Source organism: Henckelia pumila, chromosome 2 (assembly GCF_033568475.1).
Source record: "Henckelia pumila isolate YLH828 chromosome 2, ASM3356847v2, whole genome shotgun sequence".
NCBI classification, from domain to species: Eukaryota; Viridiplantae; Streptophyta; class Magnoliopsida; order Lamiales; family Gesneriaceae; genus Henckelia; species Henckelia pumila.
The window spans coordinates 194,228,674-194,300,762 of NC_133121.1; the positions used below are offsets into that span (position 1 = coordinate 194,228,674).

Consider the following 72,089-nt stretch of genomic DNA (forward strand, 5'->3'; position numbering starts at 1 on the left):
TAGCCTCCATAACCTCTTTGATTTACGTACTGCACTTGTTCAGGATGGTGAGACTCTTCCATAGCACCTGGTACACCTGCTAGTTCTGCAACACTCACTTTATTCAATGCGGCCACTTGTGTCGTCAGTGCAGATAACTGTGCAGTTATTGAAGTGAGAGTATCCACTGCATATACTCCAACTGGCTTCTTGACTCTCATACGCTCAGATGGCCATTGAAAACTATTGATCGTCATCTGTTCCAGCATATCGTTGGCCAGAGCGGGATCCTTTGCGAAAATGGTACCTCCAGAAGCAGAGTCCACAGATAGCCTTGTAGGCGCATTCAGTCCATTATAGAACAACTCTATTTGCTCCCAATCTGCAAAATTGTGGTTAGGACAAAATCTAAGTAAATATTTGTACCTTTTCCACGCCTCGTAAAGTTGTTCAGAATCCATCTGCCTAAACGTGCTGATTTCTATCTTCAATTGGGTGGATTTGGCAGGTGGAAAATATTTTGCAAGAAACTTGACCGCCATTTCCTTCCATGTAGTAATGCTTCCTAGCGGCAACGACTGCAACCAACTCCCATCTTGGTCCCTGAGAGAAAAAGGAAACAAGCGTAAACGTATAATATCTTCAGGAACACCATTCATCTTTATCGTATCAGTGATTTCTAAGAAAGTCCGTAGGTGTAGATGAGGATCAGCAGTTTCACTCCCATTGAATTGGTTCTGTTGAACTATGTTGATCAAAGCCGACTTTAGTTCAAAATTGTTAGCATTAATGGTCACTCGAGCGATTCCGAAATAGTGATCCTGGATCGTCGGCCGGAAGTGATCTCTAATTGGCACCAAGGGAGCTTGATTAATGTTCTCTTCAGCCATGTTCAGTTCTTCTTCTCTCCTTGCTCTTCTCAAAGCACGTGCAGTTCGCTGGATCTCCGAATTGAAAAGTAAAGAATTCGCACTTCGAGATCTTTGCATGAACTGCAATAACAAACAAAAAGAGATCAATTAGTAACTTAAATTAAAATAAAGAAAAACTCTAAATTAAAATCTAGACTAATTGGTAACAAGACTAAACAAAATCAAAATTAACTCCCCGACAGCGGCGCCAAAACCTTGTTGCGATATTTTGTGCCCGCAAGTGCACCGTGTCAAGTTTTAATATAATAATAAATAAAGTATCGTACCCACGAGAATAAAATGAAAATATTTAGTACTTGTAATTAAATAAGTCCTAAATTTATTTTGAAAATTAATAATTGAAAGATTTGTTGAAAAATAAAATAACCAAAGGATTTTAATAGCACGCACACAATTTTCAGAGATTAACAATCAGAGGAAAAATGGTCTATAGGTTTAGATTTCACCTGGTTTCAACAACAATCACTCCTAATTAATTTATTTTCATGAATTCCTGTCAATTAATAGCCAAGAACACTTAATTGTATTATTTCCCTCTCCCGAGAAACAAATAATAATTATCAACTACGGTTGAATTCCAATATCCCTATTAAGAATATACTTGTAGTGATCTATGCAAAACAATGTTTTTTTAAAGATTTGTTAAAATTATATACTCTCCCGAGCTATATAAATAATTAACAATGTAATTTCTATTAGTCTTATTCAAAATCTCCTCTCCCAAGTGCCAGATTTCAAATAAATATTACAATCCAATTATTGATCATGTAATTGGAAAGACATTCAAATCTAGTAAAATAATTAATCTAGAAGAATTCAATTCAATAAAATAAAAAATTCATGAAATTGTCTACAACAGGTTCCATCCGACCTCTAGACTCTAAAAATTTAGTTCATAATAAAATTTGAATAAAACCACATCATGTTCAGAAAATTAAACATATTCAGAATTTAATAAATAAAAGATAGAAAACAAATCCGTCGTCGGTCTTTTGTGTTCAGTCGATCGATCTCCGTATTTTTTCTCAACGATAAAGCACAGATTTTCTCTCCAAAATCACGATCAATTCTCCAAAATATTTCTCTGATATGCGGCGGCTCTTTTTTAAATACTGAATCTATATTTCTTTTTTATACGTCACAAAAAAGCCCATAAAAAAGCCCATTAAAAATATAAATGTTTCCTTTCCCAATAAAACTCTAAATTCAGAAATCTCGTCGGGGTGGGCGCTCAAAATTCAGAAATCTCGTCGGGGTGGGCGCGCACATGGTTCGAATTTTAATCTTCAATCTCACATATTATAGCGCGATTACTCTTGGATAAGCGCTAAACTTTTCCCTCAATAGCGCTCCAACTCGGCGCTCAATAGACTTTAGCGCTTTCTTCACTTCACGTACAATGCTTCTTTCCCTTCTTTCTTCTTCTTTTTCCTTTTCCTTTTATTTATTTAACGCTTTCTTTAATTCTTTCTTTTATAGCTTCTTTTTATTCTCTTTTATTCCTCTTATTTTTCTTTCTTTTCCACAAAAAATCAATAATTCCCTACAACAACACAAACAACAAAACTAGGCATAAATCTGCTCGAAACAAATAATTAACAATTAAAATCATAATTAATTTAAGTTTATAAAATACAATTATCATCGGAGGTGCGTAATTATATCTCAAGAGAGTTGTGTTTTGTTTAAGGATTATTGGGAGGAAGGGGCTCTTGATGGTGATACTTACACTGATGTGTCATAGGTCGATGAACAGTCTTAAAACTATGTCTTTTGAAGGTGCATGTAGCTGGAATAACATGACACACACGCACGCTCACACTTGAATGGAGGTGTATTGTGGGAAATCAAGATTATTCGTAAGCTTGTTTTTGTATGTTGAAACTTCTCTGAGGCTATGTTGTTCATGATTCGTCCTTGCTTATGTTTTGTTATGTTGCATATTATTTTTGCATGACTTTCTCGAAGGCGAGCAAGGTTTAAGCATGGGTGAATTTGATAGTTGTGTTTTTTGTTGCATATCTTAATGTCATTTTACTGTTTTTTTACATGCATTCATCTGTTTTAATTAAGTATTTTGTTCATATTTCTTGCATCCTGCCTACATAACATGCTCTCGGGTTCTTTGTGTAGGAAATGACATTTTGTGGAAAAAATTTGCTCAAAACCATTCTCGCTCGATCTGCTGTTTTGTACCAATCGAGCGAGAGAGGAAGTGAATGCGAGGCAAGGATGTTTCCGCTTGAGCTGTGGGTTTCAACCGATCGAGCGGGAGAAGAGAAGGAAAAAATGATGAGGATCAGAGAAAGTCTCGCTCGATATGCAGCTTTTTACCGATCGAGCGAGAATGGAAATTAGGGAAATTATATTTTAATTAGAAAACTTTCTTGGAAAGAACTCTATACTTTAAATATCATCTAGAACCCAAATTTAATCATTTTTGGATGGCTGAACACAAAAGAATACTCTTGGCGGCTAGGTTTTCATCTTTTCTCCTTAGAATTTATTTCTTTCTTCAATTTATCTTGGGATTTCATGAATTTTAGTAGCTAAGTTTTAATTCTTGGTTGAGGAAGACAAACTCTTGAAGTTTTATTTATCTTGTGAGATTTGATTTTCATCGTTTAATTTTTATTTGAGTATCAAGAGTTGTTTGGAATTGATTGATATGCTTGTGTGTTTAATTATTGGCTTGATCACCCTGTGATTTTATCATACAATTTACAACTAAATTAGATATCAAATCCGTAATTGTTTGATCCCTCTTTTGTGAACCAATAATTTTTTAATATTTTCTGCTTATGAATTTGTTAATTCGTACGAACAACAATTGACTAGATTAAATATAACTGCATGTGTTTGAGTTGTCTAGATTCATTAATTTCACTAGTTTGAATGCTACCTAAGATTTAAATCTTGATTGATTTATTGGTAAGGGTTAATTTAGAATGCTTGTGTCTAATTAACTAAAATTAGGGTGAGATAGTAATTGAATTTCCAATGATGAATATTCAAATGTTAATTAATTATTTTTAGAGAATCGATGATCGAGTGAATAACTTTCAAGGGCGTAGTCGACCGATACCAAAGCTTGTTTTAATTGAATTATTTGTTATAATTTTAATCTGCATGATAGTTAATAAAATTTATTTTAAATTGATTTTAATTAGTAGTAGTTAAATTCAAACCCAAAACCCCTTTTATTTATTTTCAGTATTTTTAAGAACATGATAAATTTTGTTTTCCTCATGGGAATGATCCCTACTCTCACTACTACAGATTTATTTGTTTGATTTGAGTTGTGTTAATTTGGGCGTGATACGGCTAAGCGCTACCAATTATGCTAAGTACTCATTGTAAACCTTTGTATTTATTCATTCAATCGAGGATTGTACTTGTAACTAGTTGAGACAAGGAGTTTCAGTTGAGGCAGTGTAGTGACCCGTATCCAGAATTAATGATTAATGAGTAATTAATCATATGATTATGTTAAAATTAAGTAAAACATGATTAAGAAGATTCCAAATGGATTAACGGAGTCCGAAAATAGATCAAGGACACTCGAAAATGGTGGGTTAGGTTCGGAAGGTTCGGACGCTCCGAACAGAGTTCGGAGGATCCGAACGTGACTGGAGCCAAGGATCGGAGGCCCGAGGAGTTCGGAGGGTCCGAAGTCAGTTCGGACGGCCCGAACAGTAGTCAGCCAGCTATCCTGAGATATTACATCATTTATGACGTCACTGATGTGACTTTGGAGGGTCCGAAGTTAGGATCGGACGATCCGATCGTGTTCGGAGGCTCCGAACAGGGTTCGGACAGCCCGAACTTCGCCTATAAATATGAGGGCCGAGACTTCATTTGAGGTGCACCAATTCCTTTCTTCTCTCTCTATTCCTGGGCCTTCTAACTCAGATCTAGGGAGATCTAGGCGTCCTATCGGTATTCCAAAAGTGGCACAACGATCTAGACGTCGTAGCGGAGCTGTGGCATAGCTTTGAGGCTATCGACAGCAAAGGGATAACGACGGATGCAGGTATAGTTTTGGCTTCCTAAAAAGATTTAGGAGTATGCAATAGCTTAGTTAAGGCTTTTAGAGCTTAATTATTGATGCATGGGTAATTGCATTGTAGTAGCAGTAGACTGAACTAGTAGGCTTGGAGTCTAGACCAGCGGAGCTAGGTTTTGACCAGCAGTGTTAGAGGTACGTAAGTACTGACCGAGATAGCCGGCATGATATATTTTCATGTATGTTGCATGAGTATGTGCTATATGTCTTATCACGTTTTAGCATGTTTTACCGCCTTAGCACATGCACGATTTACGTATGACTGCATCCCGAGAGATGTGAGTCATTGACAGTCTCCATAGGGAACAATGATCTCATTTTGGGAGTCAGGTATGACAGTTTCCATATGAGACTTGTATCCTGTTTTGGATTCGGGTCTGGATGGGATTGGCTCAGCCCTGATATCGAATATGCGAGTACCCCGCGGAGTCCCTCTCTAGCCGGTACTTTATATTCCTGGCGCCATGAGCAATTGTTTTACCTGGGATTTTAAATCATCTGTGTGCGCATATTTGTACAATATATCATTTCTTGTGTATTGAGCGCTGTCGCTCACGCACCTGTGTTTGGGTATTGTGGCGTACCTTGTGGCAGGGCAGGTTTGAGGCTGGACAGTCCAGGCGGCTTTCAGCAGGATTGAGGATCCGAGAGTGTGAGGTTTTATAGGGTAGGGATTTGTTAATCCTGAACCTTCGATTTGGTTGTATAATGGTATTTATACACTTGTGTTATCGTCGGTTGTATTCTGTCGATTGGATTTGTTGTATATTAATTATCCGCTCCTTACGCTTTAAGTATTATTGCATGCGCTTTATTATAACTCTGATTAGATAGTGGATCCGATTTGGATCACTACAGGCAGTGTTGTAGTGACCTGAATCCCATTTACGAGCTTCAATGATTAACCATGATTAAGGGATTTTAATACGATTAATCGGTCCAAGAAATCGACTCTAGGATGTCTAAAAATGGTCCAAGAGTCAAAGTTGACTCGAGTAGCTTGGAAGGTCCGAACATGGGCTGGTGTGAGTTCGGAAGGTCCTAATAATTCGGACCAAGCAATGCAGCTCGGAAGCTATGGGTGATATCGGAACAACCAAAAAAGAGATCGGAACTTCTGAAGAGTTAGGCCATGCGCACTAGTGACATTTAGCTTGTGTTTTGACACGCAATTGCATGCATGAGATCGAAACGTCCGAAGGGTAGGATTGGAGCTTCCGAACAGAGTAGTTTGGCACGTGGCACACATGCGAGTTCGAAGCTTAAGAACCCTTGCCTATAAATAGGCGATGAGATTCTCACATATGGTGTGTGTTTGAGGTGTTTGAGTGTGTATCAGTATATATTATTAGGCTTTTAGCCTTACACTCGACCCGGATCACCTACTAACAAGAGCCTTTAAGCATGCAATAATAATAATTAGAAAACTTCATCAGAGTTACTATGAAAATTAACAAATTAATGGAAAACAACCAGAATAAAAGTAAATAACAAATAAAATCTTAATCTAAAAAACTTCCGGCGACCCCTGATGAAACTTAAAATTCGTAATTATTTATATGTTAAAAGTTTTGTTTTAAAATTAAAGTTTCATTAAAATTATGAAGTTGTATTATTTGTGTTATGTGTTTATATTTAAATATTTTATTAAAAATGTTGTATTCTATGGTTTGCGCAGGTTTGGTAAAAATAAAATTACTCAAGATACAGAGGTCATATTGGAGTAATTTTAAATCCTGTAGAATCACTAAAAAGGAATCTTCAACTTTGTAGAAGACAAGAAATTCCAAAAACCTCATTAAGATGATCAAAATGATCAAAAATACAAAAGGAGACATATTTACTTTTACTATGACCAACTTGTAGTAAAAATATCATAACTATTTTATCGTTTGCCCAAAAGAGGTGAATTATATGTCCAAGCACATCTACACAAAATTCCCTACGTGTTTTAATTTGAGTGATAGGTCTGAATCGGAGGTTTAAGGCATCAAACACACCAATTAATGTTGGGTCAAGGTATTGACATTCAAGGAGACAAACACCCACCAACTTTACTATTCCACATTTAATGAGTCTTGGACTCTTGCTCTCATTTGACCTATAAATAGATGTGTTGTATAAGCTTTGAAGTGTTCAAAAGTGTTTTCTCGCTTGTAAAATCAATATTGTGTGTGTAAGAATAAAAGTTTGAGTGTGAATATTTCTCCAAGTTTAAGTATGATATTTCTTTTATTCTTACTCTTGAGTCTTATGTTCATGGCAAGCTTAATCCTTTTATGTCAAGCTGAAAAGGTTTCATTGTTGGTCAAGTAAGATTGTTTATATTTTGTATATTTTTCCCTTTTCTATTTTTATTTTGTTTTACTAATTCATATTTATTTGTAGGTATAATTTGGATGATTTATTGTTATCTATTTACATCAAATACTTGGTACCTTAAATGTGGTTACCTTGATTTGTTGTCTAATATGATACAATAAATACTATAATAATTATATACTATAAATATATGTATAATAAAGTCATATATATTATTTAGACAATAGCGTGGCTCTGCCGATTGTTCTGAATATTATATTGTGATTTGAACTAACATTTACTTTTCCGCAACTAACATTTACTTTCTCGCATCTAACATTTAGTTTTCCGTAACTAACATTTATTTTCTCGCATCTAACATTTACTTTCTCGTATCTAACAAAAAAAAAGTTATATATTTTATTTAGACAATAGCGTGGCTCTGCAGGTTGTTCTAAATGAAATATGGTGATTTGATCTAACATTTACTTTTAAGTCAATTTATATTTATGCATTTATATATATATATATTATGGGTACCATGTATTAAATATCGGTTAATTTGATATTAATATAGTGAGAACTATATTATATGATATATTTGTTTAAATATTTCATTGTTCTTTTATATTTATTCTTATATTAGTTTCTTTTATTTATTTTTGTTAAGCAATCTTAAATAAACCAACAATGAACCTTTGAAGCCTTGAAAATTTTATAATTTGTGTATTTGAAGTCTTATAATAATATTTCCATTTATAATATTTCATTGCTAAAATTAAACTTACAGCATCCTCTCCGTGGATCGATCTCGTACTCACGAGTATATTTCTTGCAGACAAACTATACTTGAGTGAATTACAATTTAAGTTGTATGTTGTGAAAAATACTCGCAAGCGTACGAGTGTCAAGTTTTAGTATAGTGATAAAGAGAGTGTCGATCCCACAGAGAGTAAATTGAAAATATTCAATACTTGTAATTAAAATAGTTTAATTTTATCTAGAAAATTAAACTTTAGAGATTTACTGACAAATTAAATAAATAATGAAGTTTTCAAAACACGCACACACACACACAATCCTTAAGAGATTATCAATCAAAGAGAAATAGTCTAGAAGTTTTGATTTCACCTGGTCTCGATAATATTCATTCCTAATTAATCTATTTTCATGAGTTCATTTTAATTAATAACCAAGAACACATAGATTATACTATTTCCCTCTCCCGAGTGCCAAATAGAATGTATCAACCACAGATCAATTTTAATATCCCTATTGAGAATCTAATTGTAGTGATATGTGTAAAACAATGTTCTTTCTAGGCTCTATTAGAGTTATAAGCTCTCCCGAGTCATATAAACAATTAATAGTGTGAATTCTATTGATCCTATTCTAAAACCCCTCTCCCGAGTGCCAGATTCTGAATAAATATGACAAAGCAATTTATGTTCAGTAAATTGAAAAAACATTCAAAACTAGAATCACAATTAATTTATAAGAACTCAAATCATTAAAATCAATAATTCATAAACATGTCTTGACCAGGCTACATCAACCTCTAGACATAAAAAGTTTAGTTCATACTCAAATTCATAGTAACCCAAATCATCTTTAATAATTCAAACATAATTCAACAATGAAAAGAAATAAACAAAGAAGGAATAACAAAGCCGTAGTCTTTCTTCATTGTCCGGTTGAAAAGTCTTCGTCATCGTTCCAAGCAAGCTTCAAATTTCGATCCAAACTCTCACTAATTTTCTCTCAAGATTATTCTGTGTATTGGCGGCTAGATAGATCTTCATTAGGTCTGAAAACTCCCTTAAATACTCCCCTAAAAATCGTATAAACTAATACCAAAGATATCCCAAAGTTTCCAAAATTACAAAAACAACTCGTCAAACATTCAGCGACGCGCGGGCGCGCATGGAGTTCTGTCCCATCTTCATCTTTTCTTCACAATCTTGAACCATATTTTCTCGCTTTGCCCTTTTGTTGACTCCTTTGATTCCATTCATCATAAGTTCAACATTTCCTGTATTTCCTGACATCTAACATAAACAACAACAATTTCCACGTAATTCCGCTCGAAACCAAACAATTATCCAATAATATCAATACAAATTAAGTGCACAAAATGCACTTATCAAATTCCCCCAAATTTAAATGTTTGCTAGTCCCGAGAAAAAACAATCAAAACTCAAAGTCAAAGCACAAAATACTTACTCAACCAAATCAAGACCAACCAAGAAATATTATGAATCAATGGCCTTAGCAAAATATTCAGAAAAACATTTTTTTTTATTCAATCATATCGAACTATCAATTTTTTTATTTTCAACAAACACATGCTAGTGAAACTCCAAAACTTACAAATCCCGCAACTCACGTTCAAAATACTCTTATCCAAATCAATTCACACATCCATAGATCATGAGGACTTTATAAGGCAAATGGATCAAACAACGGGATAAAATACATTTGAAAACACACAAAAATCAGGTTATTTCACAAAAGAACAGTGTGTGCGTGTTTCGACCAAAAATTCATATTCATTTAAAGTGTCAATCAATTATCCATAAGCTAGATTCTGGCAACCCTTCTCCACTAGTATATTGGGCAACTGTGACTCGGTCAGAAGGACTTAATTGGCTTGTAATGTAAGGCCTGACTCATTATTACAATAGAAGGATTAAGAATTCAAAAATAAGGAGTAATTTATGCTCAACTCTAATTCCGACTCCTTTTTATTAACAATTTCACACTTCTATTTTTCAACTTCATTGAATTTTTTTCATCTTTTTTTTTCACAACTTCTTTCGCAACTCTTTTCTTTCTTTCACAATTTTTCCACCTCTTTCTTCTACCAATTTTTTTTTGTTTCTTTTCACAACTACCTTTTTCATTTCAATTCATCCACCACACCAATTCATTTTCACAAATAAAACTAGGAGCATATAACATTTTAGCATTCAAATTACTCCCTTAAAGGTAGGAAATATTGTTTAGGCTATTCAGGTAGTCAATGTAGGATCTTGAACAATGACAAATGGGGTTTATCACACGTTTAAACGCATGCTATTCGATTTTCAATAAGGCTCAAACAAGGTACTAGGGATAACATAAATAATTAGGTAGCCTGAAAGGCTCAACCGAATTTAGAAAAATTTCCTAAATCATTCCTAATCACAGTTATGCCTGTATTGCGCCTCAAAGGGTGTCCGAACTAGTTCTAGACAATCTCAATTCACAAGTAAATCATATGAATTTCAACCAGTGCAGAAAGAAGTAATCATCAGCAGTAAACGATGATTTGCAACAAAATTCAAAACATGTTCCAAAATTACTCATGTATATCTCGTGAAGGCTCAAGGGGCAACTAAGGATACAATAATTTCAATGAAAATCAAGCCCAAGGATCCCAAAAATATGCCTCATTCATTTCTATGTTTGTATGTTTTAACTCAGACTTAAGCACAATCCCAAAATATGTAGGGAATCATTCATCTCATTAGTTCACCAACAAAAATTCTTTTAAGTACGATCATGGAGTTAAGACAAAAAAAATTGCATCATTTGCCAATGTCTTTCATTTTCTTTCATGGTTTCTTGAATTTAACTCTCATCCACACAACAATTCTCCCATTACCAACCTCACACACTATTCTCATTACAAAATCCATCCCACCACCAACACAGCACACAAAACTAAACAAAATAAAAACAAAAAAAAAAACAAAAATAAAACGCATAAAAATAAAAGAAAATAAAATATAACTCAGCAACAAATTCAGCAATTTTGAAGCAAATTTCCCCCCAAAATAGGTACAATCAGTGTCCTCAATGATTTAAGCAATAAAGAAAAAGGACATGTACCTCAAACGACGACCGTCAGTGGTCGTCGCTTTCCTCAATCTCATCATCACTATCAGCAATAGGTGTCGGGTCTGAAGCACCAAAATTAGGTGGCCACTGGGGATAAGGAGGAAAAGGATGAGCCGAGCTCGCAGCATAAGGAAATTGGTGGCTCAATGCACCAGTGAATCCCATCATATAATCCATGAAAACTCCATTCCTCTGCTGAAATTGATGGAACTCCTGACGATGCTGGCGCAGATCCTCCTCAATTGATGTAACTCGGGCTTCCAAAGAAAGAGGCGTCTTAGTCTGTGGTGCTGGAACTTGTCGGGCCTCTGCTTGCGCATTCTAAGCTCGTCGGGCTGCACGTTCTCGCAGTTCACTATCAGATGGATGGCGAGTAGAAGAACCACCACCGGGTATAAGGGTCGTGGGCTTCAGCAACTCTTCAGTAGGGCTCCAATCAACACCCACTGCTTCACATAAATCAGTAATAATCGATGGCAAAGCGAGCCCCTCCCCCCCCCCCCCCCCCTCCTCGAACGACCAGTAAAAAAATGCTGAAAAGTTTCTTGAAAAATACGTCCTAAATCCATAGTCATTCCTTCAACGATGAAATACACAAGAATCGCCCTCTCCCTTGTGACCTCATGATCATGGTCAGTGGGCTTAAGTCTAGCGCAAACCAAAGTGTACCACCTCTTGGCATCACTCGTCAAATCTACCTTCCTCAGCTTGGACGGTTTAAGATCACTTCCTAAGCCTCCAGACGGCTCCCGCGACACAGATGGATTGAATAATGGCATCATAATCAATCTCCCTAGACTTATATGGTCTACTGGCGGGATATGAAATAAAGTATTAATCGCAACCAAGTCAAAAGGCACCATCTTGCCTCGCACCAACACCTTGAAGTCAACGTGCTTAACCTTCAGATTTGCATAAAATTCCCTAACCAATGAAATTACTGCTTCTTGGGGCTGCTTAACAAATTAAAGCCACTGCCGCGTGAGTACTTCATTCCCTAATAATCCCATTCGGATCAAATCCAATGGTAGTATCAAACCCCCTCTCAGGCAAAATATTCTTAGATAACAACGCATGAAAATTCTCTTCGGCCTGCTTATCCCAAAAACGATGAGCATCGAAAGTAGGGGCCGAAGACGAAGAAGCTCTAAACTTAGTTTTTTTCTTAGAAGCCATCTGTCAAACACGTAGCAGGCAAAGTACAATGCAAATTTCAAGAACATCAATCAAGAGACGTGACTCCCCCAAACTAACAACTCACGCCAAAACACACTTATCTCTTCAACGGTGACACGATCACCCACAATAAAATGCAAGAAATCCCTCAATTTGGATACAAGTCCGCGCCGCAACCTCCACTATCTCAACAACCATATAAACGAAAAAGTTGCACACCTGTGAGCAGAGGAACTTACCACTTTCTCAAGATTAATTGCAGCACGATCCGGATTTATATCTTGTTTCGACCGAGCCCAACGTCTCTTCCGTGGATTAGAGAAAAAAAATTAAATAAGAAGAATAATTAAGAACGCACAGAGGAAGAATTTAAAGAAGAGAACAAGAGTAGAGAAAAGAAAAAAAAATAGAGGAAAGAATCGAGAGTGTAATCGGCACTTTGGAGAGGAAAGAATAGAAAAGATAAGGAAATATAGGGTAAAATCAGAAGAGAGAATGAGAAAAAGAAGGAAAGAAATCGGGGTTTAAATTCAGACGGGGCGGGCACGCATAGAATTCTGCCCATGAAACTTTTTTGCGCAAAAGGACGCGCGGGCACGCCATAGAGACAGGCGCCCGTGCATAAGACTCTTTGTGCACCTATTCTGCAGAATTTTCCACGCGCGGGCGCGCCAGAAAGACAGGCGGGTGCGCATAATGCTCTGGACCATTCTTTAATTTTTGATTTTTTTTCGTGCATAATGCTCTGGAAGTTCGTTCCTGAAAAAAAAATTAAGGAAGAAGAATCAAAACGCAAAAATAACAAAACTAAACGCAAAATGAAATAAAATTAAAAACAAACAAAAAGAAAATATGGGTTGCCTCCCAATTAGCACTTGGTTTATAGTCCTCAGCCGGACTTTCACCAGATTAAGGCCGCGTCTATGAGCAAAGTACTCTCAGTACTTCGTACTTCGGTACCAAAATAGTGTTTAACCCTTTGCCCGTTCACCTTGAATACCCTTCCATCTGTACATCGAAGCTCAATCGCATCGTGCGGATGTACCTTCTCCACCGTAAATGGTCCAGACCATCTTGACTTCAATTTTCCTGGGAACAATTTCAGACGGGAGTTAAACAACAATACTTTATGACCTGGTTCGAATTCTCGAGGTACAATGTTTTTGTCATGCCACTTTTTTGCTTGCTCCTTGTAGATCTTGGCATTCTCATATGATTCACTTTGAAACTCATCCAATTCATTCAACTGTAATTTACGCAACTCACCAAAGGCTTCGATATCCATATTCAGCTTCTTGACAGCCCAAAACACTTTATGCTCTAACTCCAAAGGCAAATGACATGCCTTACCGAACACCAACCTATAGGGCGACATCCCAATAGGTGTTTTAAATGCAGTGCGGTAGGCCCATAACGCGTCATCCAGCTTGGTTGCCCAATCTTTTCTATTTGTCTTCACCGTCTTCTCCAATATTTTCTTGATTTCTCGGTTAGAAATCTCCGCTTGACCATTGGTTTGAGGATGATATGCACACTCCACCTTATGCCTGACACCATACTTAGTGAGCAAGGTATTAAAAATCTTATTGCAAAAATGCATACCTTCATCACTGATTATCACTCGTGGTGTTCCAAACCTTGTAAAAATGTTCTTCTGCAAAAACTTTACTACAACACGAGCATCGTTAGTAGAGGTGGCAATTGCTTCCACCCATTTCGACACATAATCGACTGCCAATAAGATATAAGTGTACCAAAAAGAAGGGGGAAAGGGACCCATAAAATCAATACCCCACACATCAAACAATTCGACTTCTAAAATACTTGTGAGGGATAATTCATGCCTTCTCGATATATTCCCTGTTCTTTGACACTTATCGCACGATTTGACTAAGGTATAACTATCTCTAAACAATGTAGGCCAATAAAAACCAGATTTTAGTACCTTAGCGGCAGTCCGTGTTGCTCCAAAATGTCCTCCATAGGGTGAGGAATGATATTGTTCCAAAATTTCATTTGCATCTTGCCCCGCCACACATCTCCGAATTACTTGATCAGCACAACGTTTGAAAATGTAGGAATCATCGCATAGGTAGAACTTAACGTCATGGAAAAACTTCTTTTTTCTGATGTCGGTTCAACTCTGGAGGCATAGCACCACAAGACAAAAAATTAGCGAAATCAGCAAACCAAGGAATGGAGGAAATCAGCATCCATGGTGCGACTGGCGTAATATATGGCTTGAAACATCTTATCTCTCCTCTGGCCTAACACACCACCCACTGCATATTTACTAGCATCGCACATCAGCTCAAAGGGCTCCTTCCAATCCGGCACAATCATGATGGGTGCGGTGATCAACGTCTTCTTGATCTTTTCAAAGGCATGCAAACAATCATCATCAAATATGAATGTAGAATCTTTTTCAAGCAAATTACACAGGGTTTTTTTGATTTTTGAAAAATCTTTGATGAAACGCCTATAGAACCCCGCATGGCCTAGGAAACTTCTGATGCCCTTGATATTCTTCGGAGGTGGAAGTTTCTCAATTGCAACCACTTTGGCTTGATCCACCACTAATCCATTGGATGACACTTTATGTCCAAGGACAATGCCCTCTTGAACCATAAAATGACATTTCTCCTAATTAAGAACTAAATTATTTTCCTGGCACCTCTGCAAAACAAGAGACAGATTATACAAGCAATGATCAAAAGAGTAACCAAATACTGAAAAGTTATCCATAAAAACTTCCATCACTTCCTCCACCATATCTGCAAAAATCGCCATCATACACCGCTGAAAAGTTGCAGGTGCATTACACAGGCCAAACGGCATCCTCCTGAAAGCAAACGTGCCATAGGGACACGTTAACGTAGTATTCTCCTAATCCTCTGGTGCAATAGCAATTTGATTATAACCTGAATAACCATCTAAGAAGCAGTAATAGCAATAACCAGCAAGTCTATCAAGCATTTGATCAATGAAAGGAAGTGGAAAATGATCCTTACGAGTAGCTTTGTTCAACTTCCTATAGTCTATACAAACTCGCCAGCCAGTTACTGTACGTGTGGAGATTAACTCAATTATTTTCGTTTTTTACCACAGTAATCCCACCTTTTTTAGGCACCACTTGAACAGGAGATACCCAACTACTGTCAGAAATAGCATAAATCACTCTGGCATTCAAAAACTTTAGAACCTCTTTCTTAACTACTTCTTTCATAGCGGGATTCAACCGCCTCTGATGATCAACATAAGGGGTATAAGACTCTTCCATCAAAATTTTATGCATGAAAATTGTTGGACTAATACCCTTAATGTTAGAAATTGACCAACCTAAAGTTGTTTTAAACTTTCTCAAAACTCTCAACAACTTATCTTTTTCTGCAACATACAAGTGAGCAGAAATAATAACAGGACAAGTAGAATTTGCACCAAGGAATGCATAACATATATGCTCAGGCAATTCTTTAAGATCATGAGTTTCAGTAGATACCTCTGGTGCACTATTTTCCAATGCTTCAGATTCCTTAGGACTTACCATTTTTTCTTTCGGAGCTCTGTCAAGAAATGCTTTTTGTTCATGTAGCTCCCAATCCTCATCCTTATCAAATACCTCATCCGCCACCAAACATCTTTCTAATGGATCGGTGATTCCTGCACATGAAAAAGAATTATGAGAATCAATGATTTCAATACTTTTACATGTACTTACCTCATTTGGGCCCCTCATGGTGTGATAGATATTGAAAATCACAGCTTCACCACCAACTCAAAGTGTGAGCTCTCCCTTGTGGACATCGATCAGTGCGCGTGCAGTAGCTAGAAACGATCTCCCAAAAATCAAAGGAGTTTCTTCATCTTCATCCATGTCTAAAATCACGAAGTCTGCTGGAAATATAAACTTGTCGACCTTCACCAAAACATCCTTCACAATACCCCGTGGATATGTGATACTCCGATCAGCCAGCTGTAATGTGATGGTGGTCGCCCTGACTTCTCCAAGCTCCAATGTCCTGTATACAGAAAAGGGCATTAAATTTATACTTGCTCCTAAATCACATAAAGCTCTATTTACCTTAGAACCACCAATAAAACAAGGGATAGTAAAACTCCCTGGATCCTTAAGCTTTTGTGGCAAATTTTTCTGCAGGATTGCGCTGCACTCTTCTGTCAGATTCACCACTTCATTGTCTTGCAATCTCTTCTTCTTAGACATCACATCTTTGATGAACTTGGCATAGTTGGGCATTTGTTCCAAGGCATCTGCAAATGGAATATTGATGTGTATCTTCATGAAGATGTCTAGGAACTTGGAAAACTGCTCATCAAGTTCCTTTTTTTTAAACCGTTGTGGGTATGGAAGCTGTGGCTTGTACATCGGTTTGGATTCAGATTCTTTCTTGGCTTCTTCAACCACAATTTCTTCAACCACTGGTTCTTCAACTTCCTTTTTTTTCTCTAATCTTCAGCCTCTAACTTCTTTCCACTTCTTAACTCCACAGCTTTGCACTGCTCTTTTGGGTTCACTTCAGTATTTCTGGAAAACTGTCCTCGATTTTGATCCTTTAACGCATGTGCAAGCTGCCCAATTTGTGTTTCCATAGATTTCATCATAGCCCCCAAACTGCACATATTTGTCTCCATGCTGTCCATTCGAGCTTCAGTCCTCGACATCCTCTTGTTAGATTCAGTAACAAATGTAGACACAACATCCTCCAAAGACGCTTTACCTTCCCCTTGATTTGTATTGAATCCCGGAGGGGGTTTCAACACATTTTTGTTGTTTTCATAAGAAAAGTTTTCGTGGTTACGTAAACCAGGATGATAAGTATTGGGTGGAGGGTTACCTAGATAAATTCCATAGCCTCTGGGATTGATATATTGAGCTTCCTCAGGTGGATGAGATTCTTCTATAGCAACCGACACACCTGCAGGTTCTGTTATACTTACCTTGTTCAGAGCAGCAACTTGTGTACTCAACGCAGATAGCTGTGCAGTGATGGATGTGAGAGGATCAACACTATACACTCCCTTCTTGATTCTCATAAGTTCAGATGGCCATTGATAACTATTGATTGTCATCTGTTCCAGCATCTCATAGGCCTGAATGGGGTCCTTAGCAAATATGGTTCCCCCAGCAGCAGAATCCACAGACATCCTTGTGGGCGTATTCAACCCATTGTAGAAAAACTTTATTTCTTCCCAATCTGCAAAATTATGATTAGGACAACGCCTTAACAAATCTTTGTACCTTTCCCATGCCTCATATAGCTGTTCTGAATCTTGCTGTTGAAAGGTACTGATCTCAATCTTCAGCTGGGTGACCTTGGATGGTGGAAAGAACTTCTCCAAAAATTTCACAGCCATGCCCTCTCAAGTTGTTATGCTTCGTAGCGGCAATGACTGCAACCAGCTCCGTGCCTTGTCCCTGAGAGAAAAAGGAAACAAGCGTAAACGTATTATATCCTCAGAAACACCAATTATTTTTACCGTATCAGTAATCTCTAAAAAGTGCGAAAGTGCAAGTGAGGATCAGCTGTTGCGCTTCCATTGAATTGGTTCTGCTGAACCATGTTCATTAATGTTGGCTTCAGCTCGAAGTTGTTGGCATTTATTGTCCCTCGAGCGATTCCAGAATAGGGAGTCTGGATCGTCGGCCTGAAATGATCTGTAATTGGCACCAAGGGCAATTCATTGACATTTTCTTCAGCCAAGTTAAGTTGTTCTTCTCTCCTAGCTCTTCTCAAAGCACGTGCGGTTCGTTCAATCTCTCGATCAAAGAGTAAAGAATTCGCACTTTGTGTTCTTCGCATGAACTGCAGTTAAGAACAACATCAATTTATTAGTACTTAAAATAAGAAAAAATAAAATCTCTAAATTAAAACTTAGACTAATTGGTAACAAGACTAAACAAAATCAAAAATTACTCCCCGGCAACGGCGCCAAAAACTTGTTGTGAAAAATACTCGCAAGCGTACGAGTGTCAAGTTTTAGTATAGTGATAAAGAGAGTGTCGATCCCACAGAAAGTAAATTGAAAATATTCAATACTTGTAATTAAAATAGTCTTAATTTTATCTAAAAAATTAAACATTAGAGATTTGCTGACAAATTAAATAAATAATGAAGTTTGCAAAACGCGCACACACACAATCCTTAAGAGATTATCAATCAAAGAGAAATAGTCTAGAAGTTTTGATTTCACCTGGTCTCGACAATATTCATTCCTAATTAATCTATTTTCATGAGTTCATTTCAATTAATAACCAAGAACACATAGATTATACTATTTCCCTCTCCCGAGTGCCAAATCGAATGTATCAACCACAAATCAATTCTAATATCCCTATTGAGAATCTACTTGTAATGATATGTGTAAAACAATGTTTTTTCTAGGCTCTATTAAAGTTATAAGCTCTTCCGAGTTATATAAACAATTAATAGTGTGAATTCTATTGATCCTATTCTAAATCCCCTCTCCCGAGTGCCGGATTCTGAATAAATATGACAAATCAATTTATGGTCAGTAAATTGAAAAGACTTTCAAAACTAGAATAACAATTAATTTAAAAGAACTCAAATCATTAAAATCAATAATTCATAAACATGTCTTGACCAGGCTACATCAACCTCTAGACATAAAAAGTTTAGTTCATACTCAAATTCATAGTAACCCAAATCATGCTTAATAATTCAAACATAATTCAACAAAAGAAATAAACAAAGAAGGAATAACAAAGTCGTAGTCTTTCTTCCGTGTCCGGTTGAAAAGTATTCGTCTTCATTCCAAGCAAGCTTCAAATCTCGATCCAAACTCTCACAAATTTTCTCTCACGATTATTTTGTGTATTGGCGGCTAGATAGATCTTCATTAGGTCTGAAAACTCCCTTAAATACTCCCCTAAAAATCGTCCAAACTAATACCAAAGATATCCCAAACTTTCCCAAATTACAAAAACAACTCGTCAAACATTCAGCGACGTGCGGGCGCGCATAACTCTCTGCTCGATAATTCCAACATCTCTATCACGTGCGGGCGCTCACCATTCTTGGAGCGGGCGCGCATGGCTCTCTAAAAAAATTTTACTCTTCTCTTCAGGTGACACGCGGGCGCTCCAAGTCCAGGCGCGGGCGCGCATGGAGTTCTGTCCCATCTTCATCTTTTCTTCACAATCTTGAACCATCTTTGCTCGCTTTGCCATTTTCTCGACTCCTTTGATTCCATTCATCATAAGTTCAACATTTCCTGTATTTCCTGACATCTAACATAAAAAACAGCAATTTCCACGTAATTCCGCTCGAAACCAAACCATTATCCAATAATATCAATACAAATTAAGTGCACAAAATGCACTTATCATTGTAGCAAGTTTTTGGCGCCGTTTTCGGTGAGGTATAAATTAAATTTATGTTTTGTTAATTATGTTGACCTTTCACATCCCCACTAGAATGCGTCTCAAGAGTCAATGAGATATCATCTAATGACCCTTTACTCAGCTTATTCTTAATGAAATCAATTTTATCTTCTCTATTTGTGGAAACGCATCCCAAAGATCTGCATCATCTGTTACAAGTCCATCTGGCACATTTATGACAAACATATAATCTTTTGGCCCTCCTTTTCTTCTCATAGGTGATTTTTCCTAGTCCAGACATATTTTGAACAAGTAAGAGTTTTGGAACTTCACGACCTAATCGAACCTTGGCTTCAATTATAAGACGTATATCCTCCGGAATTCCTTTTTGCATAAGCATTCTCAATCTTTCACGCCTGCCTTCATAAATCATTCTTTGAAAATTTTTAGAAACAGAAGAAAAAAAATATTTTCCATGATCTTTGATAGCTTCTTCCATTTTGAAAATAAATAAAAATATTTTTTTTAATTTTTGCATCAGTTATTGTGGGAAACCAATTTAACCGACTGTAAGAGCCACAAAGTACCTTTATCCGCCACTTAACCGGGAAGTGAACTAATTTTTGCAAAAATAAAATGAAAATATTAGTAACAATTAAGTTGGGTCATATAAAGACATAAAATCTTCATCAAGAATTTGATTTTCTAAAAATGGTTTAAGTCTTTGCCCATTAACTTTAAATAAATTATTATTTTTAGGATTTTCAACATCAACAGCACCATGAGGATAGACAAATTTAACAATAAATGGTCCATACCATCGCGATCTAAGTTTTTGTGCAAACAAATGCAAGCGAGAATTATATAGTAAAACTTTTTGTCTGATTTCAAAAGATTTTCTCATAATATTTTTATCATGAAAGACTTTTATTTTCTCTTTATAAATCTTTGCATTTTAGTTGTTTTCTTTGATAACAATTGATCTTCACATACCTTAGAATGACAAAATTTAATGACACTACTTACCTCATTGTCGGGTATGCATCGTCAAAAAATTTGATCAGGACAATACTTAAACAAATAAATATCATCCCAATAAAAAAAATTTACCTCTTTCAAAAATTTATTTTTATCTTGTCAACTCCAATAAGAAGGCATTTTATTTGTCACAAAAAAATTTATAATATGAGCAAACCAAGGCATAGTAGTAGGATAAAATAGTTGATCATCTGGAATATTTTCATTTTTTGGTATTTCTTTTTGAGATGATTCAGAAATTATTCTTGATAAATAACCGGCTACTACATTTTATTTTTCTTTTTCAAGTTGATTGTTATCTTCAAATAATTTTGATTCAAAAATATTTTCCGAATCAAAATTTTCCACTAAACAAACATCAGATTGTTGATTTAAGTTTTCTTCTTGTATACATTCTTCCATGATAGTTTCTATTGCATTATCATCTTCATCTTCAGTAATACTTGGTTGTTTACTTAAATTGAACACATTAAGTTCTAAAGTCATATTTCCAAAATATAATTTCATTATTTCATTTCGACAATTAATTAAAGCATTTGAAGTTGCGAGAAATGGATGTCCCAATATTATTGCAATTTCATTATGTACTTCTATTGGTTGTGTATTTAAGACAATAAAATCCACAGGATATATGAATTTATCGACTTGAACTAACACATCTTCTACGATACCTCTAGGCATTTTGATTGACCTATCGGCTAGTAAAAGAGTAACAGATGTAGGTTTTAAATCTCTCATCTTAAGTTTTGTGTTGAAAGCAATGTAAAATTTGTAGTAACCCATATCCAAAATGAGGTGATTAAGTTATTAATCACAATTAATTAAATAAAAATGTAAATGGTAGATTGGAAGCTCCGGTGCGATCGGACGGTCCGATCAGTGTTTGGACTCTCCGAACTCTGGCAGCCAGATGTACGTGTGATGTCAGCAATGATTTCATCATGGTGACATATGGGATGACGTCACTGATGGGAGATCGGATGATCCGATGCCTCGATCGGAGGCTCCGATGTGCTGGCCGGATGCGTGGTAGCCATGAAGAGATCAGACTCTCCGAAGGGGTAGATCGGAGGCTCCGATCTCGGATTATAAATAGAGGGTCCGAGAGCTCATTTCAGCGCACCTTTTCCATTATTCTCCTCTTGCTTCTTAGTAATTTTAGGCATTTTCTAGTCTCCTAGGCGTATCCTAGAGTTGGCAAGGCGTTTCAATGGGCATAGCGGAGCTATGTCCAAGTAGTGGGACATTCGGCAGCAGCAAGCTGACGACGGACGCAGGTATAGCTTTGGATTCTTAAAATTATTTAGGAGTATGTAATAGCTTAGTTAAGGCTTTTAGAGCTTAAATAATGATGCATGGGTATTCTGCATTGTAGACGCAGTAGCGTGAACTTGTAGGCTTGGAACTAGAGCGGTGTACTAGGATTGACCTACGCTGATAGAGGTACGTAAGTACTGACCGAGATAGTCGGCATGATATATGTGCTTACTTGTTTCATTTGTATGTGTAAGACCCGAAAATATTAAGTTATTAATGACGGGATTTAAGACACGAGATTTAAGATTTAAATTTCGAATAGAGAAATTATGAATTTAAGAATTTATGGAAATTAGAGATTTTAATTTTGGGTCAAAAATATTTAATTTTCGGATTTTCGGATTTTAAGATTTTAATATCCGGAATTCTTAAAATAAATGAATAGCATATTTTCATTAAGTATTTATGGGATTTAGGATTTAAATTATGAGTGTGATATTAAGAAGAATTTAATTGGAGGAGGAAATTCGAGCATGGACCATTTTGCAAATATGGAGAAGTTCAAGGACTAGAATGCGATAAGGTCCGAAAGTATTTAATTTTAATATGAAAATATTTAATTTGAGAATATTTAGAGTTTAGAATTAAATTCTAATATTCTTAAATTATTTAGGATTGAAATTGAATTAAATCGCTTGTTCGGGGATTGATTTGCAATTAGGCCAAAGTTCAGAGGCCAAAATGCAAATTCCTTGCAATTTGGCCATAAAAACGTGTAAAGGGGAGAAAACGCATCAGATTCTTGGCCCAAAACCCATCAAGAAACCGATAAGGGAGGAAAACCTTATTCCAAGCCATTTTTGATGCTTCAAGCTTCGATAAAAATCGATTCGCCCGGTATAATTTCCGATTAATCATATATTTGCGATCACGGCTTCGAGTGCTATGTTTTGACGTAAGTTTTATGAAGTTCTACCATGTTTTAATTTTATGATGTTGTTAGAATTAAGATTTGATTGTATAAACATGTTCTAGCATATACGACGATAGCATATCTAAGACGGATCAGGAAAAGATCGTCGTTTGAACATGTTATTGAATTATCGAATATTTTCTGAAAATATAAGCTGCTGGTCACGTGTGTAAGCTTCTGAAATTGTGATGATATTGAGCTTAAATGATTGATAAGATGATGTTTATGCTTTTGGAAGTTCCGGTTTCGATCTGTTACGCCGTCGGTTCGAGATTTTGAATGGTTATGAAGTTTAAGTGTGTAGAGCTGATCTTTACATGTTTTATTGATGAATTTATTATGATATTAGGCTTAAAATATAAGTATGATGGTGTTTGAGTTGTTAGATTTATCGAAATCGAATTGTTGCGTCACCGGTTTGAATTTCGATTGTCTTATCAAGAGTTGAACTGTTTAAGCATGAAAGATACATCAAGTCAGATTTGAAATTGATGTGTAGTTATGCAATAATCTATTTCATATTGAAATAGAAGATTATCGAAGTTGAATCGACGAGTTTGAGTTCGAATGACTTTACGTGTTTGAAGTTGAAGCAAGAACACCTTCAATTAGCAAATATTGAAATGAGCAAATTTTGATGATAGATGTGGCTAGTTTGAAGTGGATCAGCATTTGCAAGACTTTGCAACGATTCAAGATGTTTGAATCTAGATCAAAGGTATGATTCGACATTATCTTAGCCAGGTAGAACAACTCGAGAACGTGGTGGCTTTCGAGTTTTCCTAAAATCACATACTTAATTGTTTATATGCGTTCATATGAATTGCTGTTTGCTATTGTTTGGCTTGATTAAGTGATTTGAGTGTTCAAGATGTTTTACAGTATTAATGCATACAGACTATATTGCATTCATCTTGAACCCTACCTTGATAAGCACAGAGGGCTGAATGTCCTAGAGTGCAGATGACGTTTGGAGAATTGTAGTTGAGTGGCATGAAATGTAGATTTACTTTCAGAGACAGATGACTCATGGCACGGAATATAGATTTACTTTCAGAGATAGATGACTCACTATAGTTGCACCAAAATCAGGGGAATTGAGATATTTAACACCACCTCGATTGAGAGAGTCGGTGGTCGGTTAAAGATTTTATTTCCCCGGGATCCCAGAACTATTATTTATTGATATCAGATTTGATAGCCTATTCCTTGACACATGCATTGCATTTATGCATTAACCTAGAGATTTCTATGGTTTAGAATATGCAGTTATAAATGCTTGCATGTTTTGATATGCCATTCTAGAAATGAATGTATTGATATGCTATTGTTTTAGATGAATAGCTATGCGTTAAGAATTTAAGACTAAAGTAGATTTCTATGATTACATGTTGTTACATGTTTTTGATAATTTAGAAATATTATAGCATATAGATTCAATATGCTTATAGAGTGTATATGCATGTCTTTCATATTGAGAATTATATTCTCACCGGAGTTATCCGGCTGTTGCTTTGTTTGTATGTGAGCATTGCATCAGGTTGGGGCATAAGCAAGTCAGACTTGGCTTGGATAGCTCAAGATTGAAAGATTAGAAGTGGTGACTCGGGTTTTAAGCAGATGACATGTAGTTTATAAATTTGGTAAACATGTTAGAACAACAAGCACTTTTGTATATGTTGTTGTCGAATATTGATTTATACTTGCGAATTCATGTATTACAGATATGTAGATTGATGTTTAAATGCATGTCACGTATATAGAATCTTGTTGAGAAGCTTTGATGAAGATTGTATCCTTTTTCAGACTTGAAAAGCTTGAGTTCTGAATTTTTAGTACAGGGCACGGACCCCGTGTCAAGGTCCGTGCAAGGGTCCGGGTGGACTCTTCCTTTCAAATCCTTCATTTTTTATTTCAGCCTTGAGCACGGGCCCAGGTCCATAGGAGGCACGGACCCGGTGCCTTGGTCCGTGTGGGGTCTGCCCATTAAAAAAAATTTATTCTTTTTGCGACGTGTTTTTGCGTCGCCAAAAGTAAGGTTTTGCATCGCCAAATGTCCTATATTATTTATTTGATTATTAAACAAACTAATATACAGATAGAATATTTGCATCAATGATGTTTAATGTATACTTTGCCCTAAGAAAAGATTAGCAACCCGAGGTCCCCACATCAGGTGGTATCAGAGCGTAAAGTCTTGGACTAAGATAGAAGTTGAGCGGGGTAGATTGAGTCGCATGCATTTATAGTATTGCATGATTATGCTTTACTTGAATTGAGAAATTGTATGCGAACATGATATATTGATTGAACACTGCTTGCTTCACCAATATGCGAATTACATGCTTATATGCTGATATGTATGCATGATTTATTGAATTCATCAGAATAAGTGAATTCGTTGGAAGCATGTATTATTTGAAAAGCATGAGAATTTGCAAGTATGTGTTCTATTCAGAAGCATGAGATTATATGTATGTTATACTGAAATTGTATTTTATAATCTCTGCAATATATATTTCTTCTGTTATCGAATAAGACAGATTGTGCAGATAGCATGAGAACCTCAAACAGAACAAGACAGTGTTGAGGTAAGGTTTTGAGCCGATCGATATGATGATTTCCCTGAGGAGTATGTTATTTGAACAATTCCAGAGTTCTTAATCACCAATTCAGAAAGATATAAAATATGCTATGTCTAGAACGGGGTTGATTTGAAGAGCTGGATCAGTTGTTCAAGAGAAGAATATTCAGATGAACATAGAACCAGCCTGATTTTATATCAACTCCAGGACTTAGCAAGAAGTTGGTGAAGTTGCCAGAAGAACTTATGGAAGAGCAGAAGTATTGAAATGTTTGGCAGGTAAGTAAACATAATTGTTTCTTTCTGTATATGATAAAGAAGATAGAAAAGCAGACTTTGCAGAATAGAATCATAACAACTTTAATGAGTTGATTTCAAGCCAGTAATAGAATAAAGAAATCACGAACCGGTAGTACGAGGCAGAGTTGAATTTTTATTCACGCCTCTGTAATTGTGAAAAACTATGATCATCACCTCCACTATAACTTTCATAGCAGTATAGTTATGAAGCAAGAGATAGTGACAAATGCAGCAAAGATCAATTTAGCCTAAACGCCAGCAGATGAAGAAATATAAGCATAGCTCCCCTAGCTGAAATAGATCAAGAGAACATTTGAATGGCAGATAATTTCATAGGCAATAAGCCAATACAGTAAATAAGGCTCAAGTTGTATTAGATAAGAATATTACAGGTAAGTGAGTTAATTCTAGTTAACCTCTTATATATTGATTGCATAACATACATTCGTAGATCAGTGATTTTTTATGCTACAATCCGTATCTGATGAGCCTTTATTCATCATATTTGCTGATATTTTGCCTTTGAGTAGATGGAACACATTTGCAAGATTAGTCATAGAATATGAAATACATAATTGAGAAAATAAGATTGAATGTGTTGATATCAGTCGTGAGATATTAAGCTAGAATGCATTATCGATATGAATGCAATAATTAAGTATCAGATAAGAATTGATTGATCCTGTGCAGTGATTCAGTTCGATCAGCAATAAAAATGAGTATTGATCTATTTGATATGAGTTTTAGAAAATAAACTTTATATTATTTCGGTACTGGTTATACCAGGATGAAAATGTCGGATGAATTTTAGTCGATGTACTGAATTAGTATTGAACTAACCTAGAATTGACAGATATGTCAGTGGTTAGAATATACAGAAACATTCAGAAGACATATTCCGACTTTTCTACGAAATGAAAGGAGTTCTATAGAAAGTGATGTCTAGTATGAAAGTTTGATGACAACTCGTATAGAAGAGCATTACTTGAACTGAAGAACTCCAGAAACAGCTAGAAGATTGAGTGGAAAAGAGTTATTTAGTACCGAAATGATGATTAATTCTATGACAATAAGTTAAGTCGAAAAGATTATATTCGACTATTGTCAGCTGAGAATTAATAAATGAACTCATGTCAATAGAGAATAAGAAAAATCAGTTACAGTTGAACTTTCTCTTCAATTTTGCTGAAGCTATTACATCATAGAAATCATGATTCTTGAATTTCTTGATATCGATTTAGAGGTTGTGTTATTTGACCTCGATCGATTTTGATTAACTCTTATTCTTTTGCTAGAGTTTGCTTTGATTCACTCGCTGTCATTCAAAATATTTGATTTTGACTGACATTTCCTTGAGCGAGTTCCTTTGATTCGAATTTAAGAGTCATTGATTATTTGATGTGTATATTCAGTATATTTTTAAGTTTTTGGCTCGTAACTGATAGAAATTCAGATTCAAAGTATCCACAATATTTATGGGTTGATTTCATGATTTTCTAGAACTTGGAAAATAGAAAGAAGAAAAGTAGATGAATGCTTGATCGAGTGATTACAGATCTGTAATTGTTACATGTGAGTTGCTAGACAGATACTCAGATACTTAACATTGTTGCAATCCAAGCTAAGCTATACTAGTTTGGAAAGATAAAAGCAACATTGATATTAGATCGAGCAATTAAAAAAATTTATTGAGAACGCTAGATTAAGATATGAGACAAGACAACAGATTAGAACAAATAAATTTTGCGGTGAATAATCGCGTGAGTATGCCATATATTCTAGATATGGAATATCAGATTCTGAAAGAGGAATATGACAACAGATTTCAAATCCATTTAGTTGTCTAAACACGTATGACTTACATGTAGTCATTACTTGGAAATCAGTATTGGTGAAAGAAATGAAAACATATACGACAGAATTGACATTACCAATACTAAAATTACAGTAAAAGAAGCAAAAAAGAAGAACCCAAGTGGTTTCTGTAACAGATTAGTTACATAAAAGCTGAAAGACGATCAACTTTGTGAAAGACTTTAGTTTGAATCTACTCAAATCGTCATGATTTTGTGATTTAGATTTTAGTAGATTGCGATAGATTTAAGAATATGTTGTATTAGACATGATACAGACATAAAGAAATACCTGTTACGAAGTTAGCAAGATGATCAGATTACAGGAATTATTGAAATCTATTGTCGAGATAGAGAATTTAGATTTATTTTCTAGATTGTGGCACTGATTTTCAGATGTTCTGAGTGTTTGGTTATATGATATTTCATTATACCATCATCTGATTAGTGGTCTATCAGATGTGATTATCTAGATTTCCGAGGATATGCTCAGAACTATAGTACTAGATTCGGTACTAGTTGATTGATTATGTGTCACTTGATTACTATAATTCCTGTGACAGCTATCTGATAGATATAAAGACAGTATTTGATGATTGATTGATAAGAAAAGCAGAATTTTCTTTAGATTGAAATGATATTTTAGAAGTATCAGATATCAGACCAGAAATGAGTCAAGAAAAGATAGAGAATGTGAAGATTGATTTGAACAGAATAAGAACAGAGCAACATAGATAGAGTTAGCAGACGAATAAAAAATACAGATTTTGATCTGTGAATCAATTGATCAGCAAGAAAATTCATCATAGAGCACTATCCAATTCAGAAAGAGATTTCAGAAGTGGATCAATAATTGATTCTTGTGAGTATTTGATCTAGCTTATTGATTAATACTCAATCTCGCATTGTCAGACAGATGAATTGTTATCCATATGCATCGGCTGAAGAATATCAGCTAGAATATGTATGCGCATTCAATTCAGATAAAGCAAAAACCGATAAGATTTGAAGAGACGTAGACTAACCGATGTAGAGTTAGATCACGAGAAAGAGCAACTTCGATATAAGTTGACTTAGTGATTATATGTTAATGAGAATAGATATGATTGCAGAAGCGATCAGAAAGAATAATAAGATACTATCAAAAAGAAGATATTAGAATAGATATCTAAAGCTCACAGAATTGAAGTAATTATTACTTCAGTTACCTATACAGCTTACGAGAATCAGCAGTAAGATCGAATGCGATTTCGAGGACGAAATCATTCCTTAGAAGGGAGGAATTGTAAGGCCCAAAAATATTAAGTTATTAATGACGGGATTTAAGACATGGGATTTAAGATTTAAATTTCGAATAGAGAAATTATGAATTTAATAATTTATGAAAATTAGAGATTTCAATTTCGGGTCAAAAATATTTAATTTGAGATTTCGGTTTTTAAGATTTTAATATCCGGAATTCTTAAATTAAATGAATAGAATATTTGCATTAAGTATTTATGGGATTTATGATTTAAATTATGAGTGTGATATTAAGAAGAATTTAATTGGAGGAGGAAATCCGAGCAGGGACCAGTTTGCAAATATGGAGAAGTTCAAGGACTAGAATGCGATAAGGTTCGAAAGTATTTAATTTTAATCTGAGAATATTTAATTTGAGAATATTTAGAGTTTAGAATTAAATTCTAATATTCTTAAATTATTTAGGATTGAAATTGAATTAAATCGCTTGTCCGGGGACTGATTTTCAATTAGGCCAAAGTTCAGAGGCCAAAATGCAAATTCCTTGCAACTTGGCAATAAAAAAAACGTGTAAAGGGGAGAAAAGGCTTTGCCCAAAACCCAGCAAGAAACCGAGAAGGGAGGAAAACCTTATTCCAAGCCATTTTTGATGCTTCAAGCTTCGATAAAAATCGATTCACCCGGTAGAATTTCCGATTAATCATATATTTGAGATCACGGCTCTGAGTGCTACGTTTTGACGTAAGTTTTATGAAGTTCTACCATGTTTGAATTTTATGATGTTATTAGAATTAAGATTTGATTGTATAAACATGTTCTAGCATATACGACGATAGCATATCTAAGACGGATCAAGAAAAGATCATCGTTTGAACATGTTATTGAATTATCGAATATTTTCTGAAAATGTAAGCTGCTGGTCACGTGTGTAAGCTGCTGAAATTATGATGATATTGAGCTTAAATGATTGATAAGATGATTTTTATGCTTTTGGAAGTTCCGGTTTCGATCCGTTACGCCGCCGGTTCGGGATTTTGAATGGTTATGAAGTTTAAGTGTGTAGAGCTGATCTTTACATGTTTTATTGATGAATTTATTATGATATTGAGCTTAGAATATAGGTATGATGGTGTTTGAGTTGTTAGATTTATCGAACTCGAATTGTTGCATCGCCGGTTTGAATTCTGATTGTCTTATCAAGAGTTGAACTGTTTAAGCATGAAAGATACATCAAGTCAGATTTGAAATTGATGTGTAGTTTTGCTATAATATATTTCAGATTGAAATAGAATATTATCGAAGTTGAATTGACAAGTTTGAGTTTGAATGACTTTACGTGTTTGAAGTTGAAGCAAGAACACCTTCAATTAGCAACGATTGAAATGAGCAAATTTTGATGATAGATGTGTCTAGTTTGAAGTGGATCAGCATTTTCAAGACTTTGCAACAATTCAAGATGTTTGAATCTAGATCAAAGGTATGATTCGACATTATCTTTTCCAGGTAGAACAACTCGAGAACGTGGTGGCTTTCGAGTTTTCCTAAAATCACATACTTAATTGTTTATATGTGTTCATATGAATTGTTGTTTGCTATTGTTTGGCTTGATTGAGTGATTTGAGTGTTCAAGATGTTTTATAGTATTAATGCATACAGACTATGTTGCATTCATCTTGAACCCTACCTTGATAAGCACAGAGGGCTGAATGGCCTAGAGTGCAGATGACGTTTGGAGAACTGTAGTTGAGTGGCATGAAATGTAGATTTATTTCCAGAGTCATATAACTCATGACACGGAATATAGATTTACTTTCAGAGCTAGATGACTCACTATAGTTGCACCAAAGTCAGGGGAATTGAGATATTTAACACCACCTCGATTGGGAGAGTCGGTGGTCGGTTAAAGATTTTATTTCCCCAGGATCCCAGAACTATGATTTATTGATATCAGATTTGATAGCCTATTCCTTGACACATGCATTGCATTTATGCATTAACCTAGAGATTTCTATGGTTTAGAATATGTAGTTATAAATGCTAGCATGTTTTGATATGCCATTCTAGAAATGAATGTATTGATATGCTATTGCTTTAGATGAATAGCTATGCGTTAAGAATTTAAGACTAAAGTAGATTTCTATGATTACATGTTGTTACATGTTTTTGATAATTTAGAATTATTATAGCATATAGATTCAATATGCTTATAGAGTGTATATGCATGTCTTTCATACTGAGAATTATATTCTCACCGGAGTTATCCGGCTGTTGCTTTGTTTGTATGTGTGCATTGCATCAGGTTGTGGCATAAGCAAGTCAGACTTGGCTTGGATAGCTCAAGATTGAAAGATTAGAAGTGGTGACTCGGGTTTTAAGAAGATGACATGTAGTTTATAAATTTGGTAAACATGTTAGAACAACAAGCACTTTTGTATATGTTGTTGTCGAATATTGATTTATACTTGCGAATTCATGTATTACAGATATGTTGATTGATGTTTAAATGCATGTAACGTATATAAAATCATGTTGAGAATCTTTGATGAAGATTGTATCCTTTTTCAGACTTGAAAAGCTTGAGTTCTGAATTTTTAGTACAGGGCACGGACCCCGTGTCAAGGTCCGTGCAAGGGTCCGAGTGGACTCTGCCTTGAAAATCCTTCATTTTTTTATTCCAGCCTTGAGCACGGACCCAGATCCAGAGGAGGCACGGACCCCGTGCCTTGATCCGTGCAGGATCCGGACCAAGGTCCGTGTGGGGTATGCCCATTAAAAAAAATTATTCTTTGAGCGACGTGTTTTTGCGTCGCCAAATGTAAGGTTTTGCATCGCAAAATGTCCTGTATTATTTATTTGATTATTAAGCAGACTAATATTCAGATTGAATATTTGCATCAATGATGTTTAATGTATACTTTGCCCTAAGAAAAGATTAGCAACCCGAGGTCCCCATAGTATGTGCTTTGTATTCCATGTTTTTACTGCTTTATCACATGAATATTTCATATATGAGACTGCATCTCGTGAGAGGTGAGTCGTGACAGTTTCCATATAAGGGTGATTCATCCCTATGGATTCGGTCAGGTGAGGGGAGGCTCAGCCCCATGTTTTGTCTATCACTAGGAGACTCCGCGACGGCGGAGTAGACACTAGAGTGATAGGGAATATACGAGTACTTCATGGAGTCGTTGTAGTGACCCTCACCATGATCACCTACTAATTAGAAGCTTAAGTTTTGCAATTTAATCAGATTAAGATTATTTATTGATTAATTGCATGCTTAATATTCTGATTATTTGATGATCACGGTGCGGGTCACTACATTCGCTCTCTAGCACGGTACTGTGTATTCGTTGTCGCCCCTGATCAGACTGTTTTACCAGGGTTTTAAAGTCACTTGTGTGCTTCATATTTGTTTATATATCATTGCCTCCGTATTGAGCATAGTTGCTCACATCCAATGTTTTCTGTATGTCTGAAAACCCCATTCGATGGGGCAAGTGCAGGTATTGCACCCAGAGACTCAGAGTAGTCGAAGACCTGAGAGACAGCAGTGAGTAGCTGTTAGGAATTTTTATAATCGATTGGGTTGTACTATTGGAGTTATTTAACCGGTTGTATTCCGCCGGTCAGCATTTACTTAAGATTTCCGCAGTTTATTCTGATTAGTGTTATTGCATCCTTAATTATGCTCTGATTAGGTAGTGGATCAGGGTTGGTTCGCTATACTCATTGGTATCAGATCATGCATTTGGGAATTAGTAAAGCGGATTGGAATAATATATGTTATCCTTTGACAGATGGCAGACTACGACGAGAGCCCCGACAGCGGAGGTGGACACTGGGGAGATGGAGATAATCGTAGACGACGCCATGAACACCACAAAGAGCGTAGACATTTTAGCATGCACCAATTATTTCAGATGGCTCCCAAACCATTAGCCGGAGGTAAGACCCCAGATATTGCTGAGGACTGGATAGAGCGTATGGAAAACTGCTTCCAGGAGTTTCATTGCACAGAGGAGAAGAATATGGAGACGCTTGGTTTTCTCTTGGAGGGAAAAGTCAGGACGTTGTGGAGATCTACTTCTCCACCATTTGTAGCAGCACAAGGAGTGGCTACTGTTGCGAAATTTGTGCCCGCAAGTGCACAGTGTCTAGTTTTCATATATTGATAAATATAGTGTCGATCTCACGAGGAGTAAAGTGAAAATATTTAGTACTTGTAATTAAAATAGTCCTAATTTTATTTAGAAATTTAATAATCAAAAAATTTGCAGAAAAATAATAATAAGCAATGGATTTTTATAGCACGCACACAACTTTCAACGAAATATCAATCAGAGGAAAAATGGTCTAGAGGTTTAGATTTCACCATGGTTTCAACAAAAATCACTCCTAATTAATTTATTTTCATGAATTCCTTTCAATTAGTAACCAAGAACACTTAGATTATTCTATTTCCCTCTCCCGAGCAACAGAAAGAGTGTATCAACTACAGTTCAATTCTAATATCCCTATTAAGAATCTAATTGCAGTGATCTGTGTAAAACGATGTTCTTTTAAGGTTCTATTAAAGTTATATACTCTCTCGAGTTATATAAACAATTAACAGTGTTATTTCCATTGGTTCTACTCTAAATCCCCTCTCCCAAGTGTCGGATTCAAAATAAATATAACAAATCATTTATTGATCAAGTACTTGAAAAGACAATCAAAACTTGAAAAATAATTAATTTAATGAAATTCGATCCAATAAAATCAAAGATTCATAATTGTGTTTGCACCAGGTTCCATCCGACCTCTAGACTCTAAAAATTTAGTTCATAGTAAAATTCTGATAACAATAATTCATGTTTATAAATCTAGACATCAAAATAATAATAATAATTCCAAAAGAGAGAAAACAAATCCGAATATGCGACACCGTGCCCGGTCGATCGATCTTCGTCTTAGTTCCAGTTAAAGCTCTTCACGTTTTTGCCCAGATTTCTCTCATCAAATTCTCTCTAATTATGTCTGATTTATTGCGGCGGCTGATGATCCTCAATTCACACTCTCAAATTCTTTTTATACGTACCAAATAAAAGCCCAATAACAAGCCCAAGAAAATATAAAATTTCCTTCCTGAAATAATTAAAACACTGAAATCTCGACCGGGGAGGGCGCTCATAGCAGACAGGTGGGCGCACATAAGTCACGCACTTTAATATTCAAATCTCACAAAGACAAGCGCGATTGCTCTTTACTAAGCACGATAGCGCTTAAATCCCTTCTTTAGCGCTCCAAATAAGTGCTTAGCGTTTGAGAACAACGCTTCGTTCCCTTCCTTTCTTTATTTCTCTCTTTCTCTCTTCTTTTCTTCTGCCTTTTATTCTTTTCTCCTCTTAAATCTTATTGTTCATCTTTTTCCCATAACAATTTATAAATTACCTACATCCACACAAACGACAAAAACAACGCATAAATCCGCTCGAAAAAAAACAATTAACTATTAAAATCATAAAAAATTTAAGTACATAAAATGAACTTATCAAATTCCCCCAAACTTAAATATTTGCTAGTCCCGAGCAAAACTAAACAAAACAAACAAACAAAGCAACAACTCACAAGCAAAGATAAATTAAATTATGCAAAACCAACCTGGCCTCAGATATCCAACAGTTAATCCATGCGTATTTAATCAAGTGTAGTTAGATTTCTCAAGAGTTCTCGTGCATGTGTGAATTACTAATCTTGTCTATCCACCTAACTTTCGATACACTAATGCAATAAGTTTGTTTCATAGAATCATCAACTCCGCTCTCTAGTTTCAAAACACTTTTCACCAAGTTCAAAGGACTTTTCAAAATTATATCACATTTATTAAAAAAATTACCGGATTTTGCACCCAGTTTTTTTAGCCCCAATAATTACTCGCAAACTTAGATATAACTAAAGATAGGATTCGGATTTTAATCTCCTCGTCTAAAGCTTGGATGGAGCATCAGCCCCATTTTATCCGCAAACTTAGCCAAGGATTGGTGATTAGGATTTCAATCCCTTTCCAGGCCCGGATGGATTTGTTTTTAACAAAAATTTTCTATTTTGCTTTTGCAACTTTTCGTCATTCAATAATATATATATATATATATATATATTGTCTAAATCATTTCTAACCTTGTAGAAGTCTAGCTCGATTTTAAGTATAAACCACTAAAGTTTAGAATCGAATCATCCAATCCACTCACAAAATCACAAAGCTCTTCTAATCACTAGAGTCTAAAAAATCAAGGCATAGTGCATAATTTGTGAGAACTCAAGAAAAATTTCACAACACTAGATTTAAAATCTATTTTCTTCCTCATTCATCATCTTAGGCCATTTTTTTATTTTTGTTTTCTAATTTTTCAAATTTTTATTCTTTTTCTAATAAAACCCAAAACATAAACACTAAACAAAAAGAAAACACAAGCAGTGCATAAATATCATATCAGGTGCACCTCAACATAAAAAAAAATTCACTTTCTAATATCAAAACTTCAAATTCAGCATGCAAGAAACATATGTGCACAAAAATCACAAAAATGATTATTCACCCCCCAAAATTAGATACGATCATTGTCCCCAACAATTGAACTCAAGAAAAATAACAAGGGACTCGTACCTTCGTCACCAAGCATCAGGACTCGGCATCATCATCGTCATCTCCATGAAAAGAAGTCGCACCATCAATAGTATCATCAGGCGACCACTGTGGAGGGGGTGGATAAGGCACAACCATGGGAGGATAGTTTTGAGCGAGAGCGGCAGTGAAGTCATGCATATATGTCATATGTGCTCACATCATCTTTCATTTCTTCTTCATATGAGGTAGCACAGCCTTTGAATCATCACCATGTGCAAGATGCTTGGTGGTGGGATACAACGGTAGTGACAAAGGACCATCAAAATGTGGAGGGGCTGGCTCAAAGTTTGGTAGCGGCTCAGAAGGCTGCGGTGGTTCAGCTGACTGTTCAGAAGTACTTGTCGCCTTCTTTTTCTTATCTGGCCTCAATGCACCAAAAATTTTTATTGGACCTCGTATCGGAAGAAGCTACTCCATATCATCCAACACAACACCGGCTAACCGGCAAAGTTCCGTAATCAAGGATGAGTGGGGCATATTGATGTTCGATGAGCCCCTAACAGCAGCAAATATAGAATCCTGAATCACCCCACCAGCATCAACAGATTTCCCCGTCACTATGCTGAAAGAGTGGGTGCCCGGTGAGCCAACTTGTGGCTAAGGGCTTTGATGACTCTTTGTGTAAACAATCTTTTGTTTAATATTATTTACACTTTTATTAATGGCAATGACTTTATCTTTCTTCATATTGTTATATTGTGATATACTATTGTTGTTTTGATAAAGATCTTGAATATACTATAGTGTATGTAAGATGTGGTAGAACATGGGGATGTCTATCATAAAACACATCTTATAGTCACTGTATATTCTAAACTGTTCCTAGTCGATTGAGCCGTCCGATAATAAGGATAAGGATCGCTCGAGTTTGAGACTAGCATTTGCGATGCAGAGTACCACGTTTCATTGGTAAGGAACATAGACATGTTCGAAGCATGCAAATGGATATTCATACGATGAATGATCGAACTACCCTATCCGGACATTCCAAGTGGTTATCACTTATCGAGTGGATATAGTCCGCGGTTTTGGTTGTACACCATTAGTCCTTACTACTTGAAACATCATTGAGACTCTATATGCTAGTACTGTGCTTTGACTCGTTTACCGACTCTATTGGGGTCATCAGGTGTCGGGATTGGGTACAGTTACAACACATATAGGAGTCGATGCTTTGTTGTCAAGGATTCACCACATACTTGCGAGTGTGGATATCCTATGCGATCTGAGGAGATATTAGTGTGACGAATCTCTGGCCAGAGTACATTATGTGATTTAAGAAATGGTTTCTTAGTAGCACATGAGATGTCACTATTTGATCTTCAAGATGTGTTGCATAGTTATCGAATCTCGAACGACTCTCGATATACCAATGGTTGTTGATTCGATCGGGATATATGGATGAAGGGACCGTACTGTACGCTAACCAAAATCTATTGGTTCTTGTAGGCACTATCAGTGATACCTAGGGAATCATGGGGCGATGTTGCTAGGCGCTCTTACCATGATTCGATGGGCAAGTCGGAAATTGTTGTTCCGAGTCACAAGGAGTTGTGAGCCCACGGCTAGCTGTATCCCTGAACCATTGAGGGTCACACAGTGTAATGGATTTTTAATCCCCGTTGAGATAGTTAAATTTAAAGAGTTAAATTTAATGAACGAAGAAGTTGGACTTCTTATTTAAGAGTAGAGGAGTAAGATTTCCTAAAATGACATAGGGATGGCCATTTTTGGAAATCACTGAATTCGGATTCAGAAAAATTTATCTTGACTTTAAAAGGTGCAGAAATGGTTTCTGTGCACATTGGTGAAATCGGTTTATCAATCGGAGTCACGATGAATTTTATATTAATTTCTGAACATGCGGGCTTTGCTTGTCGGTTTATCAATCGGAGTCACTAATGGGCCCTAAGCTGTTAGTGGCCTGCATTATAAATAAGTTATTGCAGTACAAAAATTACATACAACAGGTCACAATTTTCGAAAACCTAAGTATTTTCTATCAATAGTGGCCGCCCCCCTCCCTCTCTACTCGGTAAAATCCAGCCTGTGATTTTGAATTACAGTCTGGTTTAACGGATCAAATTCGTTAATTCTTTCGTAGAAACTTCTGATAGATTTTCTAGTGCAATCTATCAGAGGGATTAAATATCCGTTCGTGGACCTGATTGAAGAACAGTTCGTCCATCAGTTCCAGGGATATACAACAAGAGCAGAGAAATCTGTTGGTGTCCAAAATCTCGATTCGAGATTAAAGGTAAAAATTTTATAATCGTTATTTGATTTTTACACACACAATTTAATCGTAAGGTTGATACCCATTATGGAATCGTTCCATATAAAAATTTTAAACTTCCGCTGCACCAGGTATCAATCCTAATTGATCTGATAGCCGCGTTTCCAACAGTGGTATCAGAGCCAGGTTGCTCAGATCAAGCGATTAAATTAATCGATTGTACAAAAAAAATTTTAAGCCTCGGTTTTTGAAACAAAATAAATATTTAAAAATAAAATTTTTTTTTTTTCGGGCAAAAATCCGGGCAGCGATTGGATCGCTGCCCGGGGCAGGGGCAGCGATCATCGCTGCCCCGCGCAGCGCACGGCGCTGCCCGGCCCGAGCCCTACGGGGCGCGGGCAGCCCAGGAATGTCCCGGGCGGCCCGCGGGAAAAATTATTTTTTTTAATTTTTAAATTAAATTTTAATATGTTAAAATTCTATTTTTGGTCCGATCGAAAATTGTTTTTGATTGGTCCACGAGGCGTCGGATCGAATTGTTCGAGTCCGAAAATTTTAAAATTGATTTTTGGATAAATTTGAATTTTTGAAAAATTTAAATATTTTATCCGTTAAATTGAATTTTGAAATTAATTATTTTTGGTACAATTGATGATAAGATATGATCTTATGGATATATTCAGTAAAATATGATTTTATGTATAAAATTGGATTTTATAGATAAAATATGATTTTATTTGATAAAAAGATAAAATATGATTTTGTATATAAAATAAGATTTTATGTATGAAATATGACTTTATCCTTTTAAATTTAAATTGCCATTGCATGTTATCCAATAAATTAATTTTGAATTAAATGTTATTGGATAAGGATGATCGATTGCCATGACCAATTTTGTAGGTGTATGTTAGGAATTTACATTTGTTTTTATTGTTGTTGGTTTTATTAATGGGCCTGGTTTATGGCCCAATATGAATTGTCATATGTAATAAAAGTGGGCTTGGTTTATGGCCCGTTCCCACCCCTTAAAAATGTATCCCCTACTTGTCATTGTTATTTATTGTAAATACATTAGATTTAGTGGGAGATCAAGATTTGAAGATGGAGGTGGGCCCAGCAGACAATAAAGACAGAAGAAATGTAAATTGGAAGCAAATGTAATAGGATTGCATTGCATACTGCATATTACCTAGGATTGGACTAAGACTCGTGATTGGCAACCACGGGTCGATTAGAAATGGAATCGATCATCCTATATAATATGTGATATTATAGTTGTATGCATGTTTTAGACAAAATTGTGTGAATCCGACAAGCATACAAAACTTTAAAAATGATGAGACAAATTTTCATAATTAAAAATCCCTCATTTTAAATATGATTTAAAATTGATATCAAGATAAATAAAGGAAATTTAAATTTGTTTAAATGTTCCTACCTTCCATCAACGATCAATGTATGAGATGCTACCCGCGGATACAGTCCGGCTCATATTATTGGGGGGGCCCGTTCGTCGGAAAGCTGTACATTGGATCGACACATGTTGTAAGTTGGGTGGAACTCCCATGGGATCGGCTCATATTATTGGGGGATCCACATGGCGACCGTCCATCACAACTTAATATTGATGGGTCATCTTGACATGTCACAATAAACGGCGTCATATTATTGGGCCCTTATTGGACATGAGGTAAAAACGTGGAGGTTGCTTTGGAAGCAATTGGGCTCTACCTTTTGAAAATTATGGTTGGCTGATATTATTCGGGACCATAAGTTTGTCAATTGGACTCCATGTTCTCACTAAGGAAAACAGTTTCCCGTTTTCACTAGAGGGTAGCGAAATCGTTAAAATAGTGGGAGTGAGATTCATAAAATAAATTTCGCCTATTTTATGTCTTAGTAAATTGCTTAAACAATCACTGATATTTGTCTGTTTCTTTTCAGTATTTCATAAGATGAATTCGCGTAATCCACTTTTCTCGATCCTCGAACAAAATAAGTTGACTGGCGCAAACTATACGGAATGGTTCCGTAAGTTGAAGATTGTCTTGACTTCGGAGAAGATGCTCTACGTGTTAGAAAAATCTCCTCCGAAGGAAGCACCAGCTGACGTAAGTCCGGAGGAGTTAGCCAAACTTGATACATGGTGGGACCATGATATCAAGACCAAATGCTATATGCAAGCCTCGATGTCTGATGAACTCCAGAGGCGATTTGAGGACACCGTGAATGCTGCTGACATTCACGTTCAACTCAAGGAACTTTTTGGGGCTCAATCGAGGGCTGAAAGGTTCGCTACTGTAAAGGAGCTAATGACGTGTCGCATGCGTGAAGGGACTTTGGTCCGTGATCATGGGGTACGAGTGATTTGGCTCATACAGAAGTTGGTAACCCTTGATTTGGTGTTGGAGCATGAACTCAACGTGGACTTATTACTTCTGTCTCTTCCTTCTTCGTTTGACGGATTTGTGGTGAATTTCAATATGAACAAGATAGAGGCCTCCCTTGAAGAGATGGTCAATATGCTTGTGACATATGAATCCACATTAAAGAAGGATAAACCGGCTTTCTTGGTGGGCTCCTCTTCTTCTGCTAAGAAGGGGCCAAGTACAAAGGGCAAGAAACGTTCTGCCCCACCCAAGAAAATCGAACCCGAGAAGAAGTACAAGACAAAGGCTTCAAACATGGAAAAATCCAAGGATGTTTGCCATTACTGCAAGAAGCCCGGTCATTGGAAGCGTAACTGCAAGGAATATCTAGAGCAGTTGCGAACTGCGAAGGGTATGTTCTATATTGAAATAAATGTTTCACTTAATACTAATTCTTGGGTATTGGATACCGGATGTGGATCTCACATTTGCAATGATTTGCAGGTGATGACAAGAAGTCGCAGGCTTAGAATGGGTGAGACCCAGCTGAGGCTCGGAAATGGTTCCAGAGTTGAAGCTAAAGCCGTGGGAGATGTTTATTTAATTTTGCAGAACGGTTTTAAGTTACTTTTAAGAGATGTTTTATTTGTTCCGGATTTGATTAAAAACATTATTTCTGTTTCTATGCTTGATAGAGATGGTTATTCTTGCAATTTTGTGAATGGGATTTGCAATATTTACAAGAATGAATGTTTAATTGGAAATGGACAACTTGAAAACGATCTATACAACTTAAAGCTAAAAGACGTTCCAATAAATTATGTTGATAAACCGGCAACAACAAACAAAAGGAAAATCGATAGCCAAAACCCGGCAAACCTTTGGCACGCTAGGCTAGGTCATATTTCCTCAAGGAGGATGAACAAGCTAGTGGGAGAGGGCATGTTTGATATGTCTGATATTAACTCTCTACCTACTTGTGAATCCTGCCTAAAAGGAAAAATGACTAAATCTTTTTTTAAGGGGAAACCTGAGCATAGTCAAAATCTGTTGGATTTGATCCATACAGATGTTTGTGGTCCATTTAGAGTTGGTACTCAATATGGCCACACCTACTTCATTACCTTTACTGATTATTATTCGAGGTATGGGTATTTATATTTAATGAAATATAAGTCTGAAGCATTTGAAAAGTTCAAAGAATTCAAGGCTGAAGTAGAAAACAAGCTAGGTAAAAGTATTAAAGCACTTCGATCGGATCGAGGTGGAGAATACTTAATTACCGAGTTTTTGGACTATCTAAAAGAGAATGGGATTCTCTCTCAGTGGACTCCTCCTATGACACCACAGCTTAATGGTGTATCGGAGCGTCGTAATCGAACTTTGTTGGACATGGTTCGGTCCATGATGAGCTTCACTGAGCTTCCACCTTCGTTTTGGGGCTATGCGCTTGAAACGGCGGTATTGTTGTTGAACAACGTCCACACTAAAGCAGTGGACAAAACACCATACGAGTTATGGAATGGCAAAGCTCCTAAGTACTCGTACTTGAGGATTTGGGGATGTCTTGCTTACGTGAAGCGGACAGTGGGAGATAAGTTGGATAGTCGATCCAGCTTATGTTATTTTGTAGGGTATCCGAAGAATTCAATCGGATATTATTTCTATTATCCTGCTGAAACAAAGGTGTTTGTTTCAAGGAATTCTACCTTTTTGGAGAAGGAGTTCTTATTGGATAAGAAAGGCGAGATGATGGAACTCGAAGAAATTCGAGAAGAACCCGAAATACAAAATAACGATCCTACACCTCAGGAACCATTGATAGACACGCCTGTACCTAGAAGATCCGAGAGGACTTCTAGACCTCCTATTCGATATGGTCTTCTTCTTGAAGGGGATCAAGATGAACCCGATGTTGGATGTGATCCAAGAAACTTCAAGGAAGCAATTTCTGATGCGGATTCAAATTTATGGCTTGAAGCTATGCAGTCGGAAATAGATTCGATGCATACAAACCAAGTTTGGTCTTTAGTAGATCCTCCCGATGGAATTGTTCCAATAGGGTGTAAATGGATCTACAAGAGAAAGCTTGGGCCTGATGGTAAGGTATTGACCTACAAGGCGCGATTGGTGGCAAAAGGTTATACTCAAAGACAAGGAGTTGACTATGATGAAACCTTTTCACCAGTTGCAATGTTCAAGTCCATAAGAATTCTTATTGCCATAGCTGCATGGTATGACTATGAGATATGACAAATGGATGTGAAGACTGCTTTTCTTAATGGAGACATTAAGGAAGAAATCTATATGAAGCAGCCTGAGGGGTTCACATCCATGGGAAGCGAGCATAAGGTATGCAAGCTTCAGAGATCAATTTATGGTCTAAAACAAGCATCAAGAAGTTGGAACCAGAAATTTGATGAAACAATAAAAGATTTTGGTTTCATCAAGAATCCGGAGGAACCATGCGTGTACAAGAAAGTAGTTAAGGATGCTGTGACATTCTTAGTACTTTATGTTGATGACATCCTACTCATTGGGAATGACGTAGGGATGTTGCAGTCAACAAAGATATGGTTATCAGGTAGATTCTCGATGAAGGATTTGGGTGAGGCATCCTATATTCTAGGGATACAGATCTATAGAGATAGATCTAAGAGAATGATAGGACTTACTCAATCAACCTACATCAACACCATATTGAAACGGTTTTCAATGGATGGGTCCAAGAGAGGACATCTACCCATGTGTCATGGAGTTTCTCTATCCAAGTCTATGTGTCCCAAGACCGATGAAGAGATAGAGAAAATAACACATGTACCATATGCGTCAGCCATAGGTAGTATCATGTATGGGATGATATCTACCAGACCGGATGTAGCATTTGCTCTGAGTGTCACGAGCAGATATCAAGCTAATCCCGGTCAAATGCATTGGAAAGCCGTGAAGGACATTCTTAAGTACTTACGAAGGACTAAGAATATGTTCATGGTATATGGAGGAAGAGAACTAAAATTGGAAGGCTATACCGACTCTAGCTTCCAAAGTGACGTGGATGACTCGAAGTCAACCTCTGGATTTGTGTTCATGCTCAATGGCGGTGCTGTCTCTTGGAAGAGTTCCAAGCAGGACACCACAGCGGATTCCACCACTGAAGCAGAATACATTGCAGCATCAGCTGCTGCTAAAGAGGCCGTTTGGATGAGGAATTTCGTCCAAGAGTTGGGCGTCATTCCTGAAGTTTTTGGTCCAGTCCCGGTGTACTGTGACAACACGGGTGCCATTGCTCAGGCAAAGGAACCAAGGTCTCATCAAAGATCCAAACACGTACTGAGGAAATACCACATCATCCAGGAGATTGTGGAAAGAGGAGACATCACTGTCGAAAGAGTGGCCTCTGCAGACAATATCGCTGATCCACTTACTAAGCCCTTGCCAGGACCATTATTTGACAAACATCGCGAAGCAATGGGTCTACGTAGTATGACTAGTTGGCTATAGGGCAAGTGGGAGATTGAAAGAGTGGGTGCCCGGTGAGCCAACTTGTGGCTAAGGGCTTTGATGACTCTTTGTGTAAACAATCTTTTGTTTAATATTATTTAAACTTTTATTAATGGCAATGACTTTATCTTTCTTCATATTGTTATATTGTGATATACTATTGTTGTTTTGATAAAGACCTTGAATATACTATAGTGTATGTAAGATGTGGTAGAACATGGGGATGTCTATCATGAAACACATCTTATAGTCACTGTATATTCTAAACTGTTCCTAGTCGATTGAGCCGTCCGATAATAAGGATAAGGATCGCTCGAGTTTGAGACTAGCATTTGCGATGCAGAGTACCACGTTTCATTGGTAAGGAACATAGAGATGTTCGAAGCATGCAAATGGATATTCATACGATGAATGATCGAACTACCCTATCCGGACTTTCCAAGTGGTTATCACTTATCGAGTGGATATAGTCCGCGGTTTTGGTTGTACACCATTAGTCCTTACTACTTGAAACATCATTGAGACTCTATATGCTAGTACTGTGCTTTGACTCATTTACCGACTCTATTGGGGTCATCAGGTGTCGGGATTGGGTACAGTTACAACACATATAGGAGTCGATGCTTTGTTGTCAAGGATTCACCACATACTTGCGAGTGTGGATATCCTATGCGATCTGAGGAGATATTAGTGTGACGAATCTCTGGCCAGAGTACATGATGTGATTTAAGAAATGGTTTCTTAGTAGCACATGCGATGTCACTATTTGATCTTCAAGATGTGTTGCATAGTTATCGAATCTCGGACGACTCTCGATATACCAATGGTTGTTGATTCGATCGGGATATATGGATGAAGGGACCGTACTGTACGCTAACCAAAATCTATTGGTTCTTGTAGGCACTATCAGTGATACCTAGGGAATCATGGGGCGATGTTGCTAGGCGCTCTTACCATGATTCGATGGGCAAGTCGGAAATTGTTGTTCCGAGTCACAAGGAGTTGTATGCCCACGGCTAGCTGTATCCCTGAACCATTGAGGGTCACACAGTGTAATGGATTTTTAATCCCCGTTGAGATAGTTAAATTTAAAGAGTTAAATTTAATGAACGAAGAAGTTGGACTTCTTATTTAAGAGTAGAGGAGTAAGATTTCCTAAAATGACATAGGGATGGCCATTTTTGGAAATCACTGAATTCGGATTCAGAAAAATTTATCTTGACTTTAAAAGGTGCAGAAATGGTTTCTGTGCACATTGGTGAAATCGGTTTATCAATCGGAGTCACGATGAATTTTATATTAATTTCTGAACATGCGGGCTTTGCTTGTCGGGTTTGAACTTATGACTAATGGGCCCTAAGCTGTTAGTGGCCTGCATTATAAATAAGTTATTGCAGTACAGAAATTACATACAACAGGTCACAATTTTCGAAAACCTAAGTATTTTCTATCAATAGTGGCCGCCCCCCCTCCCTATCTACTAGGTAAAATCCAGCCTGTGATTTTGAATTACAGTCTGGTTTAACGGATCAAATTCGTTAATTCTCTTCGTAGAAACTTCTGATAGATTTTCTAGTGCAATCTATCAGAGGGATTAAATATCCGTTCGTGGACCTGATTGAAGAACAGTTCTTCCATCAGTTCCAGGGATATACAACAAGAGCAGAGAAATCTGTTGGTGTCCAAAATCTCGATTCGAGATTAAAGGTAAAAATTTTATAATCGTTATTTGATTTTTACACACACAATTTAATCGTAAGGTTGATACCCATTATGGAATCGTTCCATATAAAAATTTTAAACTTCCGCTGCACCGGGTATCAATCCTAATTGATCTGATAGCCGCGTTCTCCAACATATGCAATACACAAGACTAGCTCTAGCCTTAGTCACATCTGATCTATGCCCAGATGACAATATCCTAGCAGCCACAAACTCATGCCAGCTATTTGGTTCTCGTCGAAGAAATATAGATGAAAATGTCATAGGTTCCTCCTTTGCATTTCTCTTCCATTCCATGCCATCATTACACAATGTCTGAATTACAACATCATCAGGAAATGGACCACTCTTGAATACCCGATATTCATCATCTTCGATGTTTAACATTCCAAAGAGAGTATTTATCGTGCTTTTGTCGAAAGCGACCAATTTTCCTTGAACTCTAACTTTAAGATTCGCATCTTTGATCATTAAATTGGCGTAAAACTCACGAACCAAAGATATAACAGCATCTGGAGGACTCCTGACAAATGACTCCCAACCTCTTTGCCTTGCTTCAATTAATTTCGGAGCATAATACTCTCTCAAGCTCATTCCACTTTCTTCCTGCATTCCTTTTTCCATCAACTCAGTGTAATAGTCTGCTGATCTTGCATTCCAAACACGATTTCTATCATAGCAGGCAGCAGAAGTTGACGAAGAAAGAGCTCCCTTTACTTTAGTTTTCGGCGGCATTGCGAAAAAACATTTCAATCATATCAAATGCCTCAATCAATGTACTAAACTCCCAACAATTCACAACAACTTTCAAGAACAAATTTTAGCCCAGACAATTCAACAAACACTTGGCATGCGCTATTTCAAAGATATCCAAATACACTAGCATCAACCGTTTTCAACACCACAAATCAAAGAAACCAACTGTCTCAAATCACAAATTGAATACGGCTCAAATTTAGGATAAAAAAATTCAGCTCTACACCGATTCAAGAAGAACTTCACAAACCCTCCAAACGACCCCATGTTTCTGTGCGAGATTGGATTTATCAAGAAGCTTAGATGAAATCTGAGAGGTTCCGCGCTTATGATGAAGATCAAATCCCAATGATGTTGTTAATTTGTTGATCAAAAGATTTACAGAGGTGACTACGTGCGTGATATAAGAGTGTGAGTGAGAGATAGAGATTGTCGTGAGACAAGAGCCCGACTGTAATCTCCAAAGAATTTATATTGTGCGTAAAGAGCGCTGTTTAGATGCGCAATTGCGCTAGTTCAAGCGCGGTTCATTAGCATGGTTTAGTAGAGCAATCGCGCTTAATATTTTTGCTTCTGAGTTGCACGATAGCGCATGGAGAGGCGCGGTTTGTATGCGCAATAGCGCATGTTGGAGTGCGGTTGAGTGGCGCGATTGCGCATGGGAAGGCTGTTCGGCTTCAATGAATCGTATAGGGTGCGTGGGCGTGGAACAGTTGAGGAGCAAGCGCGCACTACTTTCGAATTTAATCTCAAAGACTAGAGCTGGCGCCCTCCAATTCTTGTGCGGGCGCACATTGGCTTCGGCCAAAACTTCCCAAATTCTGAAAAAATTCAAAAAATTTGTAATATTAGGCCTCCAAAATTCCCAATAATGCATTCAAAAATAATAAATTAACTGATTAATAAAAATAAATGAAAAAATTAAAGCAAAAATTAGATTAAAAAATTAAAATTAAAATGAATTAAAATTAAAATAACACAAAAATTTTGGGTTGCCTCCCAAAAAGCGCTTGGTTTAGAATCGTCAACCCGAATTTCACCCGACTTATGAAATCTTCCCCTTTTCTTTCACACGCCAAATGTATTCCACAAACCTCTTTTTAAATTTTGCCTTCTTTTTCCTTATTTTTTTTCATTGGTAAACTCGGCTCTATATTCTTTGGCCAATCAACTTCAATAACGGCTTTTTGGCAGCCCTCCTCCAGTTTCACTACTTGCTCAATCATGCATAATTCTTCAATATGGGGGTTAGGTGCCTTCATGAATAAGTTGAAAATCACTCTTTTGCCTTCCACATCCATCGACAATTCACCATTCTTGACATCTATTTTGGCATCAGCAGTAGACAAAAACGGTTTTCCAAAAATAAATGGAGCACCATGATCCGCTGCCATGTCTAAGATCACAAAATCCGTCGGAAATATGAATTTATCCACCTTGACTAGCACATCTTCAACAATACCCCGTGGATATGTGATGCTTCTATCCGCCAATTGCAGTGTGATCGTTGTTGATTTCATCTCTCCCAACTCCAAGGCCCTGTAAATAGACAATGTCATTAAATTAATACTGGCCCCTAAATCACATAAAGCATTACTGATATGAGATCCACAAATAGAACAAGGAATATTAAAACTCCCTGGATCTTTAAGCTTTTTTGGCATCTTCTTTTGTAGCATGGAACTATATTCTTCAGATAAGTTGACCACCTCATTCTCTAGCAGCCTCCTTTTCTTGGACATCACCTCTTTGATAAACTTTTTGTAGTTCGGAATTTTCTCCAAAGCATGAGAAAAATGGATGTTGATATGAATCTTCTTGAAAATCTCCAAGAATTTGGAGAACTTCTCGTCCAATGCCTTCTTCTTAAACCTCTGGGAATATGGAAGTGGAGGCTTGTACATCGGTTTTTGTTCAGGTTCAGTCTCTTTCTCCTCGGCCTTCTTTTCTTCAACTGCAACTTTATCAGTTTTATCAGTTGTCTTGTTCTCACAATTTCCTTCATCATTACCTGCATGTTTCCCACTCCTTAAAGTGATAGCATTGCATTGCTTCTTGGGATTTATCTCATTATTTCTTGGAAATTGGCCTCTGTTATTATCTTCCAAGGCATTCTCCAGCTGCCCAATACTAGTCTCCATAGACTGCAGCTTAGATCTCATATTGGCCACATGCGTCTCCAAGCTGTCAAGGCGAGACTCAGTCCCTGCCATCCTCTTGCTCGATTCCTGCACAAAATTACTAACCACATCCTCCAAAGAAGGCTTACCTTTACCCATGTTTGTATTGAACCCCAGAGGAGGATTCAACACATTTTTATTATTGGCATAGGAAAAAATTTCATGATTACGCAAACCAGGATGATAAGTATTAGGGATAGGTTACCTCTGTAGCCTCCATAACCTCTTTGATTTATGTAATGCACTTGTTCAGGATGGTGAGATTCTTCCATAGCACCTGACACACCTATTGGTTCTGCGACACTCACTTTATTCAACGCGGCCACTTGTGTAGTTAGTGCAGATAATTGTGAAGTTATTGAAGTGAGAGGATCCACTGCATACACTGTTTTATTGACTCCCATACATTCAGCTGGTCATTGAAAACTGTTGATGGTCATCTGTTCCAGCATATCATAAGCCTGAGCCGGATCCTTTGCAAATATTGTCCCTCCAGCAGCAGAGCCCACAGACATCCTCGTGGACGCATTTAGTTCATTGTAGAACCACTCAATCTGCTCCCAATCTACAAAATTATGGTTAGGACAACATCTAAGTAAATCTTTGTACCTTTCCCACTCCTCGTAAAGCTGTTCAGAATCCATCTGCTTGAAGGTGCTGATTTTGATCTTTTACTGGGTGGATTTAGCATGTGGAAAATATTTTGCTAGAAATTTTACTGTCATATCCTCCCATGTAGTTATACTTACCAACGACAACGATTGTAGCCAAATCCTTGCCTGGTCCCTGAGAGAGAAAGGAAAAAAACGTAAGCGAATAATATCCTCAGGAACACCGTTCAACTTTACCGTATCAGTTATCTCCAAGAAAGTCCGCAGGCGTAGATGAGCATCAGCAGTTGCACTCCTATTAAACTGGATCTGTTGAACCATGTTGATCAAAGCCTACTTTAGTTCAAAGTTATTGGCATTTATAGTCCCTCGAGCGATTCCAGAATATTGAGCCTGGATTGTTGGCTGGAACTGATCTCTGATAGGCACCAAAGGAGCTTGATTTTCTTCAGCCATATTCTGTTGTTCTTCTTCTCTCCTTGCTCTTCTCAAAGCACCTGCAGTTCGTTCGATTTTTGCATCAAAAATTAGTGAATTCGCGCTTTGAGATCTTCTCATAAACTGCAATTAATCAAGAAGAATAAAAATCAATTAGTAACTAAAATAAAATAAAGAAAAGCTCTAAATTAAAATATAGACTAATTGGTAACAATACTAAAATAAATTCAAAAATTACTTCCCGACAACGGCAATGAATTTGTTGCGAAATTTGTGCCCGTAAGTGTACGACGTCTAGTTTTAATATAGTGATAAATAGAGTGTCGATCCCACGAGGAGTAAAGTGAAAATATTTAGTACTTGTAATTAAAATAGTCCTAATTTTATTTAGAAAATTAATAATCAGAAGATTTACAGAAAAATAAAAATAAGCAATGGATTTTTATTGCACGCACACAAATTTCAACTAAATATCAATCAGAGGAAAAATGGTCTAGAGGTTTAGAATTTCATCTGGTTTCAACAAAAATCACTTCTAATTAATTTATTTTCATGAATTTCTTTCAATTAGTAATCAAGAACACTTAGATTATTTTATTTTCCTCTCCCGAGCAAAAAAATAGAGTGTATCAACTACAGTTCAATTCTAATATCCCTATTAAGAATCTAATTGCAGTGATCTGTGTAAAACGATGTTCTTTTTAGGTTCTATTAAAGTTATATACTCTCCCGAGTTATATAAACAATTAACAGTGTTATTTCTATTGGTTCTATTTAAAATCCCCTCTCCTGAGTTCCGGATTCCAAATATATATAACAAATCATTTATTGATCAAGTAATTGAAAAGACAATTAAAACTAGAAAAACAATTAATCTAAGGGAATTCAATCCAATAAAATCAAAGATTCATAATTGTGTCTATACCAGATTCCATCAGACCTCTAGACTCTAAAAATTTAGTTCATAGTAAAATTCTAATAGCAATAATTCATGTTTAGAAATCTAGACATCAAAATAATAATAATAATTCCAAAAGAGAGAAAACAAATCCGAATATGCGACGCCCTGTCCGATCGATCATTCTCCATCTTCGTTCCAGTTAAAGATCTTCACATTTTTGCCCAAATTTCTATCGTCAAATTCTCTCTAATTATGTCTGATGTATTGCGGTGGTTGATGATCCTCAATTCACACTCTCAAATTATTTTTATACGTTCCAAATAAAAGCCCAATAACAAGCCCAAGAAAATATAAACTTTCTTTCCCGTAATAATTAAAACACAAAAATCTCGACCGGGCCAGGCGCTCATAGCAGATAGGCGGGCGCGCATGAGTCACACACTTTAATCTTCAAATCTCACAAAGACAAGCGCGATTGTGCTTAAATCCCTTCTTTAGAGCTCCAAATAAGTGCTTAGCGCTTGAGAACATCGCTTCATTCCCTTCCTTCCTTTCTTTCTCTATTTCTCTCTTCTTTTCTTCTGCCTTTTATTCTTTTCTCCTCTTAAATCTTATTTTTCTTCTTTTTCCCACAATAATTTATAAATTCCCTACATCCACACAAATGACAAAAACAACGCATAAATCCGCTCGAAACAAAATAATTAACAATTAAAATCATAAACAATTTAAGTGCAGAAAATGAACTAATCAGCTACTTGGACCGAGTTCCGTTCTGATTTTGAGAAATTGTATTTTCCCTTGGCTCTTCGTTAGGCAAATGCGAGTGAGTTATTGAGTTTGCGACAGGAGACGATGATCATTACTGAGTACCAGCAAAAGCTCTTCGAACTTCTACCCTACTGCCCACACATTTCTTCCAGTTCAGAGGCAACATATGATCTTTTTCTTCAGGGTCTCATCATTTAGATTCATCAGCTTGTGGCCGTTGGGAGTGACATTAACTAGAGGGTTTGGTGAGCCGTTGTCGCCAAGCAGAGGATAGTATTTGGAGGAATAGGTCTTTGCTTTCTTCCAAATAACTAGTTCTTGGGGTCCGCGAGCCCAGTCTTTTAAGAAATAGGGTGACACTTTTTCTTTTTCTTCAGGATCTGGCGGAGTGCATCGTTCCAGTAGATAGAAGTTGGGTCATTGCCATCAGTGTAGGTGGAGGCATCTCCCAGGATAGTGTGCTCGTGTGACTGGTACCTGTTTTCTTTGTGGAGAGATGGGTCATATGAGGAAGGATTGCCCTAACTTTATGGGAGCATAGAGAGGTTCAAGGATTGTTGGTGGTTCTCAAGCCACAATTCAGTAGCAGCCACAGTTCCAGCAGTAGTCACAGCGGCAGCATTCTTAGACATATTCCAAAGGTCATTCTTCTTTGCGCCCAAATACCCAAGGGCATGTCTTTGCACTGAACCAGGAGCAGGCATAGGCTGACACTTATCGCATGATTGCAGGTACCTTTAGTCTATGTGGTTTTCCTGCATGTGTTCTGATTGATACTGGTGCGTCTCATTCATTCATTTCGGCATGGTTTGCTAAGAGGTATGGGCTACCTTATATTCCCTTAGGCGTATTGCTAGTGGTTTCAACACCTATGGATTAGGAGGTTTTAGCTAAGCTTCTAGTGATGGGTTTAATTTTAAATTTTGAGGGACATCAGTTGAGTGCTAACCTGATGATCCTAGCCATGGATGACTTCGACTGATTATTGGGATAGATATTCAGACCAGTTATAGAGCTATATTGGATTGTTATCAGAGGTTTGTCCAGTTTCGTCCCGAGGATGGAAAGGTGTGGTATTTCTATGGTGAGGGAGCGCGACCCCCGATGTCAGTGGTTTCTGCTCTTAAAGCCCGTCGTGCTTTAGAGTTTGGCGGAGAAGGCTACCTTATCTACGTGATCGATGCATCTTTAGAGGGTCCAAACGTACAAGAGATACTGGTCGTCCGCGAGTTTCCAGATGTGTTTCCGGACGAGATTCCAGGATTACCACCTGTGCGAGTAATCGAGTTTGGCATAGAATTATTGTTAGGGACAGCGCCGATTTCCAGAGATCCTTACCAATTATCTCTTTCTGAGATGAGGGAATTGCAAAAGCAGTTGTAAGATCTTCTTGATAAGAGATACATTCGACCTAGTGTTTCACCATGGGGAGCTATAGTGCTATTTGTCAAGAAGAAGGATGGTTCGATGCGTCTGTGTATAGACTATCGACAATTGAATCAAGTGACAGTGAAGAATAAGTATCCTCTTCCACGGATAGATGATCGGTTTGATCAGTTGCAGGGTACTTCAGTCTATTTGAACATTGATTTGTGATCAGGGTTTCATCAGTTGAGGGTTAGAGATGAGGACATCTCTAAGACAGCATTTCGTAAGCGATATGGTCACTACGAGTTCTTAGTGATGCCGTTTGGATTGAAGAATGTTCCAGCTGTCTTTATGGATTTGATGAATTGGGTTTTCCGCTATTTCTTGGATAAATTCATGGTGGTGTTCATCGATGATATCTTGGTATATTCTCACTATGTGGACGAGCATGATTTCCATCTCCAAACTGTATTGTAGGTGTTGCGGGAGAGACAGTTGTATGCTAAGCTAAGAATGTGTGATTTTTGGATTGACCGAGTTGATTTATTGAGACGGTATATCAGTTGATCTTAGTAAGACGGAAGCTATTTTGAATTGTTCACGTCTGACAATAGTGTCAGAGATCCGTATTTTTCTGGGGATGGCGGGATACTATCGTTGATTTGTGGAGAACTTTTCTCAGATCTCTAAGCCTTTTACATAGTTGACGAAGAAAGATGTTCATTTTGTTTGGTCGTCAAAATGCGAGGAAAGTTTTCACGAGTTGCGTCGCTGTTTGACGACAGCTCCAAAGTTAGCCTTACCATCTGGATCAGGGGTTTTGTGGTATACACCAATGCTTCTATAACGACCCATTGTATCAAGATGACTCTTTCCAACATGCTTATGTCCTCACTCATCCTAAAATTGCCCCAAGTCAAGCACGCTAAACTTTGGAGTTCTTATATGATGAGCTCCCGAAAAGAAGATGCACCTTCTTGATATGAGTAGTACATATGAAATATTTTAAGCCCTCCTCAACTATGTAGGCTCATACCTACACATTCTCAGAATCCCTCTCATTTCGGCACGGGATCGGTTCATTCATGTCTCCCTTTGCCTAGAGGCCTACCAGGAGCCGCTCATTGTCTGTGCAACCTCTTTGCACCGGCGATCACTCCCCGTCTCCTCAACCCCGAGCATCACATGCCCACCAGCTTCCGCTTGGTTTGTCCTCGAACCATACCATACTAAGAGAGGTCGGCTTTGATACCATTTATAACGACCCACTATATCAAGACTAGTCTTTTCACCGTGCTTATGTCCTCACTCACACGCACCCTGGGAAACTTCCTAGGGGGTCACCCATCCTAAAATTGCCCCAAGCCAAGCACTCTTAACTTTGGAGTTCTTATATGATGATCTCCCGAAAAGAAGATGCACCTTCTTGATATGAGTAGTACATATGAAATATTTTAACCCCTCGTAAACTATGTAGTCCTATACCTACACAGTTTCGGAATCTCTCTCATTCCGGCACGAGATCTGTTCATTCATGTCTCCCTCCGCCTAGAAGCCTACCAAGAGCCGCTTATTGTCCGTGCAACCTCTTGGGACCGGCGATCACCTCCCGCCTCCTCTGCCCCGAGCATCACAGCTTCTCTCCAAGGATTAGGGTGTGTGCTGACGCATAGGGGTCATTTGATTGCCTGTGCTTCCAGAACGCTGAAGACTCATGAGGAGAACTATCTCGTACATTATCTGGAGCTTTTAGCCATTGTATTTTCTTTGAAGATATGTCGTCATTATTTGTACGGTGAGAGATTTTAGATCTTCACCGATCATAAATGCTTGAAGTATCTGTTCACTCAGGCTGATTTGAACATGAAGTGACAACAATGGATGGATCTATTGAAGGACTATGATTGCGAGATCAAGTACCATCCACGATCTTTGATTCCAGTTACTGATTCCTATAGTTGCAAAGTGTACGTGAGTTCCCTTCGTACCAGCACAGTTTCACGAGTTGTGGAGGAATATTGTTTCTTAGGGTTTACATTCTGACACAAGAAAGAACAGTCAAACATTCCTGTTTCTTCAGTGTTTTCGATCCAGCCTTGTGTACTCGGATTAGAGAGGCGCAGATTGCTGATCCGAAGAAGCAGAAGTTAGCCCGATTGGCTCAGGATGGGAATACTTTTGGTTTTCATTCCCAGACTAATGGTCTGTTGTTTCTTTCCGGCTGTGTGGTAGTTCCTGATGATGCCGCACTGAGAGATGAGATTTTGTTGCAAGCTCACCGTAGTATATTCTCTGTTCATTTAGGTAGCATGAAAATGTACAAGGATTTGCGTACGAGATTTTGGTGGAAAGGAATGAAGCGTACCGTATATCAGTTCGTCTCTCGATGCCTTGTGTGTCAACAGGTCAAGGCAGAATTCCGATGACCTGGTGGATTGCTCCATAGCTTAGAGATTCCTAAGTGGAAGTGGGAGCATTTAACGATGAACTTTGTCATCCACTTTCCCGTGTCTTCTAAGAATTGGGATGCAATATGGGTTGTTGTGGATCGATTGTCGAAGTCCGCGTATTTTTTATCGTATAATCGGGACTTTACTTTCGATCGGATGACACGTCTACATGTGCAAGAAGTTGTTTGTCTGCATGGGATTCCACTGAGCATTGTGAGTGACAGAGATCCGAGGTTTACCTCTAGGTTTTGGGGTAGCTTCCAGCGTGCTCTTGGTACTACTTTGAGTTTGAGTACAACCTATCATCCGGAGACTAACGGACAGAGTGAGAGGACTATCCGTACACTCGAGGATATGCTTCAAGCGAAGATGATGGATTTTAGTCCAATGTGGCATGACCATTTGGCGTTGGTGGAGTTTTCTTATAATAACAGCTACTATCGCAGTATTGGCATGGCACCATTTGAGGCTTTAAATGGACACCGTTTTCGTACACCTTTGTTTCGGGATGAGGTCGGCGAGCGTCAGGTTGAGGATCCACAGTTGATTCAGCAGATGACTGATGCAGTGGATTTGATTCGTCAGAGGATTAAGACAGCCCGGGATCAATAGGAAAGTTACATGACCGCTTAATTCGTTATTTACTAGCAAGTGCACTAGGTCAAGTAATAGTAAGTGGCCAGAGAGTCTAAGTATCGATCTCACAGGAACTGTAGTCAATTCTCAAGAATTAATTATTTTACGTAATCTAGACAAAATCATAAAGAGCAATTTGATTTAAATAAAATAAGAATTTAAAATAAAAACGGCTTAAGAAATAAGAATTAAAATAGTTGAAAAGAAAATTTTAATTAAAACAAGACAACCAAGACACACGTAGGTACCAACAAATCATGTAACATGTAGCCAATTGAGGACTCAAATTTAATCTTAAATTACGGTGAATTCTCCTAACTTGTTAAAAGGTCTATTTCTAGAACAATCAAACCTATTCAAATATTTATGGATTAATTTTTCGTAATTCTAATCAAATTCAAATGCATGAAGAACTATGAGAATTCAGTTTTCACCTAAAATCGCACACTGAAACCGAATATTATTTATAGCTAATTTTATCATATGTCAATTATTAGAGTGATCGAAATCAATTCCTCATTTGTCAACTTGGAATCGATTAACATGCACGCGAATAATTGTCCAGATCATTTACAAGACAAATATAAATCTAATTATCAAAAAAATCAAATCAAATATGAAAAATCCCAAATAAACATCCAAGTTTTCTACATAAATTTATCCGGCCCAATCACGCCATCTTGGTTGAAAGAAAACTAATCAATAATTGAAAATATAATTCAAAAATAAAAATAAGAAAAAAGGAAGAAGAAATCCTGAAGAAGATGGAGCAGATCTCCAATCTCCAGGCCTCCTAACCGCCTCACAATCTCTTTGATGCGATCCCTTTAATCTGCTCTTTTTTTCCCTATTATTATGTCTTTGAAAGCCCACGAAATAAAGCTCGGAAAGTTAAAATTTTTAAATCCCAAAAATTCTGATTTTTGAGTTTGCGCGACTCCTCGCTTGAGCGGCAACAAGTTTTGCTCGAGCAAGCACACTTCTGTTTTACTTTTTTCAAAATCTCCCAAGCTCGCTCGAGCGGTAGAAAATCTCGCTCGAGCGAGCTGAATTTTCTACTGCGCGCAACGATTTTGAAAAATTCATATCTCGAGTTCTAGCCGTCAGATCGACCTGAAATTTGGACAGCAACTTCAAAAATATTGAACTTTATTTTGAACGATGGAGATCGGATTTGGATCTCTATAAAATTAAAATTGAATTTTTGACCAAGGTTGCTCCGTAATTCAATCTTTAAAAATCCATTTTCCTACAAAATTAACCCGGAGAGTGAAATGCACATATAAGCAATAAATCACATAAAAACACACATAAAACAATATGAGATCATATGAATGCATTCAAAATAGACATAAAATAATGCATACAAAATGCACTTATCAACACCCCCATACTTAAACATTGTTTGCCCTCGAGCAAGACATGTGACAAACAAACACACAACAAAAACAAAGTAGGAAAAATTCATGGGAACTAGCCTCCGAGAAGTCACATGCACCAGATAAAATCACACATGCTCTTGATTTTCCATAATACACCATCATTTTAGTGTGAACGTGTGTGTGTGCCATGTTATTACAGTTACATGCAACTTAACAAGAATCTGTTTTACGACTTCTTAGCGACCTATGACAAACCAGTGGAAATTTCACAATAAAGTGTCCCTTCCTCTCAACAACCTCTAACACAAAAACACCTCGCTTGAGATAAAATGCACCTCCGGATTTTACATCCGATTATTCTTAAGCCCCAATAATTACCCGCAAACTTAGCTATAACTAGGATAGGATTCGAATTTCAATCCACTCTTCTATAGCCCGGAAGGAGCCACAATCCCATTGATCCATCAAACTTAGCCAAGAACAAAGTAATTAGGATTTCAATTACTTGTCAATGACCCGGATGGAGTTAAATTTGTTTTCAAAAATTCATGTCAATTAAAAAATTTCAAAAATTTTGAGTGTGCCCAAGATCCTAAGTGTAATGTCAGAAAATCATTGAAATTCAAATGAAAAAATAAAGATCACTAAACACCTAATGCCGTGCAATGGTCTAACAGACACAAACTTCATCAATTTTATCGCTACAATTCACTGGTCGTCTAACATGAGTGCTTAAAAATATTCACGGTTCAACCTATGGTTTCTCATGTCAAGTCAAGAGCAAAAACAAAAAAGTTTTCCACAAAAATCATAACTTCATATCATCATCGGCTCCCATTCATTATCCTACTCAACACACATGCAAACAATTTACTAAAACGAACGAGATGCAAACAATTTACTAAAACGAACGAGATGCAAACAAACTAAAACATGACATATGCAACACAAACACAACACAAATAAAAACATAAACACTAGACTACCCCCCCCCCCCCCCACACTTATACAAAGCATTGCCCTCAATGATTTAGAACAATGAACAAAATGCAAAACGAACAACTGCAAACAAGACGAAAAAAACACAATGAAAACAAAAATAACACTCCCTTGGTTTATGATTCGTCCTCTTCCTCCATCTTGAAAATTTCACAGCAACTTTCCTTAGCGGGGCCACATACTGCACATATAAAAGAGACGGGTAAGGCATTGGATTGCAAAAGATAATATAAAAAACAAAAGAAGAATCAATAATAAAAAAATAAAGGAAAGAAAACACTGGGTTGCCTCTCAGTCAGCGCTAAGTTTATAGTCTACAGCCCGACTATGCAGAAACAACCATCAAAGAGCGGCTGCCGCCCATAGTTAGAATCATACGACTCTACGTATGGATTTTGATTTCCTATGCCCTCAAGCTTAGCGTGATATTGACATGGAAAGCTCACCGGTCCAAAAATACTCTCATGAACTGATTATTTTGGAAGGAGACTTCGAATATAGGCTGAAGCTCATCGAGGATGTAATACTGTTGAGTTGCCGTCAATGACAAGAACGTATCTTGTAATGGTGTGCATGTGAAGACCATTGACGAGATCAAATCTTTCACCTTGTATATTTCTTCCTCCTCCACTATCACTTTTGTCTCTTCTTCACATGAAAATTCCTCAAATAATATTTCATCATGATCTGACACAATTACTTCATTTTCTTGATAGATCTCAGAAAGTGGTTTTATAAAATTCTCAATCTGCTTATCCAAGAAACTCAGAGAGTTGATGTGGCTTTCTAAGAACTTATTTATCTCTGTTTGTTGTCGCACAATGTTCTCCAACTGAGCCACATAATCTTCAGAACGCTCTATACACTCTTCTTGAAGCTCAAATGGTTGGTTCGCAAAATTTTTGGAGTTGAATTCTGGAGGATACTTGTGACTCCAACCCTACAGTGAAGGATCACAATGCCAATGGTAGTCGAAATCTGTCATATCATTTAACAAGTGCATAGCACTATCGTAATCTCTGTGAAACAAGTGATTGCCAGTGGACAAAGCTCCATAATATACCCAACTTCTAGTTGGCTCATCCAAACCACCATAAAAAATCTGAACTAGAGTGTAGTTTGAAAAATCATGGTACCGAAATCTATCTGCTAAATAATTGAATCTCCGCCAAACAGCATAAAATGGTTCCGAGTATTGTTGGTCAAACCTTGTGAACACTTGTGATGATCCATCTCCAAGTACCTCACAAGTAAGAAAAAAAATATAATTAATAATGAAAAATTAAACAAATGCAAGAAAAAAAATTTCTAGCCTCAAGCAAATAATCTATCCTAATATTAACTGAACAGTCCCCGGCAACGGCGCCAAAAACTTGACCTCTTACTTCGGTATTTACTAGCAAGTGCACTAGGTCAAGTAATAGTAAGTGGACAGAGAGTCCAAGTATCGATCCCACAGGAACTGTGGTTAATTTTCAAGAATTAATTATTTTACTTAATCTAGACAAAATCATAAAGAGAAATTTGATTTAAATAAAATAAGAATTTAAAATAAAAACTGCTTAAGAAATAAGAATTAAAATAGTTGAAAAGAAAATTTTAATTAAAACAAGACAACCAAGACACACGTAGGTACCGAACAAATCATGTAATATGTAGCCAATTCAGGACTTAAATTTAATCTTAAATTGCGATGAATTCTCCTAACTTGTTCAAAGGTCTATTTCTAGAATAATCAAACATATTCAAATATTGACGGATTAATTTTTCGTAATTCTAATCAAATTCAAATGCGTGAAGAACTATGAGAATTCAGTTTTCACTTAAAATCGCACACTAAAACCGAATACTATTTCTAGTCGGTTTTACCATATGTCAATTATTAGAGTGATCGAAATCAATTCCACATCTGTCGACTTGGAATCGATTAACATGCAAGCGAACAATTGGCCAGATCATTCACAAGACAAATATAAATCTAATAATCAATAAAATCAAATCAAATCTAAAAAATCCCAAATAAACATCCAAGTTTTCTACATAAATTTGTCCGGCTCAATCACGCCGTCTTGGTTGAAAGAAAACTATTCAATAATTGAAAATATAATTCAAAAATAAAAATAAGAAGAAGAAAGGAAGAAGAAATCCAGAAGAAAATGGAGCACATCTCTAATCTCCAAGCCTCCTAGCTGCCTCACAATATCTTTGATGGGATCCCTTTAATCTGCTCTCTTTTCCCCTATTTATATGTCTTTGAATGCCCACGAAATAAAGCCCGGAAAGTTAAAATTTTTAAATCTCGAAAATTCTGAATTTTGAGTCTGCGCGACGCCTCGCTCAAGCGGCAACAAGTTTTGCTCGAGCGAGCACACTTCTGTTTTATTTGTCCAAAATCTCCCAGGCTCGCTCGAGCGGTAGAAAATATCGCTCGAGCGAGCTGAATTTTCTGCTGCGCGCAACGATTTTGAAAAAATTTATATCAAGTTCTAGCCGTCGGATCGACCTGAAATTTGGACAGCAGCTTTAAAACATCTTTAAATTTATTTTGAATGGTGGAGATTGGATGTGGGTCTCTATAAAATTAAAATTGAATTTTTTACCAAGGTTTCTTCGTAATTCATTCTTCAAAAATCTATTTTCCTACAAAATTAACCCAGAGAGTGAAATGCACATATAAGAAATAAATCACATAAAAACACATAAAAAAATATGAGACCATACGAATGCATTCAAAATAGACATAAAATAATGCACACAAAATGCACTTATCATTACGCTAGTACACATCACAAACCTTTGCATTTTGAGGTAGGAGAACATGTGTTTTTGAGAGTTCACCTTTCTGGAAGGTGATGAGATTCGGCCTCAAGGGAAAGTTTTTGCCGAGATTCACAGGTCTATTTGAGATTCTTGAGAAGATTGGTGATGTGGCCTATCGTTTAGCCTTGATGCGTTATCTTTCCAGCATTCATGATGTGTTCCACGTGTCTTTGCTGAGACAGTACGTGACGGAAGAGTTGCATATTTTGCATCCAAATGAGGTGCAGTTGGAGCAGGATCTGTTATATGAGGAGAGACCTCTCAGAATTCTTGACAGGAAGGACAAAGTGCTTCGCAACAAGAATATACCATTAGTGATGGTGCAGTGGCAGCGAAGAGGGACAAAGAAAGTGACTTGGGAAATGGAGAGCCGGATGCGTGCCAAGCATCCAGAGTTGTTAACTTTGTACTTTGTATTGTTCAGTTGTAATAAAGAACATTCGATTTGGTTTACGGTGTTTTCCTCAAAACCTAAATTTCGAGGACGAAATTTCTTAAGTGTGGGAGAATGTAGTAACTCGTACCCAAAATAAGATGATTAAGTGATTAATCATAATTAATTAAATAAAAATGTAAATGGCCGATCGAAAGCTAAGTTTTGAGGATCGAAAGCTCCGGTGTGATCGGACGGTCCGATCGAAGTTTGGATGCTCCGAACCCTGGCAGCAAGCTGTATGTGTGATGTCAGCAATGATGTCATCATGGTGACGTATGGGATGATGTCACTGATGGGACATCGGAGGCACCGATGTGCTGGCCAGATGCGTGGCAGCCACGCAGAGATCGGACGCTTCAAATGGGTAGATCGAAGGCTCCGATCTCGGCCTATAAATAGAGGGTCCGAGAGCTCATTTCAGCGCACCTCTTCCATTCTTATCCTCTTGCTTCTTAGTCCTTTTAGGCATTTTCTAGTCTCCTAGGCGTATCCTAGAGTTGACGAGGCGTTCCAAAGGGCGTAGCGGAGCTGTGTCCAAGTAGTGGGACATTCGGCAGCAGCGGGCTGACGACGGACGCAGGTATAGCTTTGGCTTCCTAAAAATATTTAGGAGCAAGTAATAGCTTAGTTAAGGCTTTTAGAGCTTAAATAGTGATGCATGGGTATTCTGCATTGTAGACGCAGTAGCGTGAACTTTTAGGCTTGGAACTAGAGCCGTGTACTAGGATTGACCTACGGTGATAGAGGTACGTAAGTGCTGACCGTGATAGCCGACATGATATATATGCTTACATGTTGCGTTTGTATGTACTTTGTATTCCATGTTTGACTGCTTTAGCACATGCATATTTCATATATGGGACTGCATCTCGTTAGAGGTGAGTCGTGAAAGTTTCCATACGAGGGTGATTCTTCCCTATGGATTCGGGTCAAGTGAGAGGAGGCTCAGCCCCATGTTTTGTCTATCATTGGGAGAGGCCGCGACGGCGGAGTAGATGGTACAGTGATAGGTGTATTTTATACCCAGCGGAGTCGCTTGATAAGTGTATTTTATACACTTAAATTAATTATGATTTTTATTGTTAATTGTTTGTTTCGAAAAGATTTATGCGTTGTTTTGTTGTTTGTGTGGATGTAGGAAAGTTATGGAGATTTTGTGGAAAGAAGAAGAAAAATGAAAAAAGAAGCTGTAAAGAAAATAAGAAGAATAAAAGAAAAGGAAAAAGGAAATAGAAAAGGAAAAGAAAGAAAGTGCAGCGCTTAAACTAAGCGCTATTGAGAAAAGAAGAAGCGCTATCGCGCTTGTTGATGGGCTATCACACTAGTTTTGATGAGAGTGTGAGAGTTAAGTTAGAGGCTTATGCGCGCCTGCGCATAATTTTGAGCGCTCGCCCCGTCGCTGAAGATCAGAGTTTTAATTGTTTCGAGCAAGGAAAGTTTTTATTATTTTGGGATTTGCATTGGCTTTTATCTGGAACATATAAAAGGAATTGAAGTCAGACAATTAGGGGAGCCTCCACACGCACTTATCAGAGAAAAAGATATGTGGGAGATTGATCGTGAGAATTTTGAAGAGGAATTTGTGCTTAATTGAAGAAAAAATACAGAGATCGATCGACTGGACACAAAAGACCGATGACGGATTTTTTTTCTATCTTTTATTTATTTAATTATGATTTGATGTTTATTTTTCTGAACATGAATTATTTTTATCAGAATTTTATTATGAACTAAATTTTTAGAGTCTAGAGGTCAGATGGAACCTAGTGTAGACATTTTCATGAACTTTTGATTTTATTGAATTGAGTTCGTCTAAATTAATTGTGTTTCTAGAATTGAATGTCTTTTCAATTACCTGATCAATAATTGAATTGTAATATTTATTTGAAATCTGGCACTCGGGAGAGGGGATTTTGAATAGGACCAATAGAAATAACACTGTTAATTATTTATATAACTCGAGAAAGAATATAACTTTAACAAAGGTTTAAAAAGAAATTGTTTTGCATAGATCACTGCAAGTAGATTCTTAATATGGATATTGGAATTGAACTGTAGTTGATATAATCTATTTGTTGATCGGGAGAGGGAAATAGAATAATCTAAGTGTTCTTGGTTATTAATTGACTGGAATTCATGAAAATCAATTAATTAGGAGTGATTGTTGTCGAAACCAGGCGAAATATAAACCTCTAGACCATTTTTACCTTGATTGATATTTCTCTGAGAATTATGTGTGTGCTACTAAAAATCCATTGCTTATTTTTTATTTTCTGCAAATCATTCAAATATTAATTTTCTAGATAAAGTTTAGACTATTTTAATTACAAGTACTATATAATTTCATTTTACTCCTCGTGGGTTCGACACTCATCATTATATTAAAACTTGACACCGTGCACTTGCGGGCACAAAATTACGCAACAAGTTTTTGGTGCCGTTGCTGGGGAGTAAATTTTGATTTTATTTTAGTCTTGTTACCAATTAGTCTAGATTTTAATTTAGAGTTTTTTTATTTTAATTTAAGTTTCTAATTGATATATTTTATTCGTTATTGCAGTTCATGCGAAGATCTCAAAGTGCGAATTCTCTAATTCTTTATCCGAAGATCAAACAAACTGCACGTGCTTTGAGAAGAGCGTGAAGAGAAGAAATTGATATAATGGCTGAAGATAATGCAAATCAAGCTCCCCTGGTGTCAATCAGAGATCACTTCCGGCCGACGATCCTGGCTCACTATTCTGGAATCGCTCGAGGGACTATCAATGCCAATAAGTTTGAGCTCAAGCCGGCTTTGATCAACATGGTTCAGCAGAACCAGTTTAATGGGATTTCAACTGCCGATCCTCATCTACACCTACGCACTTTCTTTTAAATAACTGATACGGTAAAAATGAACGGTGTTTCTGAGGATATTATACGTTTACGCTTGTTTCCTTTTTCTCTCAGGGATCAGGCAAGGAGTTGGTTGCAGTCATTGCCGCTAGGGAGCATAACTACTTGGGAGGACATGGCTGTGAATTTTTTAGCGAAGTACTTTCCATCGGACAAATCCACCCAATTGAATATTGAGATCAACACCTTTCATAAGCATGATTCTGAACATCTCTATGAGGCATGGGAAAGGTACAAAGAGTTAATTAGACGTTGTCCTAACCATAATTTTGCAGACTGGGAGCAAATCGAGTTGTTCTATAATGGGCTGAATGCGCCTACAAGGATGTCTGTGGACTCTGCTTCTGGTGGTACCATCTTTGCTAATGACTCTGTACAGGCCTTTGATATGTTGGAGCAAATGACGATCAATAGCTTTCAATGTCCATCTGAGCGTATGGGTGTCAAGAAGCCTGTGGGAGTGTATAGCATTGATCCTCTTACATCTATCACTGCCCAATTATCTGCATTGACAACGCAATTAGCTGCCTTGAATAAAGTGAGTGTTGCAGAACCAGCAGGTGTTCCGGGTGCAATGGACGAATCTCATCATTCTGAACAAGTGCAGTACATAAATCAAAGAGGTTATGGAGGCTACATAGGTAATCCTGTTCCCAATACTTATCACCCTAGTTTGCGAAATCATGAAAATTTTTCTTACGCTAACAATAACAATGTGTTGAATCCTCTGGGGTTCATTACAAATAAGGGTGAATGTAAGAAATCGTTGGAGGATGTTATTAGTACGTTTGTGCAGGAATCGAGCAAAATTGACAGGTTAGAGATGCATGTGGCCAACATGGGCGTTGTGCTTCAACTCATGTAGACTAGCATTGGGCAGCTGACAAATGCCTTGAAAGATAACAACAGAGGCCAGTTTCCAAGAAACACAGAGGTAAATTCGAAGGAGCAGTGTAATGCTATCATGTTGAGGAGTGGGAAGCAAGTGGATAATGAAGAAGGCAAACCTGAGAGCAAGACGTCTGAAAAAGCTGCAGTTCAAGAGAAGAAAGTCGAGGAGAAGGAGATTGAACCTGAGCAAAAACCGATGTACAAGCCTCCACTTCCATATCCCCAAAGGTTCAAGAAGAACACTCTTGATGAGAAGTTCTCCAAATTCTTGGAGATTTTCAAGAATATTTATATCAACATCCCATTTGCTGATTCTTTGGAACAAATGCCGAACTATGCAAAGTTCATCGAGGAGGTGATGTTCAAGAAAAAGAGGCTGCATGAGAATGAAGTGGTCAATAATCTAACTAAAGAATGCAGTGCCGTGCTACAAAAGAATATGCCACAAAAGCTTAAGGATTCAGGGAGTTTTACTATTCTTTGTTCTATTGGTGGATCTCATATTACTACTGCATTATGTGATTTAGGGGCCAGTATTAATTTAATGCAATTTTTTGTTTACAGGGCATTGGATCTTGGAGAGAGGAAGTCGACATCGATCACTCTGTAGTTGGCAGATAGAAGCATCAAGTATCCACGAGGTATCGTAGAAGATGTACTCATCAAGGTGGATAAATTCATCTTTCCAATGGATTTTGTGATTCAGGATATGGAAGAAGAGCACGCCACACCATTGATTTTTGGGAGACCATTTTTGGCTACGGCGGATGCAAAAATTGAAGTGAAGAAGGGCAAATTTTTGATGGGTGTGGAGTGCAAACGGGTGATTTTGAACATATTCATGAAAGCACCTAACCCACCCATTGAAGAATTATGTATGATTTAGCCGATTGTGAAGCTAGAGGTTTGTCAAAGAGTTGATATTGAAGTTGAATCCTCAGAGAAGAGAGAGCCAAGTTCACCAAAGAATAAACCACGAAAAAGAACGCTAAATTTAAAAGGCGGTTTGTAGAATATATTTGGCGTGTGAAAGGGAAAGGAAAGATCGTCTAATACCAGTGAAAGTCGGGATGACGACTCTAAACCAAGCGCTATTTGGGAGGCAACCCAAATTTTTTTGTGTTATTTTATTTTTATTTCATTTTATTTTTATCTAATTTATGCTTGAATTTCTAATTTTTGTTAATTAGTTAATTTATTATTTTTGAATGCATTATTGATAATTTTGGAGGCCTAATATTAAAAAAAAAATTTGAATTTTTTTCAGGATTTTGGAAGTTCAGGCCGCAGCTCATGCACGCCCGCACAAGATTGTGAATCAGAAGTTCATGTGCGCTCGCTCGTGATCTAGTCCGTGCCCGCGCTCCCATTATGCTTCACTGATTTACAAGAGTGCCACTCCATGCGTAATCGCGCAATCTAACAACGCAAGAAAGAAGCACTATCGCGCACTCAAACCGCGCAATCCATGCGCGAATGAGCTTCCCAATCGTGCATCCCCAACCGCGCTTAATTATGCGCAAATGCGCACACCAAGGGCACCAACTCAAGCGCAAACGCGCATCTCAACAGCGCATCTTAAGCGCAATCGCGCATCTGAAAGGCTCTAATTCACGCGGAAATATATTTGCTTCAGAGATTAAATTAGGCATTTAATTTCTCTTTACTCGCAGCTCTCGCACTTTCATGATTAAATCCATACAAGTTCTTGCCTCTATAAATCTTCGGATCAACCAAGTTATCTCTAGGATTTGGGATTTAATCTTCGTCTCACAAGGCCGAGCATCTCAGACTTTGTCCTCTGATGCATATACGCTCAAACAGGGATTTATAAGGGGTCGTTTGGAGGGTTTTTTAAGATTCTTGTATACGGTAAAAAGCTCAAATTTATTTATTCTCAATTCAAGTCGTGTTCAATTTGTGACTTGAGAAGTTGATTTCTGCGATTTTTGTGGTGTTGTGAACGGGTGATGCTCGTGTATTTGGAGATCATTGAATTATCGCACGCCAAGTGTTTGATGAATTGTCTGGGATATCTTTGTGCTTGAACGTGGTTGTGAATTGTATTTGAGACCGTGGTAATTTGATTTGATTTGTATTGAATTGTTGAGTTATAATACCGCCAAAAACTAAAAGAAAGGGAGCACTTTCTTCGTCCTCTGATGCCCCGTATGATCGACACCGATTTTGGAATGCCACAGTAGCTGGGTACTATGTTGAGTTGATGGAGAAGGGAATACAAAAAGAAAGGTGAATGAGCTTGAGAGAGTATGATGCGCCAGCATTAATTGAAGCCAGGAGGAGAGGATGACAGTCATTTGTACGGAGTCCACCGGAGGCTGTTATATCTTTGGTTCGTGAGTTTTATTCCAATTTAATGATCAAAGATGTGAACCTTCAAGTCAGAGTTCGAGGAAAATTAGTGGCTTTTGACAAAAACACGATTAATACTCTTTATGGCATGCCAAATTTTGAAAATGATGAATATCAGGTATTCAAGAGTGGTCCATACCTTGATGATCTTGTACTTCAGACTTTGTGTCATGATGGGGCGGAATGGAGGAGAAATGCAAAGCAAGAACCTATTACATTTTCATCTATCTTTCTTCGAAGAGAAGCAAATAACTGATATGAGTTTGTGGCTCCCAGCATGTTGCCATCTGGGCATACATCAGATGTGACTAGAGCTAGAGCTGGTCTTGTGTACTGCATTGTGATGAGAAAATCTATTGATGCTGGTAGGGTGATTCAGGAGTCTATTATTGCTGCTGTTAGGGGATCATCGACCAGCAATATGCCCCACTCGTCTTTGATTACAGAACTTTTCCAGAGCACCAGTGTTGTTTGGGATGATACAGAGCAGCTTCTTGAGATTCGAGGTCCCATAAAAATTATCGATGCATTGAGACGAGATAAGAAGAAGAAGGCAGAATGTACTTCTGAACAGTCAGCGGAACCACCGCAGCTCTGAGCCACTACCACACTTTGAGCCAGCACCTCCTCATTTGGAAAGACCTATGTCATTACCGTCGCATCCCGCCCTTGAGTATTCTGCTCCGGATGATTCTATGGTCGTGCTTGCTCAGATGAAGAAGCAGTGGAAGATGATTCGAGAACATATGACATATATGCATGATTTCACTACAGCTCTCTCCCAGAATTATCCTCCCACAGTTGTGCCCTGTCCACCTCCTCCACAGTGGTCGCCTGATGATGATACTGCTGATGTTGCACCTTCTTTCCATGGAGATGAGGATGATGATGCCGAGTCCTGATGCTCGGTACCTGAGGTATTTGTCATTTTCTCTTGTTATTGATTAATCATTGAGGACAATAATGTTAATAAGTTTGGGGGGGTGAATAATCATTTTTGCATATCTGATGTCTGAAGTTGAAGTTGTTGAGGTTAGAAATTGAATTTTTATGATGAGATATATTTGATATAATATTGTTGATTTGTGTTTGGCCTATGATGATGAATGAGGTAAAAATAAAATTTTAAATATAGTGTTGGTGAAATTTTTCTTGAGTTCTTACAAAAATATGCACTATGCCATGATTGTCTAAACCCTAGTGATTAGAGATACTTTGTGATTTTGTGAGTGAATTAGATTATTTGATTCTTAACTTTGGTTATTTATACTTAAAACTGAGGTAGACTTCTACGAGCTTAGTGATGATTTAGGCAATAAATTAATAATAACTCCATCCGGGTCATTAATGAGGAATTGAAATCCTAATTCCCTTGTCCTTGGCTAAGTATGCGGATTAAATGGGGTTGCGAAAAAATTAAAAAATCAATTTTTGAAAAATTTAACAACTCCATCCGGGCTTGGAAAGTGTTTGAAATTCTATTCATTGTTCCATGGCTAAGTTTGCAGGAAAAAAAATAATGGGGTTGATGTTCCATCCGGGCTATAGACGAGGGGATTAAAATTTGAATCATATCTTTAGTTATAGCTAAGTTTGTGGATAAAATGGGGCTAAAAAAACTGGATGAAAAATCCGGTGATTTTATGAAAAAATAATAATAAATATGAAATAACTTGAAAAATCCTTTTGATCTTAGTTAGTAGAAATTGAACTTGGTGGATAATGTCTTAAATCTAGAGAGCGGATTTGATGATTCTATAAAAAGGAACTTGTTACATTAGTGGATCGAAAGCTAGGTGGATAGACAGGATTGGTAATTCACACACGCACGAGAACTCTAAAGAAATTTAACTGTACATGCATTAATTGTTGGATATCGGAGGCCAGTTGGTTTGATTAATTAATTTTATCTTTCTTGGTGTGATGTTGGTTTGTTTTGATAGTTTTGCTCGGAACTAGAAAATATTTAAGTTTGGGAGAATTTGATAAGCGTATTTTATATACATAAATTAATTATGATTTTTATTGTTAATTGTTTGTTTCGAGCAGATTTATGCGTTGTTTTGCTGTTTGTGTGGATGTAAAAAAGTTATGGAGATTTTGTGGAAAGAGGAAGAAAAATGAGAAAAAAAAGTTGTAAAGAAAATAAAAAGAATAAAAGAAAAGGAAAAAAAATAGAAATGGAAAAGAAAGAAAGTACAGCGCTTAAACTAAGTGCTATTGAGAACAAAAGAAGCGCTATCGCGCTAGTTTTGATGTGAGTGTGAGAGTTAAATCAGAGGCTTATGCGCACCCGCGCATAATTTTGAGCGTCCGCTCCGTCTCTGAAGATCAGAGTTTTAATTGTTTTGGTCAAGGAAAGTTTTTATTATTTTGGGCTTTGCATTGGGCTTTTATCTGTAACATATAAAATGAATTGAAGTCAAACAATTAGGGGGAGCCGCAACACGCACTTATCAGAGAAAAAGATTTGTGGGAAATTGATCGTGAGAATTTTGAAGAGGATCTGTGCTTAATTGAAGAACAAATACGGAGATCGATCGACTGGACACAGAAAACCGACGACGGATTTGTTTTCTATCTTTTATTTATTTAATTCTCATTTGATGTTTATTTTTCTGAACATGAATAAATTTTATCATAATTTTATTATGAACTAAATTTTTAGAGTCTAGAGGTCAGATGGAACCTGATGTAGACACTTTCATGAATTTTGATTTTATTGAATTGAGTTCGTCTAGATTAATTGTGTTTCTAGAATTGAATGTCTTTTTAATTACCTGATCAATAATTAAATTGTAATATTTATTTGAAATCTGGCACTCGGGAGAGGGGATTTTGAATAAGACCAATAGAAATAACATTGTTAATTATTTATATAACTCGGGAGAGTATATAATTTTAACAGAGCTTTAAAAAGAACATTGTTTTGCATAGATCACTGCAAGTAGATTCTTAATATGGATATTTGAATTGAACTGTAGTTGATATAATCTATTTCTTGCTCATTAGAGGGAAAAAGAATAATCTAAGTGTTCTTGGCTATTAATTGATTGGAATTCATGAAAATAAATTAATTAGGAGTGATTGTTGTTGAAACCAGGTGATATCTAAACCTCTAGAACATTTTTACCTTGATTGATATTTCTATTAGAATTGTATGCGTGCTACTAAAAATCCATTGCTTATTTTTTATTTTATGCAAATCATTCAAATATTAATTTTCTAGATACAGTTTAGACTATTTTAATTACAAGTACTAGATAATTTCATTTTACTCCACGTGCGTTCGACACTGTATTCATCATTATATTAAAACTTGACACCGTGCACTTGCGGGCATAAAATTATGCAACATCGCTCTTTGAAACGGTATTGTGTATTCGTTGGCGCCCCTGAGAAGACTGTTTTACCAGGGTTTTAAAGTCACTTGTGTGCTTCATATTTGTTTATATATCATTACTTCCGTATTGAGTGTAGTCGCTCACGTCCAGTGTTTTCTGTATGTCTGGACACCCATTCGACGGGGTAGGTGTAGGTGCAGGTAGTGCGCCTAGAGACTCGGAGTAGTCGACGACCTGAGAGACATCAGTGAGTAGCTGTTAGAAATTTTTATATTCGATTGGGTTGTACTATTGGAGTTATTTAGCCGGTTGTATTCTGTCGGTTAGCATACTTATGCTTTCCGTAGTGTATTCTGATTAGTGTTATGGCATGCTTAATTATGCTCTGATTATGTAGTAGCCCGATTCAATTCCACAAGATTAAGTGATTTTAAACATGTTAAAAAATGACATATAATTTTAAAAGTGTCAAAACATGTTTAAGGATTCATTATTTGGTGAAAATAAGTGAAACATCAGATCCAAAACATCCAAAAATGGTAGAAAGTGTCCCGGGGGTCTCAAACAATCCAAAAACAGCCAAACGAGTTCGGAAGGCCCAAAGTAGTTCGAAGCATGCGGACCAGTTCGAACCGTCCGAACTCAGCAAATTCCAGGTGTCAAAAGTGGCTTGAACAAGTGGCAGTTCGGACCATTCGATCCCAGTTCGGACCGTCCGAACTCACCGCCAGATTGAGGTGTCAGAATGCACTCTACACGTGAAATTCATGCCAGGATCGGAGCCTCGGAACCCAGGCCTATAAAAAATGGTCTGAGGCTCTCATTTTGAATGTCAAATTTCCTCTCCTCTCCTGGTAATGGCTCTATTTTAAGGGCTTCAGGGACTATTTCTTTAAGTGTTGGAGTAGGAAATAGTATTTTTATTGCGGACAGTGTCCGCAGTAGCAGCCAGGTGGCGGAGCTCTGGCGAGGCATCCAGGGGTCGTCGCTAGGCTATGCCCAGGCTCTGGGGCATGCGACATCAGCGTGCTGACGACGGACGAAGGTTTGGCTTTGGTTCTCTATAGTAGATAGGGAGTATGCTATAGTTTAATTAATGCTTTTAGATCCTAGTAGGTGATGTTTGGCATGCTAGGTAATGCATGGTTATTTATGTTGTAGTGCTGCATAGTAGGCTTGGACCTAGATGGGAGCTTCTAGGATCTACCTTAGTAAAGTACGGAAGTATTATTCGAGATATCCAGATTGAGTATGCATGTATTATGTGTTTGCATGGATTATGTGATTTCATGTTTTATATGCCTTTATATACAACATGTCATGACTATATGTTGCATACATGAGCATATTGATCCTTTACCTTAGAGTTATCCTGTAGTAAGGTGCTCACCCTAGGA

The 72,089-nt window shown here is 37.1% G+C and overlaps 1 non-coding gene across 1 annotated transcript; it reads left to right on the top strand.

Moving 5' to 3' along the window:
• Nucleotides 1-17,554: 17,554 nt before the first annotated feature.
• Nucleotides 17,555-17,660, top strand: LOC140885860 (small nucleolar RNA R71). Its single transcript, XR_012151274.1, has one exon. It is a non-coding gene; the product is annotated as a small nucleolar RNA R71 (small nucleolar RNA).
• Nucleotides 17,661-72,089: the final 54,429 nt, after the last annotated feature.